At 36.7% G+C, this 72,089-nt stretch overlaps 2 protein-coding genes across 7 annotated transcripts; one reads left to right on the plus strand and one right to left on the minus strand.

Annotated features, from left to right (window-relative positions):
* Window positions 1–1,391: 1,391 nt before the first annotated feature.
* TMEM63A (transmembrane protein 63A) lies at window positions 1,392–48,040 on the minus strand. 6 transcript variants are annotated; one of them, XM_058165526.1, is made up of 23 exons: window positions 47,913–48,040; window positions 45,021–45,221; window positions 44,413–44,486; window positions 43,987–44,041; window positions 41,582–41,619; window positions 39,660–39,802; window positions 34,673–34,724; window positions 33,412–33,520; window positions 32,055–32,125; window positions 27,138–27,218; window positions 25,585–25,708; window positions 25,064–25,197; window positions 23,491–23,628; window positions 22,001–22,154; window positions 21,211–21,317; window positions 19,657–19,743; window positions 17,841–17,900; window positions 15,901–16,063; window positions 12,513–12,618; window positions 11,815–11,982; window positions 7,520–7,635; window positions 7,266–7,328; window positions 1,392–2,365 (listed from the first exon to the last, which is right to left on the minus strand). In XM_058165526.1, the coding sequence occupies exons 2-23, from the start codon at window positions 45,210–45,212 to the stop codon at window positions 2,207–2,209; spliced, it is 2,394 nt and encodes a 797-aa protein (XP_058021509.1). In that variant the 5' UTR covers window positions 45,213–45,221; window positions 47,913–48,040; the 3' UTR covers window positions 1,392–2,206. The 6 variants fall into 6 exon arrangements, with proteins under 6 accessions (XP_058021509.1, XP_058021508.1, XP_058021511.1 ...); XM_058165525.1 differs by having other exon boundaries at window positions 45,021–45,218; window positions 47,913–47,996; XM_058165528.1 differs by lacking the exon at window positions 47,913–48,040 and adding an exon at window positions 47,341–47,903 and having other exon boundaries at window positions 45,021–45,218.
* Window positions 48,041–62,141: 14,101 nt separating this feature from the next.
* LOC131189366 (left-right determination factor 2-like) lies at window positions 62,142–66,600 on the plus strand. Its single transcript, XM_058165531.1, has 4 exons — window positions 62,142–62,409; window positions 63,621–63,864; window positions 64,931–65,170; window positions 66,207–66,600. The coding sequence occupies exons 1-4, from the start codon at window positions 62,142–62,144 to the stop codon at window positions 66,544–66,546; spliced, it is 1,092 nt and encodes a 363-aa protein (XP_058021514.1). The 3' UTR covers window positions 66,547–66,600.
* Window positions 66,601–72,089: the final 5,489 nt, after the last annotated feature.

A 72,089-nucleotide genomic window follows, 5' to 3' on the forward strand; every position in this document is an offset into this window, starting at 1 on the left:
CTATAATCAGTGCCTAGATGCTGTAGAGGCCTGGATGAGTGACAATGAGGTATGATTGAAGCCTGGCAAAATTGAGTGGCTTTGGGTGCATGGAGTTGCAAGATCAGGGTCTAGATTTTCAGTTCTAGATGGGGGTTGTACTATCCCAATCAGACCCAGTTCCAGGGTTTTTTAGACTCCAGGGTTTTCCTAGACTCCTAAATGCTGCTCAAAGATCAGGTAGCAGTTGTGATTAGGAGAGCCATTACAGAGTTTCGGTTTGTGTACCAGCTGTGGCCTTTCCTAGATCAGTCACTCAAGCTCTGAGGCATCTCATATTTAGACTACTGAAAAGTGTTCTACATGGACTACCCTTGAAAAGTATTTTGAAGATACAGCTAGCATACAATGCAGTGGTATGGACAGTTCTTAGGGCCCCTAGAGTGGCCCATGTTACACCATTTCTTTGCAAACTACACTAGCTGCCCATTTGCTTCCAGATGTAGTTCAAGGTATTGGTTATGCTCTTCAAAGCCCTCCAGGGTATAGGTCCAGATTACTTGATAAACCATCTTATTCTGCTAAGACAAGCTCGCACTAATCGTGCTGGCAAAGCAGGTTAGCTGAGAATCCTTTTCTGTCAAGGAACTCCAAATGACAGGATCCAGGAGAAGTGCTTTCTCTGCTGTAGTTCTGACCCTCTAAAACATCCTGCCCCGCAGGTTGAAGTTTGCCCCCATCATCCTATCCTTTTGCAAGGGCCTAAAGACCTCACTCTGCTGGTTGTCTGGGGACCCTATAGGGGAGTACATCACTGGAGATGGCTACTGGACTTATTAGCTGGCCCCACATCCCTCCTGTGCTTCCAGCTTTCCCTCTGCCTATCTTTTTAATTTCTTATGATTGTACTTCCATTCTTTGATTGTTTTATGCCTTGTTGTTGTTATGTTTATGCTTTTCATCATTTTTTCCTGTTTTATTGTTGTAAAATAAACAACAATAAACTACAAAGTACCTACAAGAGTAGGCACTTTGTAGGGTGGGCAGCACACAAAATAACAAATTTATTTATTAACAAATAAATAAATATAAATAAATAGTATATAAATTGCATTATGCTATTAATTCTATGTTCAGTATAATTTTTTTTATTAAACATATTTATGTCACTGCCCAACTCACAAATGATGACTCTCGGTAGCTTACTAAATTAAAAGTCCATATTACAGAAATCCCGAACATCCCCCACTTTCAACATCCTGAAAAAAAGCAACAATATATAATTGCCATATTGTTACTAAGAAAATTAAGGGATAAGTCCATGAACACCTCTGGTGTCATCTCAACAATGTATATTCTGGAAATATTTTACAACAGGTAGTTTCAAAATTCAATAAGAACCGTGGTAAATGTGCATTTGAATCCAGTGTTTTATTGAAAGTGATTGCTTAATTACATTTAAATTTAATGTCTTTCAAAAAAATTTATCTACCTCATAATTCAAAAACATTGTAACATATTTGTGATACTTTAGCAGATTTAAAGATTCTTAAAAAAATAAACCTTAGAAATTAAAGATAATAAAATGTTTACATCCTTTATTGTTTGACACATTAGCTTCTTTTGTTTGAGGCCCTTAAAACTGTGACTAGAAAATTAATTTAAGTAGTCCCATAAATAACAGTTCGTGGCCACATATAGTCTGTCATCTCCAAGTCCTTTAGGTTTTGACACATATTTTCTCCACTTTTTGTAGAAAAATCCTTTCACAAGGAAGACAATACTTCTGATTTGATAAGCTATGGGATTACTAGAAGAAAAGCAGAATACTCCCCATCTTATATTTACCTGTTTTTTTTTCTACATTTAATAAAACAGATGTTCTTTCAGACATAAACCCTCAAGTGTTTAGCAACCAGTGCTCTGGCACTTGCCCATAAATATTTCTATAAAGGCAAATAAGTAAATATGCTCCAATTTCTTTTCTAAGCATTCTTATTCAGTGTGCAAAGCACAACAGAAGTCATTACCTATAAAAAAAATTACCTACTCGCAAGATATCTTTGTAAAATCCCTGAATGTAGCTTCATAAATTCTGGTCCTCTACATGAAGAGGTCATACTTCTTAAAGAGATTGCACTGCAACACAGAATCCATTTGTGAAATCTGCTCTTTTGAAACAGAGCTAAGAGTGCCATCTTGTGTTAGATCATGATACCAAGATTTTTCACATCTCTCCGACAGTTGATTCCTCAGCATAAGAGACACAGATGACATCTTCCCCCACTGTGTCTATTCCTGATATAGCTCCATAGGATATATGAGCTGAGGAAGATAAACCACTCTTTTCGGTAGAAGCAACCTGCAGAACACGAGGAACATAGATCTGGAATGGCAAGAGGTTTTCACATAATTAAATAACAAGGCAATTTTAATTCTAAATTACCTAAGATTTTAATCTTAACTCAGTCCATACTTTACTTCCAAGCATTTTCTATAGAAATAAAACAAACACATAAATTTCATTATTCCAATTCTACAGGCTAAATGTATATTTATGTCTCACAAATATTAAGCCAAACATATTTAAGTCCTGTTCCTATTCTTGCCCATCTCATGAAGTTTACTAACTTGATATGGTGGGAGAACTCATAGCTTCAGTGATCCTGATAATGATATGGGGAGAAGCATGACTGGTTCATGTTCACTGGAAGAGTTGAAAAGGGAGAAGTGAAGCTAAAATCATAACATGTATGAGGGAGTTGAGATTCTGCAAAAAGGAAGAAAGTTATTCCACCTAGAAGAAACTCTAAAATCAAACCCCAAATAAGGTAATATAAAAACTGCTTCTGTAAAATTGTATGTCCCAAAATGACATGGATAAAAAATTTAGAGAAGTATGAGTGCCAAGCACTGAGAGCCCATTTTTACATACGTATGCACTTATGCCCTGAATAACTCATGATCTCCTAATTTATACTTTGATGCTTTAACCACTACATCAAACTGGTTCTAGTGGCTATAGTTAAATCTTTAAGAAAGAATTTACAAATGACAAAGCATTTGCAGAGAGAAAGTATATTCAAGAACCAGTCAAAATAGAAACTGAGATGCAACAAGCAAAAGGCCAGTTGTGAAACAGGAAAGCAACAGGTGCAGATGAAATATTCACTGAGCTGTTTTTGGCTGCAAGAGAAGCCTTTTAAAGTAACAACAGATCTATGTTGAGAAATATGAAGTAGTCTTCATATTTCTTGAAGAAGAAAAATGTAGCCTAGTGATTGATGGAGGGGGGGGAATCAGTTATATTTAATTATGTTCTGAAATAGAGGAGATAGGACTGCAAGAGAATATTCATATGATTGTCTTATTAATGCTTCATGCAGGCAAAGTCTTCTGATCTTGCACTCATACTGTAGATGCAACTGTAGATGAAGAAAAATGCCAAAATGTAGAAAATGTAGATGGACATGAGATCACATAGTTAAAATAAAATGAAGAATGGAAAGAAGAAAAATGTTTTGAGATTTATTTTTTATTTATTAATTACAGCAGGACTATCAGAAAAACCGTATAAAGACAGTAATAAAAACCAAGAGTTAAAAGCAATTCTTTCAAGTGCTAATGTATGGCTACAGAAAAGACATGAAGGACAAGAGAAAGAAGACAGACACTTTTGAATTACAAATCCGTAGTCAGCTAGTAAAAATCCCATGAACTTCAGAAAGCAGCAAAAAAAGACTGACTGCTGTCTCAGGGCAGTGACCAGCAAGCAGAAACTAACGTTCTTGATGAAAACAGATGGTAGATTAAAAAAAGACTCTATACACTGAGGGAAACCGAGAGACAGACAGCAGATAAGGTAGAAGTTACGAAGTGATCAAAGGAATTCCTTGTAAGGACTATGGATTATCACCACATAGAGCAAGTTATCGTTGCATAGTCACTATGCAATGGTTATATCTGATTCAATGGCATCTACCCAGGGGTGGGTTCTAAAAATTTTTACTACCGGTTCTGTCGGCGTGGCTTATTTTGTGGGTGTGGCTTGACGGTCATGTAACACTGGGCGTGACTTAGTGGTCATGTTACTGGGTGAAAGTGGCTTGGCCATCATGTGACTGGGTGGGCGTGGCCAATAACAATAAATAATAAAAATAATAAACGAAGTATGCAAAACAATAAGAGATGCCAAAAACCAACTTTCACACTTTACACATACACAACACAACTGACTCACACACAATGTAAAAGCAGCTGCACTTCACCCAAAATGGCCCGTGCAACAAGCAGGAACCGCACAAAGCCACAAAAAGGGCGGTAAAAAGGGAGAAGGGTGGTATAAAAATTTAATAAATAATAATAATAATAAAAAAAAAAGCTCAAAAACCAGCTTTCGCACTTTACACACACACAACACAACAGACTCACACACAATGTAAAAGCAGCTGCACTTCACCCAAAATGGTCCCTGCAACAAGCAGGAACCTCACACAGCCACAAAAAGCTCAAAAACCAACTTTCACACTTTACACACACACACAAAATGACATACACAGCTTTGTGAGATTCTGTGTGTTTGTGTAGTTAGAGTGAAACACTACAGAAACACACCAAATCTCAGAAAGCTGCACAAATATTTTATTATTTTATTTATATTTTTTAGATCGGGGTCTTCAACCTTAGTAACTTCAAGGTTTGTGGACTTCAACTCCCAGAGTTCCTCAGCCAACAAAGGCACAAAGGACATGGATTGCAGGAAGGCAGAATCAGTTGCAGCTGATAAAACTGATTGGAGAAGCCGAAGAAAAGTGAGCCCGAAAGGAGCTTACTTAATTAAGTAAGTGAGGAGGGGGGATTGGGTGGGCCAGAGGAAAAAAGTTTTTAAAAGGCTCCTCTGATGATCTCAGCTGAAGTTGCCTAATAGCAGCCCAGAAGCTCTTAACTCAGCTGGAATTGCCAGAGGAGCCTTTTAAAACCTTTTGTTTTAACAACTTCTTCAGCCGAAGAGGTTGTTAAAAAAAAAAACTTTTAGGCTTCTGGGTGGCGCCACCTTTCTCGCTGGGTGCTAATTTATGGCACTCCGCATTGAATATGGTAAAAGCCGGATTTAACAACTGATCCTGGCTTCATTTCTCTCTCTGGTTGAAAGAGAGAGACAGAGCAAGGGGGAGGAATTGGATAGATTCCCCTAGGGGCTTTGTTTTTGTAATACAAAGTCCTGAATGGTCGAATCCCCTTATTTACCCCTCCCCCACCTCCAGTATTCTCTGCGCTCCTGAAAAAGCAGGAAAAGAGGAAGGTGTCCACTTCTGCTAGCAATTGATTTCTTTTTGTGGATACGAAAAGCAGGCGGAACGAGTGTGAGGAACAATTATTGGTTTGCAAGTATTTTTGATTTTCTGACTTCGCCCCCTTCAGTTTCGTTTAGAGAAACTGAAAGCAGAGCGATACATCAAAGGAGCTTTGCTGTTGAATCGAAACTGAATGGAGATTTTATCTTATTGTGTTTGACTGTGGACTGTTGGATTATATTACGCTGTTTAAGTACTTTATAAGGGATTCTCAGCAGGAATTTTGTTATGGAGGTTCTTTCAGAAGAATGGATTCGTGACTTTATACAGGACTACACAGAAAGTATGTATTTAATTATTCAAAATACGAATTGATAAAAATGGGGACGTTTTGGATGAGAGTTTGGAGCAAATTAACCAGTGCAATTATTCGGAAAATGGAATGGAGGACATACAAATAAAAGTGGATAAATATGAAGATTTGATCGTGAAGAAACAAGGTGATCTAAAGAAGTTTTCTTTAAATAGTTTGGATGAGCTGCCTGAATTTGTGCTACAGGAGATTGTCCTCAAATGGAAAAGACTCACAAGCTTAATGTTTCCCAAGAGTTCTCTTTTGGACTGATGGAATATACGGCAGTAATTTTGGATTTCTGGACATAAGGAATTACTAGGAAATATTGTGATTGACTTTTAAAAGGAGCAACGAAGGAAAGACAGAGATTAATGCACCAAAAAATGGCAAGAGACAAAAGTATTATTTTGAAACAAGGTTTTTAAAATATTAATAGACAAAATATTAGTGTCCCGAAAGACAATTTGTGATTATAAGAGACTAGATATTTGGATATACTGGATTTTGATGAGGAAGGACTAAAGTTGAATAGATATTGTAATTAATTAAATAATATTGTAATTTTCTCTATTGAAATTTTATAAATTTTATAATCTGTTGTATTGAATTTTAAATAGAATATTCTTGAAAGATCTTATGTAAGAAAGACTTGGGGGGGAAATTATATAATTATATGGTTATATGGTTATAGAAGCTATAAGGGAGATATTCTCTGAACTGGATTGGATTTTTATGCTTTAGCTGGTTTTAAATATTTTAGGATTAATTTGTTCTACTGATTTATATATTTTATTACTGTTTATTGTTAATTTTTTGAAGGATTTGGTTATGTAAGGAGGAAGTCAGAGCTAGAGAGGGAGAATTGGTATAATAGTTTGGGGAAAATTTTTTTTAGCATATGTTTGTTTTATTTTTAACTATACCTTGTGTTTGTTCCGGGAAGCCAGGGGGGGAGGGGGGAGGGGGTTTGTGAAGGGAGAGGGGTTGGGGGGAAAGGGGGGGAAAAATTTTTTTTGTAAAACTTTTCAAATAAAAAAAAAAAAAAACTTTTAAAGGATTCTGATGATCCCTGCTCAGCCACGCGATCATCAGAGGGTTTTTTTTTACTTTTAAAAGCCTTTTTTTTTTTGGTTGAAGAAAAGAGGCTTTTAAAAATAAAAAAAAACACAAACCTCTGATGATCAGGGAACCAGTTCGGGGGCGTGGCCAGCCAGCAATTACTATCGGTTCTCGGTACGCCAGAAGATTTTTACTACCGGCTCTACAGAACCGGAGCGAACCATGGGCAACCCACCACTGCATCTACCAAGGTAATTGTTCTTCTATATAACAGTATTTTCTAATATTACACAAATCAAGAATTGGTATGACAGCTAAGTAAAACATTACCAAAATTGAACATCACATATGTTCTTATATAGCAAACAGTTGTCTTAACCTGTTTCAGTTGCCCACAACATTTTATCTGCAAAGAAATGTTTTGTCAACAGGTCAGAATTCAAAACACAATATTTCAGTATTTCTTAATACTGAAATCATTAATGCAAATGTTTTGTAACTTCAGAACTCTCTAATAGACACAAGCCCTTTCTTAGAATAGTTATTTCCCCATGTAATAAAATTTATCTGATACTTACAGAAGATTTTGGAGCTGCAAAATCAGATTTAGTTTCTCTATCCCTGGACAGATATTTTTCTTCCTATAAGTATCAATGAAAGTTAAACTGAATTTTCAATATATCTGCACACTATAAATATTTAAAATTCTACAAATAACTATTATATTTATCAACATATAGAAACTGTTTTTCTTTAATGATCATTTATGTGTTTTAAGTTAATATCTAAAATACAGCTATTTTAAAATTAAATGAAGCGTTGATTCATTTACCTTGTATTTCATGGGGGTCAGATACCAGAACAAGCTAAAACAGGTATATGTTATGCAAACAACAATTGTTATGCATACAACTAAGAACGTAAGTAATGTTGTAGGTGCATTAAATCCTAAAAGAGAGAGAGAGAAAAATCTGTCAACTTAAACTTAAAAGCATGATAGACTAGGCAGTGACATAGGGGAGTGAAGACAGTAAATGCTAGTAGCCACTATTTGAGTGCATTAACAGATAAATACATCAGACTTGAAATTCAATAATGCAAATAACTGTGTATTTGCCTTTAGTTTCAACTGTTGAAGGCATAAAAGCTCACTATGCAGTAGGTAATATTTTTTTATTACTATCACAGACCAGCATTATAAACAAGAAGCATTAAAAAAAGACAACGTATTACAATTAGTGGTGGATTGTTAGTGAGCACTGGGTAGTCAAAGTCCGCCTAATTTTGCAGACAAAATTTAGATACATTCAAAGAAACTACATCAGATTGATCCGATAACAGCAATTGTACATATAAATGATTGGTCTCGCCCAAGTATTTATCAGATGAGATGTAAGATGGGTCCTTGTGTCCTTACAGAAGGTACAGTATAGTAGGACATGCACTGTAGTTTTGATAACCCTTGTCCAGAGGGGCACAGTCTCAGCTCGTATGGATTTTTTATATTGGCATTCCAATATAAAAAATGTGCTGTGGGAGGTACAAAAGTGCTGTGGGAGGTACACTGCAGCATGCTAAAGTTAGTGCTCTTTGGAGTTTGGGAATAGTTATACAATGTAAATATCTCACTTTGAAAAAAGAGTAATTTTAACCAATGTGCTATAAAGTAAATCCATGCACTTGTTTTGAGTTTAGATAATCCAGCTTCCCTCTTTAGTACTACTTTTGGGACATAGTGAGCTACCTGAAATATAGCTTTTAGGAATTTGGACTGCACACTTTCCAGAGAAGTAAAAGTAGAGTAAAGTCCCAACTGAGCACCAAAGAGTAGTTGTGCATGAGCCATAGCTAAGTATAGCTTCAGTGCTGCTGGAATATACTGTGCTCCTCTGGAGAACTGAAATGGTTTAATTGCTGCCTCTGTTTTTTGAGCATTTTGAATAACATAGTTTTGATGCGCACTGCATGTAGCAAAACTATGGAAAACCATGCCCAAGGATTTAACTTGCTTGATGTTCTGGCCATTTATTTTCCTGGCATGCAATTTAAGTCTTTTTGCAAAGATCATGATCTTAGTTTTACTATAATTGATTTCAAAAGTTTCTTTGGAGCAACAGCTAGACAGAGCATTCAGGGCTCATATAAATCCAATTTGTGTTTGTGATAAAAGAATTATATCATCTGCATACATCAAAGATGCAATATGTCTATTAGCTAATTTGGGTGATGTTCTAATTGATTAATTAGGTGACAAGTAGTTTATATGGAGATGAAACAGCAGAGGAGCTAACTCCCTTACTCCTCTAAGGTTTAGAATCTCATCGGTGGCCTTGCATACTGCATCGAATTTTGATTCTGGAATTCTTGCAAAGATTGTGAAGAAAAAATAATAGGCATCTATAAATGGTAGTATACAGATGCTTACTACCCAGAGAAAGCTTTAAGTCTTTCTCTGGAAATCAAATGTAGACCTAAAATCAATGAATACAATATACAGTGATGAACTTGGTTTGGATATATTTTTTCAGCCGGATGTTGAAGCATAAAGGCATAAATATAAAGGGGGCACAATGGTTCAACAGTTAAAGAAACTGAGCTTGTCAGCTGGAAAACTGACAGCCCGGGTTCAAGACCTGAGCACCATGTGACAGGGTGAGCTCCCATTACTTGCCCCAGCTCCTGCCTACCTAGCAGTTTGGAAGCATGCAAATGCGAATAGATAAATAGGTACCACTTCGATGGGAAGGTAACAATGTTCCATATCCCTTGGTGTATAGTCATGCTGGCCACATGACCACGGAAATGCCTTCAGACAACACTGGCTCCCTCGGCTAAGAAATGGAAATAAGCACCACCCCCTAGAGTCAGACATGACGGAAAGGGGAAATCTTTACCTTTACCGTAAATAAAATATCCACTCTTAAAGTCCAACTGCTCATCTGTCAATACATGCTCTAAGTCAATCCAATTAATTAGTTTGTTGTATAAATGTCTAGCACAGAGCTTACTTATACTTAAGAGGTGATAGGCCTATAAATTAGCAGGCAGGTCTCAGATGCCCTTTTTGTAAATGGGCATAATAATGGTTAAGCCCAATCCTCTAGTATTTGCACAGTGCAATCTGTATAAGTAAACAGAGAAACAAAAGGAGTCTACCATTTCAGATTATTCTGTAGTATTTCAAGCATAATAAAATAATTGCCTTAGCTGACTAATAAGTGTCTTTATTTCAGCATTAGTAACTGGAGTCCAACTTGGGAGCAAGTTGGTATTGAGAGTTGGTAAATCGTAATGAAGAGATATTTCTTGTGAATACAGAGCTCTGAAGTGGTTGTCCTATACAGAGGCAGATAAAAGATAAGGGAGTGAAAGGAGCTTATCAAATGGGTGGGAAACTATTAGGTGCCAAAATAGAATCCCAGGCTTGAGATATAGTTATCAATCACTGCCAGGAAATTCTAGGGAATACTCTTTACTTGTCTTGTAGAAGGTATTTGTATTGTTTCTTCAGGAGCATAAATTCTTGAATGGGATTCACCACTAGGCCCCCTTTAATATAACCTAAATTCCCTGATCAATTTGTTTTTGAACTCAAAAACATTCTGTATGGAACCAGGGTTGAGGGGAATAGACCCTACCCCTTTCTTCTTGATATCTGGAGAAGCTGGAGAAGCTTGATAGCTGGAGAAGCTGCACCAGATGGGTAAATATTTGCAAGGGAGAATTCTCAGGGCTCTCACATAATAGCATGGAATTGCAATGCTTCTTCAGATAGAAGCAGCTAAGAGATTAACTCACTAAATTGCTGGGTCCATTTAACTAGGATCAACCCCAGCTTTCGATCCGATTACAGAATTGGAGTGGATTCTGTTTCCATAAAACAATTACCAAAAGGTTTTATGTCTGTGATATTTTGAAGATTATCGTTATCAGGTCAGTTATCTAGACAGAAGGTTTGTACAAAAGCAAGTAGATTCCATGAGATTAGACGGTAATCAATTAGGGAAGGCCTTGAGTCAGCCCAGTGGGAGAACTGACCAAGGAAGTCATTGATGATAGATCAGTTCAGTAAATTTAAATTTAGTTTGTTAATGGCTTGTAAAAGAGGTAGCCCCTTACAGTCCTCTTTTAAATCCACAAGTGTTCCTTTGTCTCCTAATAGATTCAGGGATGAGGACAGCTCTAAATTCCCTGGTAGTCTCACAGTGTGAGCAACAGCTGTCTTTATGGCTTCTGTAGTTACAGTGATTTTCAGCTTACTTTGCAAAGGACTCCTTTAAATAGTTAACTTTATTTTTAATTGAAGTTAAATATTGAAAGATTGAAGTCACTGTTTGTGCTATAAGCAGACATTGTCTAGATATTAAATCTGTTTCATTCCCCATTTTTTAAGTTCAGATCTACCCCATCCCTGCATAAGCAAGACAGCTGCTGAACTGGAGCTGGAGTCAGGGGAAGGGAGGCATCCTCTATCAGAGAAGACAAAAGTTGTATAGCTGTTGGTGTCCTATTTCCACCTGTAGATCCCACTCCAAGGAGTTATGTGTTATATCTATCTGGTGAGGGAGTAGAGTCAAAATTACTTACTGAAGTTATCTGCTTATATATTGTATATTCATTCATTTCCTGCTGTTTCAGAGGCTTGAAATCTGCATTGAAATGGATATAGTGTCTCTTCTTCCTTTTCCCCTTTCTTAAATCGCAGATTAAAAATTATTAAATTATGGCTGAAGCAGCAGATAGGTGACCTCTCAGGCAATATAGTTTTAAAAATTAGAAATGGAGAGTAAAACTACTAAAATAGAAGAATAAAAATAGAGAGCATACTCAGAGTTGCTCACCCATCTCTATCTTGCACTCCAACTTATGCAGAAGGTATTGGTAAGCCATTTCTGAAAAATGTTGCCAGAAAAACTACATGGACTTGCTGCTGCATTGACTCCAAGGACCACAGCAACAACCAACCACCCCTTTGGTTATTCCTGTGTCTTTATATTTTAGGATATTGTTCTCTTCTGCTCTTATCCAAATGTATATCAGTGGATTAACAGAAACACCCATGATACATAATGTAACATATTTATCTGCAATGTCTGCATTCTTTTTCAGAGAAGCAGAGATATTTACCTAATCTTAAAAATGAGAAGAAAAACAGCCAGAAAAGGCAGAGGATGGGAGCTGCTAATGCCTGACTCACAGCTGCAATATGAATCTGCTTCTCTAGTTTGGTAGGAAGATAGGCATAATAGAGGTTGTGGCGATCAACGGTATGTTTCAGCAATAGATAAATTAACCCTGAAAATAAGAAAAATATGACAGAATTATTAAGAGGGACTATAAAAAAGTTTAGCAAGAATTTATATCAACATCCAAAAAACTCCCTCAACTCATTCTTCACTTCTAGTGATAAAATAAGTCTAAAATTTGAACACAAAGGTATAATGGTTATAACATTTTCTTGTTTTCTTACACGTATTATTATTTAAAACTCAGTATGTTACACATAAATAGTGAACAATGTTAAAATGCAATTTAACAACTAATGCAAAAAACTGAGTATGGGAATAAAATATGAGTGCTAGATGTAATATACTAGACCCGTGATGGTGAACCTATGGCAGATGGCACGCAGAGCCCTCTCTGTAGGCACGCCAGCCATTGCCCCAACCCAGTTCCTCTCCGTGTGCATGCACCAATCTGGAAACCAAAACTGGGTGGGGGCAGGGCGCAGGTGCAGGGGACATTCATTTCAGTATTATTCCCAAGACAAGTATCTGGCACTTCAGTCTGCCCAAAATATAATACCAATTCATTTATCAACTTACCAAATGGGACAATAATAGGACATGTAATACTGTATGCCATGATGACCGTGAATACACATAACATCCCAGCATACATTGCTCCAAATTCAAATTCATAAGCTTGTTCCTACAAGGAAATCAAAATACATTAAGCATGAAAATAATTTACATAAATTTCTAAGGAAACTGATTTTTGCAAATGTACTTCAATATCAGAAACAATCAATTCCCACTTATATAAGTATATGCAAAATCTAGGCTCGTAATAAAAATGTCAGATTTAGATGAGAGCATTTTGTACACACTGCAACATTCGCCAGACTTCAGGGACTAAACATTGCTTGTACAGATTCCATTTCATAGGCAAAGGCTGACTCCTTCATATCCTAAACTTATTAGGCCATCATTGCTCAGGAAAGCCACAATGGTGGTGAAGATCTCTCTCTGATAGTGTCTATACCCAGCTCTTACACTGAAGAGGCTCTTGAAGAACCAATTAAACATTCTGGAGGTAACAGTTGAGAAGCTCATTGTCCAAGCAGAATGGCACATAGAATCTGGAATCCTTCACTGTAAAATTTGACAACAGAACGCTGGATAGGCTCAGACATACTTCATATTTCCAGATAGATTAGGAGTTGCATAACTTTGACATATGAATTTCAGTTGGCTACTATTCCAAATATAGCCATTGCTCATTCTAGTAGGAGGGTGGCTAATCTGACCATTCTGTCAAGACAGCAATACATCCTTGGGAGATAATATTCAGGATGGCTACATTGTCTGTATATTTCTTAATTGTTCTGTATAATGTACTTTTGCTTTAGCTGAAGCTTTTTCTGTGAGAAGATGCCTGAAAGGATGGTTCCTTCCTTAGCTGCATGTCACATTCAGCATGTTCCTCTCTCATAATAAATATGAAGACCACTCTGATTTGCTTGCTGTGAAAGGTACCCTCCACCACTGTAGGAAAGTGAAATGTTAGCATTTATTGTACAATTTTCTTTCTACAGTGGATGATTGGCTTCCAGCTGTCCTTGAGCTAAGTATTGCTTATGGTATGGAAGCAGGGGAGGATATATAGAATAGAATAGAATAGAATAGAATAGAATAGAATAGAATAGAATAGAATAGAATAGAATTTTTTATTGGCCAAGTGTGATTGGACACACAAGGAATTTGTCTTGGTGCATATGCTCTCAGTGCACATAAAAGAAAAAATATGTTCATCAAGGTACAACATTTACAACACAAATGATGTTCAATATATCAATATAAATCATAAGGATTATGATCTTTTTCTGAGTAGGTTACCTTTGGTGTTATTCATTTTTCTATCTTTAGGCGACATAGTTAGGAGCTGATGCATCTTGCCATAATTATATATAAAGTTCTGTCTTCTGGTTTAAGTGGAAAGAACAAATTCAATAAAGGAAATCTTCTACCCAGTAATGGTATGCAGCTTTCTTGGTAAGTAGTGATGTTTCATGCACTTACTAAGAGATCAAAGAGTCTCAGAATGAAGGGCAGCAAACTCAATGGGCAGAGATGTAAAACACTCCAATGGAAGAATTAAATATAAAATGTGTTATATAGAATAGAATAGAATAGAATAGAATAGAATAGAATAGAATAGAATAGAATAGAATTTTATTGGCCAAGTGTGATTGGACACACAAGGAATTTGTCTTGGTGCATATGCTCTCAGTGTACATAAAAGAAAAGATACGTTCATCAAGGTACAACATTTACAACACAATTGATGATCAATATATCAATATAAATCATAAGGATTGCCAGCAACAAGTTATAGTCATACAGTCATAAGTGGAAAGAGATTGGTGATGGGAACTATGAAACGATTAATAGTAGTGCAGATTCAGTAAATAGTCTGACAGTGTTGAGGGAATTATTTGTTTAGCAGAGTGATGGCCTTCGGGAAAAACTGTTCTTGTGTCTAGTTGTTCTGGTGTGCAGTGCTCTATAGCGCTTTTGAGGGTAGGAGTTGAAACAGTTTATGTCCAGGATGCGAGGGATCTGCAAATATTTTCACGGCCCTCTTCTTGATTCGTGCAGTATACAGGTCCTCAATGGAAGGCAAGTTGGTAGCAATTATTTTTTCTGCAGTTCTAATTATCCTCTGAAGTCTGTGTTTTTCTTGTTGGGTTGCAGAACCGAACCAGACAGTTATAGCGGTGCAAATGACAGACTCAATAATTCCTCTGTAGAACTTGGATCAGCAGCTCCTTGGGCAGTTTGAGCTTACTGAGTTGGCGCAGAAAGAACATTCTTTGTTGTCCTTTTTAATGATGTTTTGATGTTAGCTGTCCATTTGAGATCTTGCGATATGATAGAACCCAGAAATTTGAAGGTTTCTACTGTTGATACTGTGTTGTCAAGTATTGTGAGAGGTGGAAGTATGGAAGGGTTTTTCCTAAAGTCTACCACCATTTCTACGGTTTTGAGTGTGTTCAGTTCCAGATTGTTTTGGTTGCACCACAAGGCTAGTCGTTCAACCTCTCGTCTATATGCGGATTCGTCATTGTCTCGAATGAGACCAATCACTGTTGTGTCATCTGCGAACTTCAGTAGCTTAACAAATGGATCATTGGAGATGCAGTCATTGGTATACAGAGAGAAGAGAAGTGGGAGAGCACACAGCCTTGGGGGGCCCCTTTGCTAATTGTACAGGTATTTGATGTGATCTTGCTTAGCTTCACCTGCTGCTTCCTGTTTGTTAGGAAGCTTGTGATCCACTTACAAGTCTGTTCCGGTACCTGTAGCTGGTTTAGCTTAGTTAGAAGAATGTCTGGAATGATGGTATTGAATGCTGAACTAAAGTCTACAAAAGGACCCTTGCATAGGTCTTTGGAGACTCAAGATGTTGTAGGATGTAGTGCAGAGCCATATTAACAGCATCATCTGTTGATCTATTTGCTCGGTATGCAAATTGCAAGGGGTCTAAAAGCGGATTCGTGATGGTTTTCAGGTAGGAAAGCACTAGCCTTTCAAAGGTTTTCATGACTACAGATGTTAGAGCAACTGGTCTGTAGTCATTCAGTTCCTTGATGGTGGGCTTCTTCGGCACTGGGATGATGGTAGAGCGTTTGAAGCAAGAAGGAACATAGCACATCTCTAGTGATTTATTGAAAATATGGGTGAAGATGGGGGCCAATTGGTCAGCACAGACTTTTAAGCAAGAAGGAGTTATCTTGTCTGGGCCTGGCGCTTTTCCTGGCTTTTGTCTGTGAAATAGGTCCTGCACTTCCTTTTCTGTGATCACTAGGGGTTGTGAACCCAATGAAATGGGGTCAGTTGTAGGAGGCTTGGCTGTTGTTGCTGTGTCTGAGATGGGGGTTGTGGAGATAGGTGGCTGTAGTTAGAAACATATGATAGAAACATTTGATACCTGCTTAACATTTCTCCTCTCAGCAGAAGATTTGGCCATCATCATGCGAATGGTATACATCATAAGGCCTGGGAAACGCAACAGTTGTGTTCCATTGCCAATAAAAGCTGAGGCAATTACATAGTTCACAAAGAAAGCTCCCTGATCAGGCAAAAAGACACACCTGCAATGAAAAAAAAGGCATGTAATCTCATCCCCTTTTCACCCATCTGGAGACCACGGTGAACAGTGAGCATTTTCTTTCTCCCCTGCACATCTGCCTTGAGTGGAAGCAGTGAAAACAGGAGCCAGTATTGTCTTTGATGTCCACTCACAATATATGAAATCAATCCAGCAATGATTTGCAACGTGGTTTTGCCACATACTTTTTTATTTTAAGACAACTGGAAGAATTTTGAAATACAAAAAAGTGATGAACTTTTAAAAATACTGCAAATTCCTCTGAGGACAAAAGAAGTTCTGAGTCAAACTTGGGGAAAAAAAGCATTTTTTTTCAATGCTTTTCTGCTGTGAATGAGATTTGCAGAGGCTTAAGGTACCTGTTGTGCTTTTGTAAGGCTTAATATAAGTATTTTTCTCCTTACCACTCATGCCTCCTCAAAAAAGTTGCCCCGACTCATTCTGAGGAGTCATTAGTTCTCATGGCCTATGAAACATATTCCAGAAGATACCAGTCAAGCGTGAACATGATAGTAAATAAAATCTATTGATTAATTTCATTGATGTCTCATACACATAGCAGCCCTTTTGTTGTGACCCAGGTTCCTGGACCCGGACTCCTGGACTCGGATGATTCAGAAAGTGAGGGAGAAGACCTGGCAAGCCCTGCTTCTCTTGAGCCCTTTCCCTCCCTGGCACCCACTCAAAGGGAGGAGGAGGGGTCGGCAAGGCCTGATTCTCTCGAGCCTTCTTCTGATTTGGCAACGCCCCAAGAACAGTTTTGAAGTGATGCAAGACTGCGCAGGCGTCACTGGCGCGTGCAGCAGAAGCAGCGTTGGGATAAAGCCAAGTCATAATTGTCATGCAGTGACATCTGCAGAGACTATAAATAGGAGGCGGGACTTCCTGGTTTTTTGTCTTGGACAAAGCAATGAATTTGCGCAGGCAAACTGTATCAATGGAGGGAAGAATATATTCGTGAGTAATTCTGGCCTTATCTATAATTTCCTTGTTATCTCCAGAAACTTGGCAGGCCCGTAGGTAGATGTGGCCAGGACATTTATATATATGTAAATAAATCAGAAAAGGAGGCCTCTGACTGACTCTTTGCTGGGAGTATTGGGGGAAGGGAAACAGAACACCTTTCTCCAATTTTTCCCCACAGCTTAGATAGACTGGGTTGACACAGAATGATCAGCCCAAAGTTATACCATGATTTTTTTCAGATTTAAATCCTTGTCAAGACATCAGTGGCTTGAGCTTTGAACATCTCTGATAGATCACTGCATGTGATGTACTTGGGGCCAATGGCTGCACTAAGACAGAAAGGCTGCAGTGACTAGACTGGTTCTAAGTAGAAGAGACAACCTATAAGTGTGGATAGCTCCACTTTTTCTGGAGTTTTAGGATAAGCTTAAGAGGCATTTTAATTTTTAGAAAGCGATATTAAACTTTCTCCATCAATACTCCTTCTAAAGTTGCATAAAAGCCATACAGCGCTTGTACAGCTCTTTGGCTTCACAATGCCTTCCTTTTCAATGGAATAACTTTAGATCACACTTTTAGGGAGCAGTGTTCCTGAAGACACAAACAGCAATGTTTACTAGTTATTCAAAATCATTTTCCAAGACAAACAAATTATCACATAAGAATTTTCATATTCAGTTCTTCCCACTGGGTGGTATCAATTTATGATTAATAAATAAAATAGTAACTGAAGACATGTTTGCATATCCTGGGACAGTTAGAAAAAGGATGAAAGGTTTTTTTTAGATACTTACTCTAATCTAACTCTAGATTCAGATGCTTTATCAAATACCCAGCGAAAGAAGAAATCCAGACTGAAAGAAATATTTGGTGTTAATTTCTTCAATTTACTACAACATTAGACAGAAGAGAAAAATTTAAGTACAATAAATTTAATAGTTTCAAATAACTTGCATATAATTTCACTGTCTATCACCACACATATTATGAAAGCATAAAAGTTATTTAAAAAAACCAAGCTACAGATGGTCCATGTTTAACAATCATTTGTTCAGCCACTATTCAAACTTTTGACAGCACTGAATGAATGGTACTTACCAGTCCTCAGAATTTCAGCCATATTCTTTGGTCACCATTTGCAATCTTCTTTGTTGGTTTTCGACAAGTAAAGTTATTGGGGAAACCAGCAGGAAGTTGCAAGTGATGAGCACATAACATCCTCACTTAACCGCTCACGGGGTTTCACTTGACAATGGCAATTGGGATTGCCAGAATTGCTGTCACTAAGCAGCGCAATCATGCAACAACAATTGAGCTTTACAACAGAGAACTCCTGTATCGTGTTTCTTTTGAACTTTTTAGCTAATTAAAATCAATTATAATGTGTTTAATTTTAAAATGAAATAAAAATAGGAAATTTTTGAATAAAATCCAATGAAATTCTGCTCTTGGTGGAATTATTCAAATGGTGTAAAAAGTAAAACTAACAAAATATTGTCCCTGTCCTACTGTCCCCATTTATTCATATCCTGTATTCATAATCATGTTTATTCTTATATCTGTTATCTTATACATGCTTGACAAATAAATAAATAAAATAAAATAAATAAATCTCCTCCACAAGATGGACATGACAAAAAAAACCATTAGAGCTGAAGGCTCACTGTAACAAGACTAACAGTGACCTTTGAAATGCCATGTGTTTAGAAATTATTCCTGTCCCTGTCCCTGTATCCCTGGAAAAGGAAAAAAAAACTATTAGGTAAAATGTAAGATGGTTATGTTGCTATAGTTCCATCAACAGAGCCTAGAAGTTTATGAATGAATTGTCCACTCACTATATTACACCCAGAGAAGATTTCTAAGGTGTGGGAAAGGTGTAGAAGAAAAAGGCAAGCTCCTTGGGCAAATTCTGAATTTCAGCCAGCAAGAAGTCATAGATATATAAACAACAGACACAGACTGAAACGTGATAAGCAAGTGAAAAGAATTCTACCTCTCAAACACTTAAATGTAGAGAGTTCAATCACAACAATCCACGAGCACACAATAGATTTAAGCTTAATGTGAACCGCTCCAATCTTGATTGCAGAAAATATGACTTCAGTAACAGAGTTGTTAATGCCTGGAATGCACTACCAGACTCTGTGGTCTCTTCCCAAAATCCCCAAAGCTTTAACCAAAAACTATCTACTATTGACCTCACCCCATTCCTAAGAGGTCTGTAAGGGGTGTGCATAAGAGCACCAACGTGCCTGCCGTTCGTGTCCTAATGTTCCCTTTGATTGAATCCAATTTCATATAGTTATTACATACTTATGATTATATATATGCTTATATATTGTATAGTTATTTCATGCTTATGCTTATATATACTGTTGTGACAAATAAAAAAATAAAAAAAAAATTTTTTTACATGGTTTCTGTAAATTTTGTATTGCAAAGAAGAAGTAAAATATGAAGAAAAAATAATTAGGAAGAAAAATAAATTATTTCTTTGGCATTGCAAAAATTGTTTCAGATATTTAAAGGCTGCAATTTTTTTAAAAAATTGAAAAGAAAAGAAACACTGTCATACTCAGAAAGCTAGCATTTTACAGTAGCCTTTACCTAGTCAAACCAAGTGAAGGTAATATTAGGACCATGAAGATCAAAAATGAGTAAATCTTGTGCATCATTATTCTGTTTTCATCAGACCTATTAAAAAAGAAGAAAATGATTGATCAATAGTTGCATGTTTTCAAACGTTATTAAAGTTTGTTACAGTAGTTACAAATGGAAATGCTTAAAATTAAAATTTGGAAATAAGTTGATTTTGGATTACTCTGGAGTTGGCGTTATTTGTTACACTGACTGTTTTTACACTGATTTCTGTCAGCTCTACCTAAAAAAAATCCTTTAGAGCAAGCATCCGTTAGTCAAATACTGAACCGAATCCAATAAGCTATACAATAAATATTATTTCCTCAATCATTTAATTGACTGCTTTTAGTGAAAAGCCAACCTGTTAAATATAAAAATAATTTATTTATGATCCAAGACCAAGTCACAAAATTTAAAATACAGCACATCTCCTGGATAGGAAGGCTCCACTCACGGTCACTCACACCCTGGTCATCTCCCGTTGGATTCTATAGTGCACTCTACATGGGCTGCTTTTGAGAAGTACCTGAAAGCTTCAGCCTGTACATAATATAGCGGCACAGATACTTATGCGTGGCCCTAGAACAACATAAGTTACACTTCAGCTCTGTGAGCTGCATTGGTTCCCAGTTTATTTTCAGATCCAATTCTAGATGCTGGTTTTGACTTTATCTCTTTGACCAAACTGTTCAAGGATGGGGCCAGATTAGCTGAGGGACCATTTGTTCCTGATTACATCTGTCAATCTCATCAGGTCTGGCAGAAGAAGTATGTTGCAGGTTCTGTCTTCTGAGGAGTTGCATCTAGTATAACCCAGAACCTGAGTCTTTTCTGTTGTGGCATCCACCCTGCGAAACATCATCCCCCACAAGGTGAGCTTGGCCCTCTCCAATTCACCAACTGTTAGCTTTCCATAAGTCCCTCAAATCGTGGATGTGTCAACTGACCTGGGGAACTCAAGGCAATGGTGAGTTGCTTTGACCAGAATGGAGCCCACAATTACTTGTGAGGCCAGGCTAGACAAGTAGAACCATGACTAGTCTGGACAAGTAAAAACTGGTTTCCAGCAAAAACATTGTAAATCATGGTCACATGACTGCAGGGTGCTGCAAATGGCTGTAAATGTGGACTGGTTACTAAACACCCCAAATTTGGTCTTGGACCATAAATAAACAAATAATTAAAATAATTCCATCAATTGCAAAAGATCACATTGCTTGGATCTGACATATACTATGCTGATACATTACAATAGCCTAAGTTTTTGGGAAGAACTGAATACATATGAAGGCCAACACAAACTAAAGAAATGGCAGCTGTGACTTTACATTATTGTGAACAGAGAATAATACTTAACATAAATATCATTTTGTAGTTTATATAAAGCTAAAATCAGAGCTGTGCAGAAAAAGAATGTGGGAAAAGGAGACATAACTACAAATTCTGAATATTACCCCTTGCCTTTCCTATCTTTTAAATCTTCAATGTAATTTGATGAGCCAAAACAAAGAGTCTTCTTACTTTGTCCAGTGTGATTCAAACACTGTTGAATAATAGACAATGGTTGGTAGCAAAGCTGTAAAGGACCACAAAAGGACTGTTGGGAAGAACTGACTAATAATAGGATTCTGAGGAAAGAATAGAGAGAAATATAACCAGTTCTGCAGATTTACCACAAATGCAACCAAGCCAAACATATTTATTACATCAGCTTAACAACCACTGAAATAAAATTGGTCTTATGAAAAGAATAATGATAGCAGATAGAATTTGGAAAGAGATCAAAATCTCTTACCAGCTTAATCAAAAAACAAAGATTATATTAAAAAAAACTTGGTAATTACCATTTCCAAACAAGACCCTTTAAAACAAGATGAACAACTTTTAGTGGCAAGGCACTGACATGACTAATTATTGAGGTGTCTAGGGGCTAAGATTGGCATGATGCAAAGTGAATGATGCTGGGAATATCTCCTTTTTGGGAAGGCAGAATTTTAATTGATGTTCAATTATCCTTACTAAGGATATAATTTTATGTTTCTATCTCAACACAACAGAAGAATGAATTCTGGCAGTAACACAGAAAGTGTACCAGGGAACACAACTATAGGACTTAAAGGATGAAGATTGCTTTCCTATATTTGAGAAATACGTGTCAGTGTTTATTAAATGTGGTTGTATTTCACTTTATCTATATTTTCTTTGCTTTACATAAATTAGAATGGTAGTTAAGTTTAACTTCAGAGCTAAATCTTTTATGAGAACATAAAGAAGCAGAGATGATTAAAATCAGATATGGTGCATTACTCACATTAAGATATTGAATCGGTTTGGTTACATTGAACTTGTCCATTGTTGAAATAATGATGGAAGGGGTTGTCAAGAAAAAGAGACCAACAAAAAGGAGTAAATTGATAAAAAGCCATCTACCCCACCAATGCCGTCCTTGAATTGAGAGATTATTCCTGTCAAGCAAAAATAGAGAAGAGAAGCTGTAAAAATGCTTGTTTTCCAAACTGGTATTAAGAATATGATCTGTCTTGTTCCAAATAAAAATATGTAAAAATGAGAAAGTTAAGCTAAACCTGAAGTGGAGATTAAATGGACAAGAGATTCCCTATGCCTTTCCCTGGCCTGCTGCCTCCCCGAGTGCAACCTAATCATCTACCCCAGGGGTAGTCAACCTTTTTATACCTACCGCCCACTTTTGTATCTCTGGTAGAAGTAAAATTTTCTAACCGTCCACCGGTTCCACAGTAATGCGCTGTTTGTCGTCGTCTGCGCATGCCTCTTGTGCATTGTGGATTAGGTTTGGGGGGGGTGCCAGCTACCAGCTGTGCTTGTCTGTTACAGTTGGGTGGTGTGGGGGGAGATGTGCGAACTATTCTGGGATGAGGCTCTTTTGTTTGCGGTCGCACTATAGTGCCATTTAGTTTCACTTACGTAACATGAACTAAACTTATGTGCGGGCGAGACAAATAGTATATTTTCAGAAATTTAAATTGTCACGGGGAATTTTATGAAAACCTAATGAAAATGTTTTAAAATAATGCTATGATTTTTTTTAAAAAAGTTAATTAAATTAAAAAAAAGGAAAGTGTTTCAGTATCGGACAAAACCCCTACCGCCCACCATGAAAGCTGGAACGCCCACTAGTGGGTGGTAGGGACCAGGTTGACTACCACTGATCTACCCCAACCTCCCCAGTGTTTCTTCACAATGCAGCATTTGTTTGCCTTTACTGGAGAATTCAGTTATTACCACTGTATTACCACAGTTATTACCACTGTAATAACTTTTACCAAGAAGTGATAGAACTCTGATAAAAATTCCTCTATCTCTGGAACAGAGCTTGTTTCAAACAAGAGACAAATTCTTAAGATCATCTAGATTCATGAATAAAAATTGGCTAGATTTCTTTCACAATAGTTTAAAATAAGGATTTGAATGCTCAGTCTTGACTGTAAGACGTGTATTGTTCAAGCAGAACATAGAAGTCCTGCAAAATACAGTGTTTAAAAGTTTGTGAACCTTCTGATTTTCAAAATTTTAAGCAACACTGTACCTTAAACCATTTATAAAACTTTGCACCGAATTAGTTTATATTTTTAGTCTGGACATCAAGGCAATTGTTTTGAGATTGTATTTTCAAGATGCTCTATCAATTTCTGTCCTCATAATTAATCTGACAATAATACAGACAATAGCTAAGACAAATTTCATTCATCTTCTGAAAAAACAATGGTATCAAAATTCATTTTTTTTACACATAAAATAAGAGGGAAAAATAAGATACATTACCAACAAATATCCTGAGGGTATGTAGCGTATTTCATATTCCATTTGGAAATCTGAAGATCTTTGCTATAGCTTGATGGTTGAGGGTCTCCTTTGCACTTACAGCCTTGACATTTACAGGCGTTGAAATCTTTGAGAATGCTACAGTAATATTAAGCATTTTAGCTTTTATGGTTGACTCAGCATAGAATCTGTTGTGTCTTGCCCGCTCTCACAGCAGCCGGGGCCTTCTTATCTGCTCCCGAACATGGAGGAATGTATGCCTCCCGGCCCCAGTCCTGGCTCCATGCCCAGACAAGCTGAAGAGGAGGGGACACCTCCCGGTCCCAGCCCTGGCTCCATGCCCAAGCAGGCTACAGAGGAGGGAGCATCCCCCGGCCCCAGCCCTGGCTCCATGCCCAGGCAAACGGAGCAGCTAGACCCCTCCCCCTCCTCCACAGCATGTGAGCCTGAGGAAAGTTTATTTCCAACAGCTGCTGATTGGAGTTACCCTCGCATCAGAAGACTGGATAGGCGGAGGCAACAGAAGGAAGGGAGGGGCAGGCCTTAATGAGTGCTGAGTCATGGAGCCACATCCCATGGCCTATATGAAGGATCTGCTTTCTGGCAGTCTCTGAGTCAGGCAAAGTCAAACTTATCTTGCTGAAGTCACTTACTGGTCTCCTGCCTGCTCTGAGGACTTTGCTAGGACTTTGGGCAGAGCTGCAGAGGCAAGCCTGATTCGGATTTCCCTGACCCGGCCGTCAGCGGAGGAGTGGGACACGACAGAATCGTTATTTTTATAGACTGCACATAAAAGGTTATCCTCAATTTTATGACTGTTTTACAGCAGACATTAAGTGAATCATACAGTCAGAAGTCCAAATCCATTCCCCCAAATGGGTGTTTTTTGCTGAAAACCAGCAAAAAATACTGTAAATTTGATAATGTGGTTGCGGGATGCTGCAACCAATTATAAATGAGAACCAGCTGTCAAACACGCAAAATGTAGTCATAAGACCGGGGGTGGAGGGGAAATGGGACAGTGCAACATTTTATGACAGCCAGAAGTGCTTTTTGGGTCATAAAGCACTTTTCTCAAGTTTGTTGTAAGTCAAAGACACACAAATAAAGCATAGTGTAAGAAAATGTTTATACTATTACTATCTGAAAGATGTAGTGATTGATCTATTCAAAGCAATGTAGTCAGTGGTGGGATTCAGCCAGTTCGCACCACTTCGGGAGAACCGGTTGTTAACTTTCTGAGCAGTTTGGTGAACTGCTTGTTGGAAGAAATCATTAGGGCAGAGAACCGGTTGTTAATTTATTTGAATCCCACCACTGAATGTAGTCCAATCAAGAGATCCGTTTTACTAACCAATGGTATATATACATACACTCACAGATGCCTTTTAATAGGATTTCTGTGTTGAGGGATCCAATCTGGGTTGAACCATCACCAGGATTTCTATGCATTGCCTTCAAATAGGATTTAATAGAGCTGCTTTGAGTTGGAAGTAATCGTAGGGATAGGCTAATGCTTCATTTCATTTAAAATAATTAATAGTAATAATAAAATTTAAAAATGCACACTCACACAGAGGCCATGGTTATTCTCTGGAATGTTACAAAAGCCATTCCCAATGGCTTATCACAAATTAGCTTCTCTTCTTGCAAGTATTCTTCCATACATTTTTGGGAGACTCCAGTATAGTAATCTATAGCATCTTCCTGTTGAAAAGCAGCGTGCTGTTACATTTTAATATTCAAGTATTTATATATAATTCTATTTCACTGTTCCATTTGTTTCTTTTTATTTTCCTTTCCTAGATGTCTAGTAGTTTCACATGCAGTTATTTCAGTAATAATAAATCAAACTTCTAAAAAAAAGTTGCCATCTAAGTGTATTTAGAAAAAAAAAAGCATGATAAGTATTAGAGAATATAAATCATTTGACTCTGCATCTGATTCAATTGCTGAGGAGAATGAATTTACGAAAGCAATTCTGTTTTAAATTCTTATTAGTCTTTTCCTAAAAAGCAAGTATGGCAAACCTTACCTAATTTTAAACATTGCAATGATTTAACATTTTAACTAAGAAACACAACAGTTTCTTACCCTTTCACATCCTCTGATGTTACAGAAAAAGAACTGACCACATGGCTTTGTATTTATGCGATACCTTTTACCAGTGTGCTCAAAAGCTTGGGTATAATAAGCCATATTCTTCTCTGCCTTTTTCCTGATATAAACACATACATAAATGTTATATGGCAAGGAATTTGTTATTAAAATGAAGTGTATATCTAAAATATGTACTCATTTTCACAAATAATTTTACATGATAGGCAATATACTTAAGTGGATAACACTTATCATTCCAAATATTTCTACTTCTTTAATTATGCAGTCTTAATCATACAGTACTATTTATATAAGATTCACTTTTAAGCTTTGCAGTTAATTCTGTTAACTAGAGGAATCTAATTAGGAAAGAAAAACCTTCAAAGTCCTTATAGTAATAGTTTTTGAAAGGATGTACACTTTTATTGAATTAGAAATTATTAAGAGATCATCTTTAATATTATAAAATGTGCTTAAACATTTGGAGTCTTAAACAGGATCTTTTACAGGACACCAATGAAAGCAACTCTCTTCAAAATTCAGGATTCAAAATAATCAAACAGTAAATTAAAATACAATTTTAGATTCTTGTTTAAAATAGCACTAGATTTAATGGACCAAAAAATTGAGAAGAAAATTACAGTTACTTAGGTGGGTTGTGAAATGGACATTTTGCTCTAGATCTCACATAATGTTTAAAAAGGCATTCTTTACATTATTGTCTCAGACATACTGTTAATAACAGCATCTAAATGAAACATCTAATTGTTCCTCCAGCCATTTCTGGGCCAAAGTGATTGCCTTTCAAGTGTCTAAAGTCCAGGAACAACAATGGCATTTGGTAAAATTGAAAATTGTAAACACCTTTCTTTCATCTCCATTTCCACTGCATCTGCCACCTAGAGCCATATTTAAATCAGCCCTAGCTGCCTGGATGAGGAAATTCTGCCCTTTGAAATATCTGAGAGGAGCATCCACTTAGTGCTGTGTCATTTCCTCAGAGATCTGCAAACAAAGCTATAGGCAACATCATAAATTTGGGATGAAGTCTGCAAACGTTGACTTTCTCAAATAATTTGCTTATTTTTGTTACTTTTGAAACATATTGTATTGCACCTTAGCCAGCAAGCAGAATATAATCCCTTTAAATAAATATGGTAAGATGAGAAAGACATTAAACAGTTTTATTCACCAAACTCCTTAACTGATCAGGCCATCCTGTATCTAAATAAATTCAGTACACACAATGCAGCTTCCCCAATAGGTGCGCTTCCTTGGAACTTCTCAGAACAAGAGTCAAATTGACTCAACAGAAAATGTATGAATTATTTCACTGAGAGAACAGAAATTTAACAAATAAAATCACTCTACTGTGAGCATTACTATGACATCCTCCCAATGTGCTCTCTATTGAGTATTTGTGCATGTATAGTATTTAATAAGTTTTACAGCACAGGTCTCAATATTTATGACAATGGCACAGAAAGTCTATTGTAGTTAACATATTTTATACTTAAACTAAGATGCTTTCTCCATAATACAGGTACCTTTCATCGGACAGGTATGTGAGTTTGGCTACATCGTAACACAACTGCACCTCCTCTACAATGCAAGTTGGATATGCCTCTCTGCAAAAGGAAAAAAAATAGCTAAGTTACTACAGATTAGTTATAGGAGGATAAACAAAATTTCAAAAGAATATGCTTATAATACAGAATCCCATACAAGCCCATTTTGAACAGGATCAAATCTGACATATTTAACATATAACATAACATCAGAGTTGGAAGGGACCTTGGAGGCCTTCTAGTCCAACCCCCTGCCCAGGCAGGAAACCCTACACCATCTCAGTCAGATGGTTATCCAACATTTTCTTAAAAATTTCCAGTGTTGGAGCATTCACAACTTCTGAAGGCAAGTTGTTCCACTTATTAATTGTTCTAACTGTCAGGAAATTTCTCCTTAGTTCTAAGTTGCTTCTTTCCTTGATCAGTTTCCACCCATTGCTTCTTGTTCTACCCTCAGGTGCTCTGGAGAACAGCCCGACTCCCACTTCTCTGTGGCAGCCCCTGAGATATTGGAACACTGCTATCATGTCTCCCCTGGTCCTTCTTTTTGTTAAACTAGACATACCCAGTTCCTGCAACCGTTCTTCATATGTTTTATCCTCCAGTCCCCTAATCATCTTTGTTGCTCTTCTCTGCACTCTTTCTAGAGTCTCAACATCTTTTTACATCGTGCACCAAAACTGGATGCAATATTCCAAGTGTGGCCTTACCAAGGCATTATAAAGTGGTACTAGCACTTCACGTGATCTTGATTCTATCCTCTGTTTATGCAGCCCAGAACTGTGTTGGCTTTTTAACAGCTGCTGCACACTGCTGGCTCATATCTAGATGGTTATCCACTAGGACTCCAAGATCCCTCTCACAGGTACTACTATTGAGCAAGGTACCACATATACGGTACTGGTGCATTTTGTTTTTGGCCTAAATGTAGAACCTTACTTTTTCACTGTTGAATTTCATTTTGTTAGATAGCGCCCAATGTTCAAGTCTGTCAAGATCTTTCTGTAACTTGAGCCTATCTTCTGGAGTGTTGGCTATTCCTGCCAGCTTGGTGTCATCTGCAAATTTGATGAGTTCCCCATCTATCCCTCGCCCAAGTCATTGATGAAGATGTTGAAGAGTACTGGGCCTAAAACAGAGCCTTGGGGTACTCCACTGCATACTTCCTCCATGTGGATGTAGTTCCGTTGAGGACTACACGTTGAGTGCGGTTGGTCAGCCAGTTACGAATCCATCTGGTGGTGGTGCTGTCTAACCCACATTTTTCTACTTTATCTAGTAGTAGGTTATGGTCTACTTTATCAAATGCTTTACTGAAGTCCAAGTAAATTATATCAACAGCATTCCTCTGGTCTACTAATTTTGTCATTTTGTCAAAGAATGCGATAAGATTAGTCTGGCATGATCTGTTTTGACAAACCCATGTTGGCTTTTGGTTATTACTTTGTTTGCTTCTAGGTGTTCGTGATTCGTTGCTTGATTATCTTTTCCAGAATCTTCCCGGTATTGAGGTCAGACTGATAGGTCTGTAGTTTCCTGGATCTGTTTTTTTCCTTTTTGAAGATGGGAACTACATCAGCTCTTTTCCAGTCCTCTGGCAGCTCCCTGTGCTCCAGGATCTTTGAAAGATATAGTTCAGTGGTTCTGAGATCACGCCTGCCAGTTCCTTCAGAACCTTGGGGTGTAATCCATCCGTCCTGGTGATTTGAACACGTCTAGGGTAGACAGGTGTTCACTTACCATTTTCTTCCCTATTTTAACTTGTGTTTCTAATCTGTTTTTGTAGTGCTGTTTTGATAGGTTGGATTGTTTTTCCTTTTGTGTAAAGACAGATGCAAAATATGAGTTAAGTAGATCTGCTTTCTCCTGTTGCTTGTCATCTTCTTGCCACTTTCTCCCAGCAATGGGCCAATTGTTTCCTTGACTTTTTCTTGTTTTTAACATGTTGGAAGAAGCTTTTTATTATTTTTACTTTTGTCGCTAGCCTTTGTTCATTGTGAGCCTTAGCTTTCCTCACTTCATCTTTACAGGCTCGGGCTATTTGCTGATATTCTGCCTTAGTTATTTGCCCCTCTTTCCATTTTTTATATTTGTCCTTTTTGTCTTTCAATTTGTCAGATAGTTCTTTATGCATCCATGCTGGTTTCTTTTGTGATCTACTATTTTTCTTCTTCATTGGTATTGTGTTAGACTGTGCTTTTATAATCTCACTTTTCAAAATTTCCCAAGCTTCTTGAGCTGTTTTCCCCCTGAGGATTCTCATCCATTGAATCCTTCTCAAGATCTCTCTAAGTTTATTGAAATTAGATCTCTCTAAGTTTATTGAAATTAGATCTCTCTAAGTTTATTGAAATTAATTTCAGAATAGATTTACTGCCATCTGCTACCACTACCAGCTCTGTGAATCTTACCTGTTGGCAGAAATAGTAAATGAGAGGACAATGCACCTCAGAAATTGCAATGGTGGAATTTAGCTCTAATTATGCTATGGATTCTATTACTAAGGATGACATTTAAGGATTGATTTCCTGGGACAGCATTTTCCAACCCTGTGTCTTCCATCTGCACTGTACTACATTTCCCAAGATTTCAAATCAATCCAATCAAAACTAGTACCCATTGTGAATTATGGGAATTGCAATTCACAAATATGGAGGGCCATAGGTTAAGGAAAAATTGTGGAATTATTTCAAATCCTTTTATCAAAATCAGTTCCAAAATTGAAAAGGAAGGGTTGGATCACCACTAACATTATTGCATAGGTGTAACATTGAGAACTATATCCTTCCTTACATCATGACCATAATTTACACTTTCAATAATTATTATACCTGCCACATGAAAATTATAAACAATCTTAAACAATATTGTTGCCAGCCCAGGACAAGAGCAAATTACTATTAGCACAGAACCATTTTCATTGCAGCATAAAACCAACTTCTCAAATGTTATGTATGTTATCCACTGTCATTACTCAAGCACTGGAAACATTTCCTCTGGTTGCATTATTAACGCTTGTTATTTTTCAACTAAACAAACTGCTTGACATAGATTTCTTTCAAGATACAGCATCTACCACCTTTCCTTAGGCTATGAAACTGCTTTTCTCAGACTACACCTGAGGTACCTGAAGAATGATTAATCTTCTCCAGTTCCAAAAATGTAGATATAGTTTTTATTTAAATGAGGAATCCCATGACTTGATTATCCATGGCTGCCTCAGTATAGTAGACACTGAGATGTCAGATAGAACATGTATAATGTTAATTAATTTTACTCTTCAAGCCAATTTCTTTTAAGAAAAATAATTTTGAGGTAAAAAGAGCCTTTTTAATGAATTCTTGTTTTCAGTCCTCTTTGGAAAGCATTATAAAACTCTTAAGTTAGTCTGTCTCCAGCCATCATACATGCTCAGACAAATTGGATCTTTCTTTCCCTGAAAGAGAATGGATTTGTTTAACATATCCCTCAGCATTTAAATCTTAAAGGGAAGACTTGAACATAAACAAGAGGAAAAAACTGGCCTAAGGCATCAAAGAGAAATGCAGAAAACTTGCAGAAAACACTGCAGGTGAGAATCATCTGCAGAAATGAAAATTTTCATCAAAATGATGAAAGCAGCGTCCCATATAAACTTTGCTCCCATATAAATTAAAAAATTTTAAAAATTTTAAATTTTTTTATTTCATATTTTCATGAAACTTCATGACATCCTTACAAAAGAGGGAAAGCTTGCATTGCTACAACCTAACCTGCTTCCATAATTTGCCTTTTTTGCCTCCCTTTATATCATAAGCATAGAATATTTTATTCTTAATTCCAATCATAGATATAGCTAAAGTAACATCAGTGTGTCTAGTCGGGCAACTTGATTTTCATTCCAAATTAGAGAGAGAAAAAATACTTCTAATGAGTTACAGAGTACATTTTAATTCCCTTGGGAGAATTAATTTGAGTCCCTTGGGAGATAGGGCGGTATATAAATATGAAAAATAAATAAATAAATAAATAAATTACTAATTCTATTTGTAACAAGAATACCAAATGCTGATAATAATGGAAGAAATTCTATTCAGTAAAATTTGTTCCAAAATTTTCAAGTCTTCTTTGTGTCTAGGTATCCCATATAACAGAGATTACATTGGGCCTGTTTTCTGGATGTGCTCCAGCAGGACAGTGGAATCAAGACGTGATATAGTCAATGAGATATTATTTTACTGCCAAGAGTTGAATGGGCTTGTTCTTGGCAAGTAATGTAGGATTTTATGTTTTGTTGATATTGAAGATGATGTGGTATGGGAATGAGAACTATAACCTTAGTATTAATTGTGGCATAGTGAACATCTCACCAAATGCCTTTGAGAATTAATATATCAGCAAATCAAATGGTTTCCATTTAGCCAGATTAATCCACTTCACCCTGGACCCTCTGTCTATATGAAATATAGAAAATAAGTTATGAGAATTTTAGGGCACATGGTTCTGATCAGAATACGATGATATAGTCTACTAAAAGTTTTTAGTCAGATAAGCAATTTCAGGAGAGGTTTTTTTTAAAAAAGATAATTACCTCCCTATTTCCATGTGTACAACTCTGTTTCTGACTAAAAACAGGCATTACTTTTAAAATAACCACACAGCTGCACAGAGCTATGCACCAATTTTCTGAGCCAATGTCACAGAGGTCCATTTTGGGATACGGAAGCTGGTCCTTCCCATGGATTGCACCTGCCTGTTGCCCACGGAGAAGGACTACATATCATCAAGGAAAACAGAAGAATTACAATACTTATTTCTCAATATACCTGACTGAACTATTGCAACAAAGAAAATGTATATTTGCAATTTTTTTTATAAAAAAAGAAATTTAGGCTTTTCTTTAAAAAAAAAACTTACTTGAAGTGATTCTCAATGGCTATTTCACTGGCATTTTGGGGAAGGCCAGTTATGAACAATGTGCGCTTTACCTACATATAAAAAAATAACAGTTTCTCAGTGAATTGACCAGAAAGATTGAAAGGAAACTGAAATGCTAGATCATCTCCAAACTCCCTCCTAACCCTTTCTTTGTATAATTCTATGACTGACTTTAATTCAGTTCTCTTTAACCTATACACATTTATAAATCACATTAAATTTAGCGTCAGTTTTTAAATTGTTACCAGGAATATTTATTAAATTTCATTGCATGTTATATCTATGTAGGCTAATGTGGATCCTAGAGATAAGTAAGTAAAACTAGTATTCCTCCTAAGCAGACCAGATCTGAATCTGATCTTACCCCAAGTTCTTTGGAGGGACACATAAGCTACTATGAACGCAAAAAAATATATATGTGTTTTTTTCAGAAGTACTTCAGCCCCCCACAGCTCTGAATCCGCTTTTACAGTTCCTGGAGAACACACACAGAGATAACATTACTGATAATTACTGGTATTCAGTAGCAAAAACAAAACAAAAACTCAATTCATTTCTTTTTGACAATTTAAAGCTTGAAAGCAAGCGACTAAGCCTTTACATAGTTATTTCTGAGCTTTAAAGTTCATGTTAAACAAAAAAAATACAAATATTTCCTGTTTGTCTGTCGTGTATAAATTTGCAATCACAGTGAATAATTTGGAATATTTGAAAATTTAGATTTTGTAATCAGCTTGAACCTCTTGTTTTCACTTTTCTTTACATAATTGAATACAAAAACATTAAAACTCCATGCTAATATATATGCAAATAAAATCCAACAAACTGTCCTCTATCTAAACTCATTTTTATTGTGGTTATTTTTATGCTTTTTTAATTGGCAACAAGTTTATGCCATAACTTTAAAATTAGTCTCCCCCATCAGAAGTACAGATTAAATAAAAAGGGGATGGTGATGGGAATTGTGACCTCTTTGTCCTCCAAACATACAGTTTTGCAAACTTTCAATTACATTTTGTTTTAAAAGCAACATTTTTATGAAACAGTTGTTGTATCAGAGAAAATCTAGGTGACTTGTTAACAGGGAAAAATCAAAGTAAGAGCAAAGAACATTATTCTCCATTTGAATAGACCTTCTATTAACACCGCTGAGAGACTCTACAAAGCTGAATCATGGAATATGCAATTAAGTTTATCCCATCTTGGAGACCCCCTCCTCCGATCACACCCTTAGCGATAAGTACAATCTGGCAAGAAGCCATTTGCACAATCCAGTCTCTTCCTGGAATTTAATTGTTCAAGTGTTAAGTATTTTTTTTAATTCATAAAAACTTACTATGCTTTCTTTTTTGTATCTAATGGAACCCACATGATGTTTCATAAAGACAGCTGTCAAAATCAAGTAAATCACAGCAAAAATTGTATGTAACCAGAGAAGATTATTCCTGTAAAGTAGAATGTTACAGAAAATTAGAAATGAAATAATTGGAGCAAAGTATTTGCATTGATTACATTTATCATAGCCTCACTTATTTGCCCCACTTTCTACTTACAGGATGCCTCTCCCTGACTTTTTCAGATTTGTTTGTTCACCTCTGAGACACATTCAGCAAGTGCCCCTAAAGGTAGTCCTTGACTGAAATTATGTCACTGTTGAAAAAAACAGACTCACAACCTGTGCCTAAATTATGGCTGTTGCACTGTCTTCATGATCGAAATTCAGGCACATGGCAGCCCACCTGCACTTATGACTCTAGGGTTACAGCCTGGATCACTACCATTCAGCAAGCCACCTAGCCCATCAGCATAGTGCAAAGTTGTTACAACTTGGGAAGCCTCAATTGCCCATTCAGTTCACGAGTGCAAGAGCACTGCAACTCCTCTCATCCATCTATGCCCCCACCATTTATGTCATTTTTCCTGCCCTGCACAGCACAGCTGCACTCTTGGTGGAAGAGCTATGGCTGAAGTCAAGGCCTTTGGAGAAGACAGCTTTATGCCATACTGGGGGGTCTGGTTGGTGGGCCAGATGGGGGGTTGAGTTGCAGTGCCCTTATGGTCCTAAGTGTAGGCAGGCTGTCAAGCACCCAAATTTTGACCATGTGATTGTGTGGGTGCTTTAACGGCTATAATTTTTAGGCATGAGTTGTAAGTCCATTTTTTACAGCATGTTTGAACAATAACCAAATAAATGGTTATAAGTCAAGGACTACTTGTATACATATGATTCCTTAGTTTACTCCAAAAGTGCTACAGCTCAGATTCACATAGTATTCCCCCACTGGTAGCCCACTACACTCTTTATATACACGTAGCCTATAGAAATAGCTATTGGGAGGAAATGAAAATATGTCTCCATTTTACACTTAGGCTCTGGGAATTACATTTCCCAAGTTTCATGACAAGTTACATTCTAGGATTCAAAGATAATTCATTGGTAACTGGGTAGTTATTACATTTTTGTTTTCAGTGCATGTCTAGCACATCTTATTCTCTGCTACTACATGATTAAAAAATATTGTCCAAACTGAAAAGTAAAGAATGTTCAAGGAAAGTATTCTGCATATATAGGATGCAAACATCTCATGATTACTTACCCTATTCGTAAGTTTGCTATAGTAGTTCTTCCAAAGCTATATGGATCTTTATCTAAGAGGTAGAAAATAATATTTTAAGTATGTTTTATTCATTTATTTGTAAGCAATTTAGTATTATACAAACACAGCAGCTTGGTTATCCTATTACTGCTGTTTTTTAAGATGAACATAACATAAAATAGCTCCACTGAATCAAATCAAGAGTAATCTTAGTCTAGTACAGTAGCTAACAAGATCCATCTAAAAGGAGAAAATGGATACAGGCCCTTATTTGCCCTTGTCCCCTTGCCTCCAATAGAGACTAATAGCCCATGATAGACCTGTCTTCTATGAACTTGTTTTAAATCTATTTCCAATTAACTTCATCAGATGATTCCTAGTCCTAGTGTTTTTAAAGAAAAAGAGCCTGGGTACTTACGGGACCGCCTACTGTTACCGCATGCCTCCCACCGACCCGTACGCTCTCACAGAGAGGGACTTCTCAGGGTGCCGTCCGCCAAGCAATGTCGGCTGGCGGCCCCCAGGGGAAGGTCCTTCTCTGTGGGGGCTCCCACACTCTGGAACGAGCTTCCCCCGGGTTTACGCCAAATACCTGACCTTCGGACCTTCCGCCGCAAACTGAAGACACATCTTTTCATTCGCGCGGGGCTGGCTTAAATTTTATTGATTTTAAATTTTATTGATTTTAAATTTTCTATTATTAATTTTAAGGGGTTTTAGTTTTATATGTTTTAAAGTTTTTTAGGCCAATTATAAAATAAGTTTTTTAATTTGTATTTTAATTGTATATTGTATTGCCTGTTTTTACTTTTGGCTGTACACCGCCCTGAGTCCTTCGGGAGAAGGGAGGTATAAAAATCGAATAAATAATAATAATAATAATAATAAAAAAAAATGAATCTCAATTTTATGCAGCTCAAAAATGCTCACCTGTCTCCTTTTTTACGAAGTGTATTCAGATATTCTAGCCTTTACTCATAAGAAAGGTATTCAAACTCTCAGGCATACTGGTTGGCCTTTTCTACATTTTGTTCCAGCTCTATTATAGTATTGTTTAAACAAAGTGATGAGAACTATAGATCATGTTCCAGACACAATGGCTCACTACATTTCTGTAACGGGATTATAATGTTAGCAGTTCTATCTTCAATTCTTTCTATAATGATTCCTTAGGATGGAATCTGCCTTTCATAATTAACCCTATCCCTTGTCAATACCGTCACTGAACTACTCACTGTGACTACCAGATTTTCTTACTGATTACAGGTCGTCCTCAACTTACAACCATTCATTTACTGACTATTCAAAGTTACAATAGCACTGAAAAGTGACTTATGAACATTTTTCACACTTATGACCATTGCAGCATTCCAATGATCACATGATCAAAATTTACTTGACAACTGGTTCGTATTTATGACAGTTGCAGTGTCCCAGGGTCATGTGATCGCATTTTGTGACCTTTTGATAAGCAAAGTCAATGGGGAGGTCAAATTTACTTAATAATCATGTTACTAATTTAACAACTGCAGTAATTCACTTAACAACTGTGGCAAGAAAGGTCATAAAATGGGGCAAAATTCATTTCTGTCTTACTTAGCAACAGAAATTTGGGCTCAATTGTGGTCGTAAATCGAGGACTAACTGTCGTTCCATGAAGCTCTGCCCCATCAGTGTATGTACAAAGTTTAGGGATTTTTGTTGCATTATGCCTCAATTTTACACTTAATGAAATGGAACTTGCCAAATTTGCCATTTGGCTGCTCATCCACTCCAATTAAAGTGATATTTCACAAGATCTTCAAAATCAGTTTTGGTCTAAAATACTCTGAGTAGCTTGGTATCATCCACTCACTCGGACAGCTCATTGTTTACTTTGTTTATTTATGATCAGAATTAAGCACAGGTCCTTGCACAAATAATTGAAGTACTTTACTTCTTTCTATCCTACAGTGATAAAACTGTGTATTTTACTAGTCCCTAATCAGTAACTAATTCATAAAGACAGGCCCTATTAGCCTATGATCACCAGGTTAGTCAAACTTCTGATGAAATGTTGTTAATAGCGTTTAGAAAATTCAAATACAGTATACTGTGTTGACAGGGTGACTTCCATTCAGGTGTCTGTTGACATTGTAAAAAAAAAAAAATTGATAAAGCAGGATAACCTTTGCAGAATCCATGCTGATTTTCCTTCAGCAATACTAGCTTTTCTGCATGTTTATTTTTTATTTTTTGGTTATCCATTTCTACCTATTTTTTTCTGATACATGACTGTTACATTAACTTTCATCTCATCTTCAGCCCAAGATCAAGACAGAGTCAAGTCATCCTTAGCAAAATCAGCATTAAAATAGCTTTTTCTCCTTATGTCTATCCTGTGAAAGGGCAGTCATAAGTTATTGAAAACATGCTAGACTTTGACGCCCATTATTTTGGAGAGACGTCAGGTGAATTCAGTAACTTTATACACAGACAATCTAGGCAGAATAGAGGCAACAATGCAGACAGGAAATGTCATGCCAGTATAGTTTTTGCTGACTCGAGACAAAAAAAGTGCTTCCTAATGGGAAAGGAAACTAACTAACTATAAGTATTGATATATACATTAGAAAAGTGCTAGTGACAAATACAGCAACCAAGCCAATGTTCTACAATCAGTAAAAATCTAGAAAACAAAATGGAATTAAATTCTAATACAGTGGATCATCTCCATATAAATTGTCCTTCTAGCAATTAATATGTGCACTTTAAAGGTTCAGGATTCTTCTAACAGCAGCACTATCATGGAAGCTCATGTTGAAGAGAACACAGAATTAAACAGAAGGGCGTTTCTTGCCACCCATTTTTTCCCTTTAGATTTATAGATGTAATTAGCCCTACATTTGTTCTTTCCTTGGAAAGTGTACAAGTAACTGAATTTATACCAGCTGGCTCTTCCCTATATGCACTGGAAAGAATCATATCTATATAATAGAAAAGATAAAACCAGCACATTAAATGGCGACTATCCTCCTTCTCATCCCATCTCCCCTCTTCTTTTGGATATGGCCAAGGTCAAACCCAGTGTGTCTTTTTGCCTAATCCTATCAGACTCAAATTGACCCTCTCTATCCCAGAAAAAGCTCCCATCTAGATCAAAGAGTAGAAGCCTCTCTACCAGCTCACAGCATGGCCCAATAACAAATAAGAAGTTGCAACCTAGAGAAATCCCAGTCTTCCATCTTCTTATTAGCTGATGACCTCAACATTCCATTTCCTTACAATGAACTTCCTCATCTCTGCTGTCCATCTGAAAGGTCCACTTTGTCTACCAAGAGAACTTACTCCAATTATAGAGACAAAGACCTGTCCAGCTTCTCCAAACTGGCCAGAAACCTGAGGATTTCCTGCTTTGTGGCCCCCAACTTCAGTAAAAAAACTTTGCTTTCTCATTGTTCAGGGTTCACCTTTCTTGTAAAGCAGGTATCTAACTGTTATTGCAATAAATATGGATCTCTTTCTCAGTGTTGTGCCTCTTACTCTGGCAAAATTCTATGGCAATTGAAAAATTGTGAAAATTATTCTGAAACCGAATAATTTTGTAACAACTATATAATATTTTTTGAAACTTGGAAACAATGTTGTGAGAGAGAAAAGTTTTTTCTCTCTTTATTCTGCCACTGTTCCCAAAGTATCAGGAATAGACGGAACACAACGTCTCTAAAGTTTTATAGCTTTCCTTGAGAAGCTGTAACTGGATAAAAAGACAATCTTTTTTTCTCTGTCCATTAAGAATTACATCGATAATCCACCTAGACATATTACAATATAACGTTCTGCAAATATGTCAATTCCTATGATGCTATCTAAGCAACTTTATGCAGAAATACTGAGAAAAAAATAATTTCACAAAACCCAATCTAAAACATATTGTTCATAACAAACTATCTGTTATACTTACTGATTTTTTACAACTTTGGCAATCCTTATGCATTGCAGAAAAAGAGAAACATATATTTTAACTTTCAGTTTTAGTTTCCTGAACTATTAAGAAATGGCAAGAATAATATTTTTCAGGAAAATATACCAGTAATCCCTTAATTCCAGACCTGTATATATATTATATACTGTCTATATAGCTAAACATAGACTGTTCGAAATTCAAAGTTTTTCCATTTTAGTATTGTCCTAAAATAAAAAGTCTGCTACAGTTTCTGTATTTGGAATGAACAAATTGACAGAATTCACTTATTTTCAATTATCAATAGTTAGCCTACAGCCTAGGTTTTGTTCTTCCAAATGATGGTGAACTGAGCATTTCAAGCAACTAACTTCTGAAATACAGGAGAACATATCAGTTACTGAATGTCAATGTACATATCCACTTGCCACTAAGCACAACTTGGAAGAAAAGTAACATGCCATCACCAAAACAAATGTATCATTCAATAAAGAATATACTATAAGTACGCTTTGTACTTAAATAACTGTATATCATTTCAGGAAATCAAAGCTAGCAAATTAAATTACAGAATAGGGCATTTTGATTATAAAAGACGTATTTTTCGTTCCATAACACACACCTAGGTTTAGAGGAAGAAAACAAGATGAAAAACTTTCAGGCAGAGCCTGAGAGGACTACAGATAGGTGTCCTCTCATGTATCAGCTCTGCCTATTGACTCCTGAACTGCGGAAAAGAGACATAAGAGGCGGGCAATGACAAAGACATAAGAGGCGGGGTTCAGCACTGTAAAAGGACCCCGTCGCGGCCTGGCTACTGTTCACCAAAGACGCAGACATTTCCAACCACTTTTTTGTGGGGGAAAAGTGCATCTTATGGAGTGAAAAATATGGTAAGTTTCATTAGCTATTTCAGTATTCTCATATGAATCATAGCGCTAATCTTCAAGGCAATTCAGGTAATACAGAACACTTCAAGTGCTACAGTTAAATCAGATTGCTCTGTTTTGCGCATATGCAATTCAAATCATTAAAGTTTCTTACCAAGCAAGTCACCCGATAGGTTTGCAGGCAGTATAATACACAAAGACAACATGGTGACCACGATCAAGAGACAGATGAGATGGCGTTGAAAGGAGAGATAAGTAATGGCATCATGCCCACATTGATCATAAATCTCGTCATCACTGCACCACAAATAAAGAGAAGTCAATCACCAAGTTGCTTAACCATAAGGAAATTACTACATAGGAACAAATCAAAAGTGCTTGTGATATCTAATAAGATACTATAAAAATAATGGAAACATAAAAATGATCAGTAGGTACTGTTCAAATTATTGCTTCTGAAGTTATACACCCTTATTTTAAAAATCTTCTAATTTACATGCCTTCTGTATTACAGCTACTTAGAAGCATGTTTGACAAAGTATTCTCAACAGCTGTATTCGTTTTATGGAATGGTTTGTCCCATGAATCCAATAGATCCTGCATCCAATAGATCCTCAATCTATTATTCTCTAAATACTACTTTATTTTACTAGACTTTTTCCTATGTACCATGAGTTTTAAACATTTTGGTTTTTATTTCTGAGTGATCAAAAATAAACCTTATTTAAAACTGCAGGGTTGTCACTGTAAATATAAATTATTTTAGATACTAAAAGTAATGCTACTACATAACATAAACATTAATAATTAAAATGCAAGTAAAAGTGCATAAAACTGTATAAAAAATTGGAGCCTATTCTGCTCCTGCTTTTTTTTTTTAATTTGCATTTATATCCCACCCTTCTCCTAAGACTCAGGGCGGCTTACACTATGTCAAGCAATAGTCTTCATCCATTTGTATATTATATACAAAGTCAACTTTTTTTTTTAATTAAGCTTGTCAATCATTACTCCATAGTAAATGAAAGTCTTCTGAAAATACTGTTCTAGGTTAAAGTAGCCTTATACCTACAAAAGTAAAATAAAATTCCAATTTAAAACTGAACTACTTAATAGAACAATTAGGCTTAATCCTGTAAATTCAGAGAACTGACTGAATGCTATAAAAACAGAAATGTCACTCAAATTTTAGAATATAGCATTTTAATAGTTGTTTTTCCTTAATGAAAAATGCAGCAATACTGATCATAGAATTTTCAATTTAATTTGCAGCTGATTCAGAACAATTATTGCATTTCTGTAGAACAACATTAACCAAAGTACCGTATATACTCGAGTATAAGCCGAGTTTTTCAGCACGTTTTTTTGTGCTGAAAAACGTCCCCTCGGCTTATACTCGAGTATATACGGCTTATACTCGAGTTTTTTTTTTTCTTTTTTTCACATTATACCGGATGGTGCAAACTTGGCGGGCTTTTGCATTAGCGCGGGGAAGCCCTGCCGGTGCAGTGAGAGGGCGGGGCGGGGGAGCCGCCAGCCTTCTCGGCTGAGGGAGGGAGGCTTTCCCTGACCGGTAGCTGCCTCATTTCCCTCCCTCGGCTTATACTCGAGTCCCCAGTTTACCCCAGTTTTTTGGGGTAAAATTGGGGACCTCGGCTTATACTCAGATCGGCTTATATTCGAGTATATACGGTACTTAACAATAAAACAGCACTTCTTGTTACAAAATCCAAAGTTGCACATAGGTTTTATACTAATCAAGTAATTTAGTGTATGTATATTACTAGATCTTTAATTATTTATTCCTTGAAAAATTATTATAATGCTCTAACCTGAGAGGAATCATAGATTCATATTTTAAGGGAACACCTAAGTCTAAAATACGGTAATTTAAAATTAACATCAAGACTATGAGTTGATAATATGAAGGGCAATAGTTCTTTTTTACTGAATGTACAACACTAATGCATAAAATAGTTAGCAGACAGGACAATGAAATTGAGAAAAATGCAAATAATTTTCTATTTTCTTAATATTAAACAAAATATTCAGATCACAACTTTAGTGCATACTTACTGCATGCGAAAGGCAGAAATCATCCAAGAACAAAATCCCTAGAAATAAATATTTACAGAATTGTTATTCTGAAAATCAATCAGTCTTAGATATAACACAAAGCCTCTGGGTGAGAACATCCATCACTATGGGTGAGGTATCTGCAGCATGCTGACAATATCCAGCTCTATTTATATCACTGGTGACCCAAGTGATGTTGTTGCTACCCTCTCACAGTGCCTGGAGGCTGTGCAGGCCTGGATGGAAGAACAACAGGCTTCTGCTGAACAAGGAGTGAAATGCTCCCAGTTCGGACCGGATTGCCTCATCCAGTAGTGATCATGGTGGGTGGTTCAGAGAACTGGTAGCAATTGCAGTGTGAGGCTCCACCCACCCGCCCGGTTGTCATTACTTCCTGGTTTTAACCAGGAAATAATGTATTTTGTACCCTCTGTGCATGCATGTGATGCGCATGCACTTCCGAACCAGTAAGGAAGGTAAGTAGATTTCACCCCTGCGCTGAACCCTTGTAAGACCAAGTGGCTCTGAGCGTACAGAGCCCCAAGATCTGAGACTTTAGTTCTGGATGGGGTGGCACTATCTCAGATGGATCCGGTTTGAAACTTGTGGTTTCTCCTGGGCTTGTGAGGTGGCAATCACAGCTAGGACAGCTTTGCTGCACCAAGTCCCTGTGCTCAGTCATTCAAGCCCTACTCATCTCACAATTGGACTATCGCAAGCACTCTACATGGAACTATTCTTGAAGAGCATTCAGAAGATACAGCTGCTGCAGTGTGTGAATTGCATTGGCTACAGGTTTGTTTCTGATGTAATTCAAGGTTATGGTAATCACCTTTAAAATCCTTCATGGCATCCGTCCAAGCTACTTGAGGGATAGCCTCATCCCACTTGGATTGCCTGCCTTTCCCCTCCACGCCAGCAGAGGAGGCATACTGCATACTCCATCAGCCAGGGTATTCTGGTGAGGTCCAGAAAAGCCTTCTCTGCTATTGCTACTGCCCTTTGGAACATCTTGGTTCCCAGAATGAGGTCAGCTCCAACCCTTCTGACCTTCCACAAAAAGATCTGGCTCTGCCAGTTGACTTGAGGCTCCAATGGAGGGGTTTCACATTGGGAGTGATTGATATATTAATAATAGATCCTACTTCACTTCCTTCTCATCCTATCCCTTCCCTCCCCATCTTTTAGTTAGGGCTCAGTTTTGGGTGGCCAATAAATTTTACAAATAAAATAAAAATAATTATTAGCAGTAATTTGTTGCAAAATATGACTCTCACTTGCTCTTTCCAGCTACAATCTAGGCCAGGGGTGTCAAACTCATGGCCCATAGGCTGAATGCATCACATGCTGATCACTCCCATCCCTGTTTTAGCAAAGGGGGGGGGGAAATCACCATACATCATGTGACAACGCGAGTTTGACATCCCTACTCAAGGCAACTTAAATTCTGCACTTCTCAAACAAGGGAATTGAATTGACCAAAACTGGTATCAGAAAGTTTAAAAAAATGAACTTCATGAATCGGTGGAAGCAAAGATCCCTGTAAATTGTCTTTTGTGACCATTTAGGAATAAGCAAAGGGATATTTTTGGATCATTCTTATCTGTCCAATAATCTGTCTTGGATCTTGGGGGGGTGGGGGAAATCAATTGCAAATGCAATCATTATAATAAGAGTGAGTCATAATCATTCTTGGATAAATATACTTATATTGTTTATATTATTTTAGAGGAAAATCATAAAATGGTATTAATTTTAAATGGTATTTCAACCATTTTATGATTTAAAGTAAGTGGATCCCTCCACTTCCAGAATGTGCAATTCCTTTCATGGACAACATTAAATCTCCTTTCGATACCAATGATCTGACCATTTCAAGGAGAGAAATACTGGCAATTTTTCAGAAGTGAATCCTGCAGGCTGGGAGCAATTTGTGCTATGGCAGACACAGTAGTCTACTCAAAACAGAGTTGTTTTGGGGACAGATCATTGCAGAACATTTACTGTAATATTGCTTCCAGTTTAGAAGATTTGCTTCCAGAAAAGTAATAGGTTACTCTGAGAATTGTCCAGTTACCCTGGAGATAAACAGACACTCAAAGAGATACAATAAGAACAAAAAAAACAGTCTGAGGGTGCCATTCTTAAAATAATGGGTTCTACATTTATGTAGTTTAAAAGTATTAACATAACTGCACAGTGACATTTCTTTACAACACTGATTCTTTATCTGTAAAATATTAAAGTTTAAAGAAAATTTCCATATTTCCACAAACTAGTCTGTAAAGTATTAAAATAAGATGGGAGCTAAAAAATATTATATTTTAAAATATTTCTAAAAATACTAAATGGCAATATTTTATGAATAGCAAAATGTCATATGCGTAATCCAATAGGCAACTGACCTCTTCAGAATGAGGTTCTTCAATAACAGAAGTGGACTCAATAACTTCAAAATACCTGGATTCAGTAGAAAACAAAACAACATATTTCAATCTTAGAATTTTACACTAATAGTTGTTGAAAACTTCAAACATTTATTTTAAAAGGCATTTAATTATAAATATACCTGAAGTAAAAATATTTTTATAGTAAAAGATGCTAAGGTTCAGAAAAGGACAAAAATAAGCAATAGGCACACACATTACAGTACCTGAAAGGACCAGAGTAAGTTTTCAAAATTATTTATCTCTAATTAATTTCTCAAATTCTTTAACAGAGTAACAAAGTAACTCCCCTTCCTGTTCAGCCATTTACCCTGCCAAATACCGTATGCTCTACAGTAGAGATTAAATACACTAGGATATAGAGCACCAACTTCTTATATTTACCTTTCTGATACTAATGCAATACGACCATAATCCCAAAATCTTCTCCTAATAATGGAAAATATCAACAGCAACATCTAGAAAATAAAAAAGGGATCAATTAAAGGTTTAATATTCATGTTGAATTATATGTTTCCTCCACTTCGTTTTTGCTTTTAGTTTAGGCAATATAAAAGCTTCAAAATCAAGTAGAACATCAACACAAAATAATCTAATATTTGGTAATGAAGATGTATTAGTTAAAAGAATGCTCTTTTTACAAAATATTACAGTCGCATAGATTATATTATTATATTATAAAAATATAAAGAATAGTATTAAATTGCATTAGAAAAACACTCAAACAAACAAATGCTACCTTTAGCATGGCAGACAGTACAAAATTTTTCAGATTCAAGAGAATGGAGTAGAATTGCTATCAGCATGGCAAGCCCTATTTTCCAGCACAGTTCTCTAGCGGAGCAGGAAGAATGGAATACTGAAGCCCTTCTTTTATATATATATTTCAGCAAAATGAAATAAACTATTTATTCAATCTTCAATTGCCATGAGCCAACAATGTGGAAGAAAAAATATCAGCTAGCTACAAAAAAAAAAAAAATCAAGCTTACCAAAAAGCAGATTACATCAAGCAGCAGGACAGTAGGAACCCCACCAAAGGTTACTCCTTGAAGTACAGTAGTTCCTCGTGCAGAACTGTAACAGTAGGTCCCATTTCGAGTAGTATACTCAGTATCATTTCTTCTACTTAACAAGTGAACCATATGTGAATGACCATCATCAAAAGTCAGGAATGGAATCATGTTGTCCTACTTGAAAAAGAAATTGCATAGCAGGAAAAATACACTTTTACAAATTATTTATTTTATTAAATTTATTTGCCGCCCATCTCATTTTGAGGCAAATCTTATACAGTTCAGGGTGGGAAAGCAAGATTACTTTGAGCAAAAACTACTGTATTTAACTTGAAGCAATACTTAAAAGTACCAGTTTTCATTAAGTATTTTGAAAAAAAAAATTAGATTAAAATAAACATCCTTTAGCATGGCAACATTTTAATAATATTCCTACATAGGGGTTAATAAGAATTATGACTGGAAGGCGGTGCAGGTACAGAACCTTTTATTTTACTTTTAATATTTTCAAAGATATATAACCCTCATGAGACAGATCTCTATATTTTAGCTATACAACCTGCCCTACATCTTTAATCCAGTGTACTTTCTGACACCTAGGTGATGTAATTACCTAATCTATTTAAGTGAAGGACTAAAAATTTTGACATAATAGCTTTTGTCTATTTGTAGTCAGTTTTCATAGCCATTCAAGCATGGAAGAAACTTGCTCATTTCCAGCCATCTACAAGTATTAAATTGTCTTTAAAGCCACAAAAGACCACTTCAAGAAAAAGAGTTGTTCACTTAAAATCATGCTTGATAAGCAGGGTCAGCTGTGTTCAGGGGAGCCTTTATGCAGGTCCATTTTGTATGCCAGTTATGACCCATCTGGGAACAGAATTGTTTACTTCTAGTTATTTATGACTTTGACATCATTTGACTGGATTACTACAATATACGTAATCTATGTAGGGCTACCCTTGGAGAGAGTCAGAACGAACATCTGGTCCAGCATGCAGAGATTTGAAAGGTATGCTTTGGTCTTCTTATATAATACACTGCTCCGAATACTGATTTCCTGTTTGCTCTTTGTTACAATGGAAGGTCCTGTTTGTCACATTTAAAGTCCTTTATGGCTCAGGACCATAATATCTGGAGGACTTATTCCCAATAGCTTCTGTCAACCCTTTCAGATTTGCCTGAGTGTGCTCTCTCTGTGACTCTTCACTTAAAGAACATTATCACCAGGGATCTTAGAAGTGAACCTTCTTGTTGCTACCATGTAAAACAGCATCCTGCAGATAGGCAAATGGGATCTCCCCTACTGAGTTTCAGGACCATTAAAGCACGGTCATTTTAGAAGGCTTTGGGACTAGAATTTTATTTCTTCTGATAGTGTAATGTCCTCCCCTCCCATTTTTGATTTTATTATTTGCTGTTGAAGATAGAGATATAGAGATATTTTATTTGTGTATATTGTTTTTAGACCAGCTGGGATGTATACCATTGCAGATGTACACTATAATTAGATTGGTCTATAAGCCCAGTAAAATAAATTAATAAATATTTCTAAGAGGTACAAACTATCATTCCTTTAACCCAATTTTACAGTTGCAATTACAATTTATTTATCTCCTATTCAGTCATCTGTTTTTCCAGACATTTATGCAGTGAATTCTGAAAGAGTATATAAAATCAGGCTAGAACAAGGCTATTCACCCAAAATAAATTATAGGCAAATTGATTGGTGATGTGATTACAAAATGCAGTTCTTCCCTGTCATAGAAACATAAGATTCCAACTGCTCCATCAGGAAATCAGAATCCATAAAGCAAAATAATTTAGTGATCACAATTCCATAAGAGATATAGCTTAATACTTCTCCTTTCTGAAATTTCAAATTATTTCTTAAAAACAATTTCAAAAATTCCTGCTGATGGCAGAATCGAGTCATTTTCACTTGCAAATAATTGAGACTGAAATATTTCCAGTCTTAGAATATATATTCATGTATTTATAGATAACTTACTAAAGTTTTCATAATGCCTATACTCATTTGGACAGACTAAAAAGAAACTCAAGATCACTGCATGAAATATCTGAATACTAAAAAGAACGTTATGCTCCCTTACTATATTAAAGTATTAGAGGCCTAACCTTGCTTTGCACTTCCTCTTTTCTTAATATCATTTTTCACTAAACTGAAGTTCAAGAGATGTGGTCTTTTGCATCAATGTTTCTTTCTAGACTTCAAGCAACTGTCAAAACTGAACCTGGAGAACAGGAAGCAGCAGGAGAAGCTGCAGGGACCTACCAAGATTTAGGGTGCAAAAATCCGGCAGGCTATTAAGGCGATAGAGAAGAGGCAGGATTTTCTTTTTTGCTAGCCATCTAATGGCCATCCGGATTTTGCAGCCCCGAATCGGGGAGCACTCTATAAATTAAGCTCTTAACCCTTAGACCAGGGCAAGATGACAGTCAGGAGGGCGAAGCGAAGTGATAGGCGACAAATTCTCCCGGAACACAATAACGACAACAGGTGGCAAGTTGGGAAGACTACGGGGAGTCGCTTAAGGAGGCGGGGAGGTCTCGAAGACCAGGACCAAGACAGTCGCTCCCTCCGTCCGCTCTCTTCTCCCCAAGCAGCTGGTCGGCGGAGAGATGCGGCAGCCAAGGGGAAGCGATAACAGCTGCTGCCGTTCTCTCTCAGCTTTTTCAAAGACGATCAGCTCCGGCTTTTCCTCCCGCATTCCTAATTGCTGGGTAGTCTTGGCTTTTCCGCTTCCCAAGGTTGGCCAGCGCGGCCAACCAGAGCCTGAACGAGAGTATTTGTGCCCCACCACCTCTCCCGGCTTCGGCCACCAGCAGCCCAGCCCCGCTACCTACCGTTCTACGGAAAACCAATAGGGAACAGCGCAGCTGCTTCGCTCTTAAAGAAAACGAGAGGGGCGACTCGGAAAGCCGCGCATGCGCCGCCGTTCCAAGGGGACGGAGTTGATGGAACTGCCTTCCTCTCTTTTAAGATTAGGCGCGTCGGACGGTGTTTCCACGTGGGGAATATTCTCTTCCCCCTCCTCCCCCCCCGGATGTATTTGGGAGATTAATCCGTAAAGTTAACGCTCTTCAAAAAGTGAATGCAGCCTTCAGAGGAGGCGACGTTAGCTTGTCTTTGAATCCTAAAAAAGAGGGTTGTGAAAATATTTACAGACCCCTCACATCCTGGACATAAACTGTTTCAACTCCTACCCTCAAAACGACGCTACAGAGCACTGCACACCGGAACAACTAGACACAAGAACAGTTTTTAACCGAATGCCATCACTCTGCTAAACAAATAATTCCCTCATCACTGTCGAACTATTTACTAAATCTGCACTACTATTAATCTTCTCATTGTACCCATCTCCTTCCACTTATGACTGTGTGACTGTAACTTCGTTGCTTGTACCCTTACGATTTATACTGATATTGATTGTTTCCTGATTGCTTAATTGTAGCCTATGACTACCACTAAATGTTGTATCATTAAGTGATAAATTTGTACCCTATGACTATCATTACATGTTGTAAATGTACCTTGATGAAGGTATCTTTTCTATTATGTAGAGAGAGCATATGCACCAAAACAAATTCGTTGTGTGTCCAATCACACTTGGCCAATAAAAAATTCTATTCTATTGTAAAATATTTAGAGCTGTCTAAGGGGATGGGAAAACTTTAGTAGACTAGAGTTCAGTGGTGGCGTGAGAAGCCCGGCTTCAGACAGCTTCTTTTAATATGGCACAGATCAGCAGGGTAAGATCTGTAGCAATGAGGGAAAGGCAGTGGACAGATGGCGATTTACTAGGGCAAAAGTGGAGGAAACGGGTGTCTCTGAACTCCCAGCTTCCCTATTTGCCTATCCTTGGTTGGATTTGAAAATTGTTTCGCTAGTGATTCTCACTCAACCTTGGCTACTTTAAAGACCTGTGGACATCAACTTACCAGAAGTCCCCAGTCGACGGCGAGAGGGAATTGAAGTTTATAGAGCTTAAAAGATTAAAGTTGAGAAACTTCTGTCTATGGAGAGTCTCGGTCATCCAGGTCATAGTTGTCCCAAAGGTGCTGTTGCAAGAGGCAACTGGACTTTCTTCTTCAGCTAAAAGTCTTCAAACAAAAACAAGAAAGGCCAGTTGCCTCTTGAAAAAGCACTTTAGGTTGAGAAACATTGTTAAGCAAATTGTGGAGAGGTTCCTTCCCACAATCTCTCCTTGTGGTAAGGCTTAAGCTAAAAGGCTGTGGTGGTACAATAATGTAATAGTGTTTTTCCTAAAAGTTGTAAATGAGCAGATGGCACCAATAATTAGAAAGAGATATTTGCGGGATAAAGACTCTGTGAGATGGGCAATATGCAAATCTAACAAATCAGATATTTAAAGAAATTTGTCCCATGCCTAAAATTAATCATTTTCTCTGATAGAGATTTTTATCAAAACACCATCTGATGCTCAAGAATTACCTTCAAAAAGCATTTTTCCCATAACATGGGCAATTTATCAACAGTTTGCTAAAAGATTAACATAGAGTATTGGATTTTCTCAAGTGAAAAAATAGCTATCCTTTAAAAATAGCTAAAAGGTATTTTTTTTGTGTATTGTATTTGCATATTAGAGCTTTTTAATAGTTCCAGTTTGCCCACTCATTTTGAGCTGTCCACAATGATTTATTGTGTTACCCAGCCATTTCCACAGCAACATAAAGCATATTTTAAACCAGGGATGGCAAAGTGATGCTATAAATCACTAGTGCAGAAACTGATGATATCTAGAGACACCTTCTAATTTGCTGCTCTCTTCCTGTAGATATTAACAATACTGATATTTGCCACAATATCAAGAGTCTAGAGAAACTAGTCTTATCTTTTTACATTACAGTTTTTAAAAGGTATTATTACTGACAGGCAACATATAGTAATAACCTTGTTACCTGACTATTACCTGACTACTGTAATTTATTAGCAGAATGTTACAGTGGGGATGGAAACTAGGATTGTGGGTCAGATGATATGTTCTGATTGTAATGCTAACTAATTTGTTTTCCCACATATTTTATTTAATGAACAAATATTCTTCTTTCATTTCTTTAATTGACCTCTATCACTTGTGTGGAAAATAGACCACATTTTAGGTCATGCTTATGCAGAAATATTGAAAATTCAGAAGGGTTTATAAATTTTTAAGCACCACTGTAGCTTCAAAAACCATAGTGAACACTGAATATGCTAATGTATGAGCTCAAAGCTTAGCAGCACATAGAAATATAAGCTCAGCATGGTAATTCTGAGAGAATTTGTAGAGATCTACTTGGCTATTGTAATGTTGCATTAGTTTACTATCTATTTGTTAAGGTGAAAGTAACACTTTGGTTAGGATTGGTTTCAGATTTTTCTCACTAATGTGCATAAACACTTTTATATGAAACAATTCTACCAATACATCTGTCTTTCTCCATTTCTGACCTTATAAATTGCAGTTTGAACTGAATGGCTTGTTATGTACTATTGGCAAATTCAGTATCTATTTATAGTGAAAAGATAAAATCTCCCTCAAATCTGAATCAGTTCTTCGTGTCTTCATGTCCATTCAGTCCTCTAAGCATGATATGGAAATGGTTTGATATTGCCTTCCCATTGCCTCAATTCCTCAGTATAGACTACAAGCATAGAACAGCTAAAGTATCTATGTCTGCTATCCAAGTATATTAGTATAACTAGATCTGGCCCTGTTTACCTTTCCAGAGTTGGCCAAGGTCAGCTTGGTAGTGCCACATAGATGGTTCAGTAACTACCAAACATTTATTTTTCAGTCCTAGAGATAAATGGAAACCTAAAGGCAAAATCTAATTATATGGATAAACTATTCAAATCTTTCATTATATTTTGGATAATCCGTTTATCACTTGAGTAATCTTAACACTCAAGGCCTGTGCACAATTACTTACATTTACATGTGTGATTGTATCCACATGACTTCAATTAGTGAGCCACAGTACACTCCAACTAAATAGTAAGTTCAGCTTCTTCTTATGCTTCCCAGCAGGATTTTCCTTTATGGATAATCCTCCCCTGAGGAACACATAAATCCTTAGAAGCAGGTGGTATGAGGTGTTGTCCCATAGCATCTATCTGTGGTTGTATTATTTCTATTACAGATTTTTTTTTCCAGTGGTGAAAGTGAAATAAAATAAAATTATCTGTTAAATGCCTCTTTGTTAAAAATTCTAGTTATTACAATTAATTCACTTTCCTAACAGTGCCTGTCTTTTAAATGTTTCTCCTCTGAAAATTATTTCACACGTTATGCTTTTTAGAAAGTTCAAAAGATCCATCGTTATGCTTTTTAGAAAGTTCAAAAGATCCATCTCATCCTGGGCACCCTTGTTTTGAACTTTTACCATCTGGCAGACGGTACAGGATAATAAAAACAAGGGCAAATAGGCTGAAAAACAGCTTTAGGGCTGTAACAGGGCAATAACTATACTGAATTCTACTGTATAGTGCAATATTAATGCAATACCAGGTCTTCAATTCAATTGTGTAGAATGTGAAGGATGTGAGTTTGTGTTTTATTTTTATAGTTATAATGTACACTGAAGATAGCGTTTAATTTCATTGTACGAGGTGCAATGATAAAGTAAACTAAACTAAACTAGAATTAAATAATCTGTACATTTTTTTACAGGGTCTGTTTTTAAGCTTCTGATTTGAAAATGTTTTTCTCCCATTTTTAATTTTTCTTTTCAAAAATGTTAAGTTGTTTTAAATTGTCATTTATCTACAGAATTCCTTCTGTATATTCCAAAGTAAGACAGATATTAATTATATATGCCGCCCAGATCACCTAATAGGAACTCATATAATTCTAGATTTCCTTGTGAAAAAAGAAGGGAGAGGAAGATTTGAAATAAATAAGGAAGCCTTATTCCTCTGTATGTTCAATATGCTTATACTTTTTCAAAAGTATACATGAATTATATTGATAAAAGTATAGAAAAATTCCCTTTTTTTGTTGTTACTTTCTCTACCTCCTTCAAATAACTCCTTTGTTCTTGTCTTCCTTTTTCTGTGGTTTTTCCAAGCCCTTAATTCTTAGAATTTCTTCATAATCATAACATGGTAAATAGATTGGTTGGGTTGAGTAATCTGTGTTCAGCTTTCAGCCAGAAGGAGGGGAAGAAAAATATTTTGCAATCAGCAATTTATGCCTTAATGCATATTCAGATACTTGAACTAGGTTTTCAAATGAATTATGGTAATAACAGTAACTATTTTTATGGTATAAAACCTTTTTATTTAAATCGTTTAAACAAATACTCACTAGTCTGAGAATTTGCTTTGTGGCCAAGTTTTATTGACAAAAATTCTGGCATATTGCACTGAGTTCCATTGCAGAGTGCAGAGTGTTTTTGTATGTATTTTTTTAAAAATGTGGAATCTATAGGCAACGACCTTCAAATTTGCATATTTAAGGTTTTTTAATTGAATAGATATTCCTGCATCCAGAATCTGCCTCCAATCTAAATAAGATGGCCACATGTCCCATATTATAGAGAAAAATGTCCTTTTACCATTTTATGAGTGTGATTAAGAATGATAAGATAAATTGATTATCTTTCCTATTATTGTATTTTTTAAAAATTCTAGCATTATCTTAACATTTGCATTCATTATATCAAATAACAAATACATACATGTTTCATGTAGATTTTCTTCCTTTCTCCTCTCCCCCTTCTCCCCCGCCCCATCAGTATCTAAGTGGCTAGTGCAGCCGTTAAGAAACAGGAAAATCTGATACCAGTATTCTTGATATGGGGAGTAACTACATTGATCCTTATATCCAACCACAATGGTGTCAGGATAATAACTGATGCATCATTACATTGCTGTGCAAAGGATACAGCTTAGTATTTGCACTGTGATATCTAGCGTCTATATAAGTTATGTTGTTTGCGACATGGCTGCCTGATATATGTGTCATAGGGTAGGACTTTATAATTACTGGTACCGTAGTTCATTGCATCCATTGGTTTTGTTTGCTTTCAGCAACTTAGAATAGATCAGTAAGTTTATTTTTTGATATATAAACAGATATTACTGCTAATTGTACATGACATAGTATAAATACTACTATTATTTTTGTTGTAGATATTCTTCTGCTATTGATTTTCACCCAGATCATTACAAATATTACCTCTTCTCTAATTTGCAGACTTAGAAGGAAAACTAAACTGGTTTTGCAATAATACATCACAGATCTTTAGCAGGGATCATTTTCTGTCATGCTTCTTCTGACTGAACTTTTTTTCAAGGTTGACTGAGAAGACACCTTCTAGAGATTGCAAATTACTTGTCTTCTATTAGCATGCAGCTTGTAGCAATTTCCTTTGAAGGTCTTTATTAATGCATTCATTTAACACCTTGTAGAAGCTTCTGTTCTATTTGCAGGAGCTTTAAAGTATAGCTGTCTTTACTGTCCCATGGTTAAATTAAGTAAAATTGGGGGGAAATAAAATGTCAACAGAGCTAGAATTATAGGGAAAAGCTGTTGTTTTCAGCTGCATAATTAATTGTACAAACTGAAGCTATAAAATGCAATGAGAAACCAAGAAAGTCAAATTGGTACAATAGAAGAAAAACTTCTTGGCTTCCATCAACGACTGGAGTAGAGATCATTAAAAGCATAAGAAACCTCCTGATTGTAGTGGAATTTAAGTAAAACTATTTTGCCTTTTCCTGATGGGTGTTTTATTTTGCTGCGTTATTCACTTTTTAAATATTTCAGTGGATCATTAGGTCTATGATTGAGCTAAAAATCCTAAAATATATTAGCATAAATGCATAGTGGCATCTCAGTTTCTATTGTGGGAGATGGAGCCTTCTGTGACAGAGAGATAAGAGGCAGATCTATGAAAGGAGATACAAATATTTCAGTTATCCTGGTTCCTACTACTGTTTCTTCCTACTTGCAAGACTGACTGTTCTCATATACGCCATACCACATAATTAAATCACTGGTAGACATCTTTTGTGAATCTCACTTCAGATTAATTGATATATGCCATTAATTTTGCAGGACCCCATGTTATGGAGAAAAGCACCATTGGAACTGAAGCAAGCCACTTATTTGCTACAGTTTAGGAGGGGATTTACTCAAGCCTCTTCATTGGTTTAATGTTAATTATTTTAACTCTTTTAATATTGTCTCATAGTATTGTTTTAATATTATGTTCAGATTCCACATTGTAGTTTGTATAATTGCCATCCTATATTCTTATGTAGTTGTGCAGTACAATTTCTGAGTCATAAAATTCAAGTTTGGTATGTGTGTATCTTTATTTATTTATATCCCACCTTTATTATTTTTACAAATAACTCAAGGCAGCAAATGTATCCAACAAATCTTCCTCCTACTATTTTCCTGATGACAACAAGCTTGTGAGATAATTGGGCTGAGAGAGAACTACTGGCCGAAGGTTACCCAACTGATTTTCATGGCTAAAGTGGACTAGAACGAGGGGTTGGCTGCTGGGAGTTCGCAGGGGTTCGGGAGAACCTCTAGCTAAGATTCTGTGCAGTTCGGAGAACCCCCAAATCCCACTCCTGACTGGCCCCGCCTATCCCCCCCCCTCCCAGGAGTCCCCACGCTGCCCGTTTTAGATGCAGGTAAGTGCAGGGCACACGCAGAAGCTCGGGGAGGGCAAAAACTGGGCCTACCAAAAGTTTGGAAAGTTCGGAAGTTTCAGAGGGCCTCCGGACCCCGGGGAGGCTGTTTTCGCCCTCCTGGAGGCTCAAGGAAAGCCTCCAAAGCCCGGGGAGGACAAAAAGCTGGTACAAAACACCGCCATGTGGGCAATTTTAGATGCCTAAAGAAGGGCACATATAAGAGGCTGACAGAAAATGTGTCTAGATAGTTTCACAACCGTGAATTCCTTCCCCCACCCCACCCCCCAAAAATACAGAAAGTTGCTGAGATGTAATCCTGGCAAAGTGTTATTTATCAGGCCATATAAAGATGGAAGCAACAGTAACTGAGGGAAGCAGGAAAGCTGAAAACAATTTATCCTGAATGCTTTGATCATCTTCCTATAGGAAGCAGGAAAAATCAATGGTCTCATTGCTTCCTTCAAATTCTATGATTCCAAGTCACTTTTACACTCTTTGCTATTTTTTGTTACACTATTGAGAACTCTTAAAATAGGATTACTGTATCTGTGCTGCATAAATATGAAGTTGCATTTAATGGAAATTATCTCTTTGCTGTTCTCTAATCATTAACTTTCTTTTTTGGTTGATGGAAGAGTATAACATAAAATGTACATTTTTTGTTTATTAAATGAATAGTTGGGAGCCCAACTAACATGGTAACCTTTGAATCTATGTGAAATAAAATGTTCTCCTTTTATTTAAGAAACTTCCTGTTGCTTTTCTTTTCTTTTTTTTTAAAGGTGACCATATATGGTCCAAGGGATTATTAGACATGGGCAGAAAGAATTTATTCTTACTCAGATGGGAGGATTACTGAAAGCTTTGGTATCAAGTAGTATGGTCTGATTCACACATAAAATTCAACCGTGATGAGATTTCATGGGTGTTTTTAGTTTAGTGTGATTCCACCCATTAAGACTTAACATTATATGCAATCCAGACCATTATTCAATAAATCATCACTTTAAACATTTTGGTTTAATACATTTTGTGGAGTTAATAGTTTTAGTCTAATCTATTTTAAAATTGTAAAAACTGAAAGAGGGGGTTAAGTTACTCAATCTTCAGCAAAAGTAAACAAACTGAAATACACAATAAATTAAAAAATTAGCACGATTATTCAATTGTTTATTTATTTTTTTCAGTTTAGACCAAAGCCCATCTCACAATAAGAATTAGGCAGTTCACATTATTTACAAATAATACCATAACATCACAGGAAATACAAACAGGTCAAGGAACCAAACAAAATTTAAATAACCACTTCATGGGTTCCACTGACCCCCATGCCTGGGAACACATTCACATCTTGAGAGTTTTACCAAAAACCAGCAAGGTCAGAGCTGACTTTTAGAACACTGTTCTAAAAGACAAAAAAGCCCCCTTTCCTGGGTCCCACAATGATATTCTTTTACCAATTGGATCTGATTATTTATTGTTTTAAATGTATGTAAAATGTACCCCATGCTTATCTTGCAACAGCTTTACAATTAGACTTAAACCAATCACAATTCCTTATTAACACCTAGGTTTATTGATAAAAGAGCATGTTGTTAATTATGCAGCAAACAGATAATACTTATGAGTTTTATAAGTATCAGTTAAACAAAGAATAATCTTTTATTTACAGGCATGACCAATGCAAACTTTACCTGCGCTTTTGGTTGAAAATGAGATTCTCGTTTTCTCTCTCATATGTCATTCTAAGCAGACACTTTAAATTCCTTGTCTGACATTTTAAATCCATCATGTAGGTTCCAATCCACATTGCTCAGAAAGCTCACCTACATAATGCTTGCCTTTTCTTGTTTGCATGACAAAAAAGGAATAGTAAATCCAGCAATTGGAGCAGATAATCACCATTGTGTGAAATCCTCTTCAATCCACATTTTATTTTTTCTGATTGAGTTCAGCTGCCTGTTTAATAATTTTATTTCACCTGTGGTGGTCATAAATCTGTTTCCAATACACATTTAACATTAAAGAGATTTCAGCCTATTAGACTGGACACCACACAGAGGAGAAAAAAATCTCTAATCTAGAGACTCCAGCTGCAAAAATCATTCCCCAAAGACTTGGTTTCTAAAGATAGTTTAGAATTGTGTACTCCAGGAAAGAGTATATTAGTAACAGTAATTTAAGCAGATACCAGCTTTTCTCAACAATAATTGGTCTATGTTTGCATATTTTCTGAAAATGCTTCTATTGTGCAATAGTCTCTCAGTGAATGCAATATTTTTCAAGAGATTATGAAGATATTGTCTTTCTGCTTGCTTCTTTTTTCTGTAAATTCTGTGTTTTTTAACAAAATCTGTTCAGAAAGGGAAGTTGGAATGGCTGTAATTGCCTTTTAATTACCAGTAATAAAAATAGGTTTGTTTTAATTTGTATTGATATAAAGTACTATTGTTCCTCTTAAATGCTTGTTTATAAATGTTAGAATTCACAAATATCTTTATTCTTCAGAATAAGTTACCAATTTTATATTAAATGCTTCTCTTATGTAGATTTTCAAAGGTTGTTGGATAATTGATTCAAATTACTTTATAATAATTCTCAAATGCAAGTGAGATGATAAGTGAAATTTACCTTTTGAAATATGGATTGTGATACTTGGATTCTATACAAAGCATATGCTAGGTTAATTAATTAGAAGAAAATGTAATTGTACCTTAGTAATACTATATAATAATAATAATAATAATAATAATAATAATAATAATAATAATAATAATAATAATAATAATAATAATAATAGATTAGTAAAGCAAGAAAAAAGAAATAATGGACTGGCCTAGATAAATGAAAGTGAATTATAGAAAAAAACAACATGTTAGTCTATGATGGTTCACAAAAGCTGATCTGTTTCAATAATATTTGTGAGTCTGAAAGGGTGCTACCAGATTACTCCAGATCTGGTGCAGAAGACACAAAGACTAATGACTGAAAGAAAAAGAAACAAAATCTCTATGGTTGGTGTTCTTTGAACTTGGTTGTTTGCTTGTAGATGTTTCATTACTTAACTAGATAACATCATGAGACTCACATTTCAAGGCTCAGCTATGCTTATTGTCTCCTGTTAGATTAATAACTTCATGCAGTTAAACTATACCAGTAGCTACAGAAAACATCAAGTCAAATCAATCTCTCATTTTAAATATCTCTGAACACATTAAGTATTAAATTTTCTATAGTGTTTTTTTTATTGAAAATGCTTTTTTATCATCTCTCTGAAAGAAACTGCCAGTATTACTCTTCTAACATTGCTTGCTTTTTACTTGACAAAATCAAAGCACCAGAAAGATTTTAAAATGCCAGCATTCAACTAAAATGTGCTGTTGGTATTATGCAAATAAAAATTTGCTTTTTTTAACTATGTGAAATCCTCCCATGGAAAGAGTTCACATGAAACAAAAATGTTCCCTACATACATATGAGTTATATGAAACCAATTATACATGAAACAGCATCCAATTATATCACAGCAATTGTACTATATTTGTAATACAATATGTGAGTATAACTAAGGCACACCAGATTTAATAAAACAACCTTTTAAGTTAAATAACTGATATCTGTGTTGTCTGGTTTTTCTTTTCATTTCCCATCTTGATTTTTCTAATCACGGTAATATATTTTTTCAGATTGGAAGACTATCTAGATTTTATTTGTATGGAAACTGGAGGATATTGATGCTTTGTTCTGATTCAAATATGCTTAATCAAATAAAACCAAACACCATGGTAGCATGGTGTTTGAAACTAGTCCATGATAATTCTCTGGGTAAGGCAAATATTTCTGTGTAATAAAAGAGAACTGAAATTCATATAATGACATCCTATTCAGGAAGAGCCTGGAGATTTAGCTAGGCTACTGTGCCTGTAGGTCTGGCAGGAATAGTGAGTCTTGGCAATGGCTATATTAAATGGAGGTATGATTTATATTTGCCTGCTGACTGTGATTATGTTTTATTGAATTTTTAATCATGGTTTTAGAAGAGTTGTATGCTGCTGTGTGGTCTATACTTATTTTCTCCATCCCAGGTTCGGCTGCAACTGTTGCTTGGATGAACCAGGAATCCAGAAGCAAGAAAAGACATGTACAGCAACACTCTTGTTCAGCATATTGGCACTTTCATTTCAAAATGAGTATTCTGAAGCTGGGAAAGGAGCATCTGCCAGGTTAGGCCTACTTTGATGGAAAGGTATGAATACCGGTTTGTGGAATTCTGCACGAAAAAGGTAAAACCAGTCTCAGCAAGTGGCAACCTGTACTTGGCTCCTAAGCAGGGTTGGGTCTGGTTACTAACTTGACCAGAGACCATCAAGGAATAGCAGGAAGTCAAACCAGCATTCTGGAAAAAAACAGGAACAAATCTCTTCTACAGGAACAAATCCCTGTAGAATGTAATTTTCCTTGTTACCAGGAAAATTACATTGATGTCTTTGTGATATCTCCAGGAGTTGAATGCAACTTGGAGCCTGTATTCTTTATAGAAATTCTATAGGAAGATTTTCTTTCTCTCTTGTAACTGCACAGGCTGGGCCACCCACTGAATGGTGGCAGATTCAGCATTCTAATGACTTAATTTTCTGTGCAAAGATGTAGGGATTAAGAAAAGATTAAACAAATTGATAGGGGATTAATAGTAATTAGGCATGATGGCCTTGTGCTGTTTTAGGATTTACAATTATTCCTGTCTCCAAATGCCAGCTGTTGGGATTGTCTATTATACTCATGTCCAGGATGAGAGCTTTTCTTAGATATATGACTGACCATTGTGGAACAATATGCCAATCCAACATATTTCCCAAAATTCTGCTTTGGAATGACAGTAAATGTAACAGTTTTCATTTTTTTTTAAAAACAAACATCTTTTTTATTTTATTCAAAGCAAAGCATTCAAATACGAACTCAAAAAAAAGAGAAAAAATATGAAAATAAAACAAGCTAAATAAGACTACATCAAAAAGTGCATAAACAAAGCAAAACAGACATATACATAAATTGTCCCCCCTAATTGAATACTGATAAATATATTTCAAAGATAATAATTCCTCCCCCTTGTAAAGCAGGCACACAATTGTAAATTTCTACAACACTATTTACCTAGTCCACTTAGCCTGATATCTATCTAGTATATGAAAACATAGTTAATAGGTAAAACCATTACCTAAATTAAACTTCTAAATCCTTTGTTAGCAATCTATTTATTGTATTTCACTCGCAGAAAGTCCACATTGGCTTCTGGTATACCCTAAGTCACAACAATCATTATATCTACAGTAGTCTATCCAGGATCAAATATCAAATGTAGTAGTTTTCTGAAACTTTAAAGTAGCCATGTCTTTTTACACAATTAGATGCAAGATGGGATGGTCACAAAGTTGGATGATTTTAAAAAAGAAGTAGAGAAATTTGTTATACCTAAGGCAATCTCTGGTTAATAATCATTATGGTAATGTATCATGAGCAATAGATTTCATAGCTCTTGGAAAAATTATGGAGAGGTAACAGTTACCCTAGGCGAGGCCTAGTCCATGCTTGATGACTTTTGATTTATAGCAGTGGTAGTCAACCTGGTCCCTACCACCCACTAGTGGGCGTTCCAGCTTTCATGGTGGGCGGTAGGGGTTTTGTTCGACACTGAAGCACTTTCCTTTTTTTTAATTTAATTGACCTTTTAAAAAAAATTTATAGCATTATTTAGAAACATTTTCATTAAGTTTTCATAAAATTCCCTGTGACAATTTAAGTTTCTGAAAATATACTATTTGTATCGCCCCCGCATAAGTTCACGTTACGTAAGTGAAATTAAATGGCGCTATAGTGCAACTGGAAACAAAAGAGCCTCATCCCAGAATAGCTCGCGCATCTCCCCCCACTCCACCCAGTTGTAACAGACAAGCAGAGTTGGTAGCTGGTGCCCCCCCAAACGCAATCCATGATGCGTGAGAGGCATGCGCAGACGATGATACACGGCACATTACTGTGGAACCAGTGGGTGGTTAGAAAATTTTACTACTAACAGAGACACAAAAGTGGGCGGTAGGTATAAAAAGGTTGACTACCCCTGATATATAGTATATCTGCAGGAACAAAATGTTAGAGTAGCTTTTCATGTGAAATTGTTCTTATTGTTTTTCAATGCATTGAAGTTGGAGAGAGCAAATAACTTTAGATATTGCAGTACAAAGACAAAAAGATAAGTTTTCCTAAATTGAAAAAGTAGAGGAGGGGGGCTCTACTTTTTGTTTTTGTAATTTTGTAGTGATTGGTTTTACCGCAATAATACATTTTTACAAGCTTGAGTTTTGTGAAAAAACAAATTACATCTGCAAAATAGGACAAACATGCTTTTAAGTATATATAATATACTTAAAGTTAGAGGAAACTATAATAAACACAATGCAAATACACATTCAAAAGGTTTGATCTATATATTTTTAGGTTTTAGTAATTAAAAAGTTTTATGTAAGGGCCCGGGAGATATGGTGTCACAATTAAGTACTATTTGGCAACAATGTCATTTTCAACGTTCACACACTTAACAAGAAAATAATAGCCCATAGTCACTGCACCCTAGTATCAGAGAGATTCCTTTGGAAAATTTTATTTTAATACATATCTCTTCTGACAAACGATACGTTTGATTTTCCTAGTCAGATACAGAAATCTTCTCCAATTTGGAACTTTCCAGAGGTACTGTGAATTAAAGTACAGAATCTTCAGCCTGCATAGCAGTTTGGTGGTGCCTAAGAATACCCTTTGGGGAATATATATATGCCATAGTTTGTGCCCAAAGTTTCATAGATATGGAATTTGAATTTCCATTTGATTTCACGACAATCTGCAGTTGATGGAATAGTATCTAATAATAGATATAATAATTATATAACATACATAATATAATTAGTGTGCTGTTCCTCTGAATGGTGGCTAAATTATACTTTCCCTGCCACCTTGCAAATCCATGTGTTTACTCCAAGAACAAAAGAATCTTCAAGTAACATAACTCCCATTGTATGGATATATTTTCTGGAATGGGGCTACATAAGGAGAAAAATATAAATGAAGTAAGAACACTAAGCTTCTCAATATTCCTATGTTATTACTTCAACTTGGGAAGGTGTGACCATGGCTTGGATGTATCCAAGGAGATGTAACACTTCCACTTCCTCTGCCTCACTTCAGCTTGTGGAATTTGTTATGCCAGTGATATCCCACTCACTATATAAAGACATCCTATGAGTTCTCCTTTCCACTCTGGCAGCTTGCAGTTTCACCACACAATCTTTTCTCTGCCACGAAAAACGTGTGCTGAGAAAGGACAGATTTAGGGAGTCTCTTCCTATTTGATTGATTGGCAAAGGATGGCTGTGAGTCTTAGCTGGGCCTTAACCTCTGCCCTGTTCCTAGCTGCCACCACTGCTGGATTTAGTGAGAAAGAGCTCAAGCAAATATTGCTGCAGAAACTGAAACTTCCAGATGTCCCTGCTCTCCAGATGACTGACCTGGAAAATCTAGTGATTCCAGAGAATATAAGGAATAAATACATGTCCATGCTGGAACGGCACCGAGTGAAACGAAGAGCATTGCCAAGTTTAGCTGGGATCTTGAGAGGAGTTCCAGGCAACGCAGGTAAACTTGGTCTCATGTTTGGATGAAGCTAAAAGCAAATTCTCCATCCCCATTTGAAATCTGAAACTTTATCAATGCCAACTGCTTAACAGATTTAATCCAAACCACAGGAAGATGGGATTTCTAAGATATTTTAAGCTAAATGTATCCACAAAGATGAAATTTGACGTTCAGAATTTGTCTGGAAATCTAATTTATTTCTCATAAAGGAGAGATGAGGTAGTGTTGATAGCTAGTTTTAAAGATTAAAGCGTAATCTAGATATTATATTGTAGTATTGTTCATAAAGTTATGTTACTTTCCTTGCAAAGACTGAATACATTGCATTTGTTTACTTTAACACAATCTTAAATGTGATTACCGAGAAAAATATTTGCTATTTAAGCACATTTTCTCCTAAATGAGGCTCATCCCTGCTTTGTTGAATATCAGACGAAAATATTGTCACAAACTATGTAATTGTTATTTAAAAACAAATGAAGGGAAGACCCATGTTATGGCTCTCACTACATAAAGAAAGAATTTTTGGTGACTCAAACAATGAGAAATGTTGATGAAAAGAGATTTAATTTGTTATGAAAATTGTACATGTATTGAAAATACATGATGCATTTTGGGAGAAAAAGACATTGATGATTAAAGCAATTTTGTAAAACAATTATGCTGTCTGGAAACTCTTTCCCCAACATAACTGGAGGGTACCAGGTTGTGGAAAGAAAATCGTGAGTAGATTTATCTTCTCTAAATATATGTTATAGCAGATGACAGTATACAGTATGACCTCCATTTGAGAAGTTAGTAGTAGAAAGCATTGTCATGAACAAATACCATAAAGATTTTCATTGATTAAAATATGGGTGGTTGACACAGGTCTTAATAATCACTATTTACCATTTTTATACTGTGTTTATATAAAGGAAGGATTGACAAGTGCAAGATGGTAGCAAAAATAGGAATTGGATGTCCATCTGTCTTCCTCTAGACTTTCAATAAGTGATCTATTTCATGTTATTATTACTTAAAACAGCCTTCATAATCAGATGTCTTCCAGATATGCTGTATTATACAGTACAATCTCTACCAGATAATTGAAACATCATTCTTCCAGAGAAATAAAGAATGTCTTGTATTTCCTGTATACTTCTTGTATATAGGACATGGCAGTTGGAAATAATGATTTAAAAGTGTTCCTTCTGTTTCCATCCACAAAGATATCTCAGGAGACATTATCTATTCAGACACCACCCGTCAGAACCTGATCTTCGACATGGAGGACAGGATTCCAGAAAACAGTGAGGTCACCATGGCTGAACTGAAGCTTTTCAAAAAGCCCCTGGACAAGAAACATCTACCCAGCAGGCAGTCACAAAGACCAGTCATGAATGCAAGGGTGACCGTGTACTGGGTGCAATTTCAAGATAATGGCACTAACCGGACCTCTTTAATTGATTCCAGGTATGAAGGAGAGTCCACAGCTTCAGAGTATTTTACAGCATGGGAAGATTATTTTGTCTCTAATACAGCCAGTTTAAAATTGTATAGTCAGCATAATATAATTTAAAGGTTTCTGCAATTCCTTTTGTTAGTACTTTCTAAGAACTTAATAATTTATAAGCTGGTTCACATACTATGTTTGGCTTAATGTAAGTGTGTGTGAATTCAGTTACTATTGTTAATAAATAATGGTTTACAATTTGTAGCAATGTACAGCCATCTATGTGGCTGTAAACCGTGTAATCTATAATACCATGATTCAATCTGATATGTGAATGCAGCCACTAGTTCTCCTGAGAAATTATGATATTAGCCTTGAAACATAGATTAAGCTAGGGTCTCAATCTCAAGAGCGTCAGGACAGTATCCATAATATTGGCTAGCCATACGAAATAGATTCTAAATAAGGCATAGCTACTATTTCTGGACTTCAGAGATCAAAATAACCACTCAGTAGTAGCAAAGAAGTAACATTTTCTGTGTCTCCTTAGTGCCAACTAAGGGTCATCCAAGTTTTGCAGTTTGGATATAACAGCCATAAAATAAGGTATTTGTCTATGTAGAGATTTCAATAGGTTTTCAGATAGCCTCACACGGTTTCTAAAAACATAATAAAAATTTAGGATCACAAAAATGTTTTATTCCCAGTCTAGATCAATATATGTTACATTTTGGATTTATCAGTTGTATTTAATTGGTAGCAGGAATTACAATAGGGACCAGATTCTTTTTTGTTTTATACTATTTTGTATATTGTAGCATTAATTTAATAACTGTTCTACTTTTCATTCATTTATTTATGTCTGTACCATTTGTGCATTTTGCCTGTAATTTGTTTGAATATAGTATATTTTTACTCTGTCCAAATGTTAATTTTTTATATTTTCTAGAAAAAGGAAGTTAAAGTAAAAGCCTATGTTAGAAGCTATTGTTGTTAGTATTCTCATTCTTCTTCTATTCATAGTATGCTTGCATTAACCAAAATACTCAAATCTCAGCTAAGCATTTCATGCTTTTTAAACTTTAGATTAGTTCCCATTATGGAGTCTGGCTGGAGGAATTTTGATGTTACTCAGGCTGTACATTTCTGGCTGAAAACAAAAGCCTCTGGACCAATGTTCCTGGAGATTTGGATTGAAGGAGAAAGATTAGGAAGCTATGCGTCTGAAATGGCCAAAGTTGTGCGTTTTACATCACAGGACCCTTCAGATAAGGCACTAGGCAAACCAGAGTTGGTCCTTTACACTCTTAACTTGGAAGAATATGGGTAAGTGTCATGTTATTTCTGCATAGTGACATTGTTTCATTTCTGTCTTTCATTATGGGGAAAAAAATCCCAGGCAAAAATTTGGCAGCTTCCAACCTATACTGACTAATGTTTACTTGAAGCTAAAGTCAATTGGATTTTGAGTTAGGTTATTCAAGATAGTGGCTGTTTAGTATGTTCTTTACCTTGTTCAATTGCAAATAAGTCCATGTTCAACAAGGCTCTCAAGAAAGTTGGCATGACCTTGAATTTTTGTTTACTTACTTTGGAATAAATGTTCATAGAGTGGCATACAGATCATTTCTGGTCTCACAACTAGTACAAACACTTTACACGAACAGTAATACTTTAGCAAACCACATCTGGGAGTGCTTCTAGTGGGGAAAATCTGGAATTAGTCTGTCTTTGATTAATTAAAATAACATCTTATCAGAGAGGAATATAATCTATAATTGCTACAGGTATATAGTAAATTTATGTACACACACACACACTAAATGAATGTGATGCAGAATGTAGAGTGGCTTACAGTACAAATTCTTGATCATCAAGCAATAAGTCAGGTAATGTTAGACGAGTCATTAAAATCTGCCTGACATAACTGTTAGAGGAAAGTCTATAGAGATTCTCAGTCATCCAGGTCATGGTTGTCCCAAAGGTGCTTTTTCAGGAGGCAATCAGACTTTCTTGGCTTCCATTCCCCACTGTCCTGTCAGAACTAAAAAAGCTTCTTGGATGGGAAGCAAAACATCGTCAAAGTAAAAACAAGAAAGTCCAGTTGCCTCCTGAAAAGCACCTTTGGGGCAACTGTTAGAGGAAAAAAATGGAACATGTTGAAGTAGTGTGTGAGACAAAAGCCAAGAGAGTTGAGCATGTAATCAATAAACAGACAACATCATTAAAACAACCAAAGATATATTTTTGTTCTTGCCTAAAGTTTTGTATGTGTCAGTCTGCTTCTTGCTGAAAACTTTCAGCAAGTGGGTCCAGTCCTCATCCTACATTTTAGATGAATATTGATTCTCTTTTTTAACAGAGGACCTGGGGACTGTGGAGAAGGAAGCATGATGGAGAAGTCTACCTGCTGCCGGCAAGAACATTATATCAATTTCCGTGAGTTGACCTGGACTCAGTACTGGATTATTGAGCCAGCTGGCTATCAAGCTTACCATTGTGAGGGCAGCTGCCGGCAGCCGAAGAATTTGTTGCATCATTTTGGCTATGGAGAGAGATCCTGTGCTGTGGTGGAGAGTTCTCCTCTTCCCATGATGTATCTTGTCAAAAAGGGAAACTACACAGAAATTGAAGTGGCAGAGTTTCCTAATATGATTGTAGAAAAATGTGGCTGTATAATGGACAATATAGCTCTGATCTAATAAATGTTCACAACTGGTCAGTTACAAGTAAATATTTTTCTGCTTCAGCACAGTAACTGCAACTGTAATACTTCTTGCTCAGAATCCAAATCACATGTGGCATATTGAATCTAGCTGCTAATCTTGTGGACACATTCATTGCCCAATTCCAAAATCTCTTTTGAGGCAACGCTTGGTTTAGGCAACTTCAAAGATACAAACCCTTTTAAGATCTTCAGATTTCTTCATGAGGCAAGATGTTAGAAAAAGTGAATGGAACTGGGGAGAAGAAAAATTAAATGAAAGCTTTGCCTGATCAGAGTTTAATGGAACGTAGAAGATGGAAATATTCAAGCTGAGCTCTTCCTGGGTTATTGATCTTTAGGTTTCTTCAGAATTACTCCTTAGATGCAAAGAAGCAAACAAGGGATTGTTCCCAGATGTACATTAAATACTGTTGCAGCTGTTATCAGAATTGGTTCAACTTCAGATTGGTTTAAATCCATCAAATAACAGTATTCAGAAGAAGATACATTTTGTATCTGAATTTTGACAGAGGCTATAGTTTCCTAAGGAGAACTGCTGTCCTGTTGCAGAGGAGATTATTAATGCTAACGTAAAACTTGGTATTGGGACAAGATTGGAGACAGATGGGTCTTTTACTTTATAGCTTTTGCATTTGTATTAACAAGGGCAAGTGTATTCTCTCCCACCAGACTCTCCTGAAGGATCTTTGTCAGAAAAGACCAGATCCTAAGTGCCAGAGGACAAGTTTACCTCTGTTACAAGAATGTCCTACATAGAGTATGATTTTCTCCCATAGATATGAATGGCAGCTATTCATTTCCTGTAAGAAGAGTAAAGGAGTATTTCAAAAATACCAAAAGTGTAGACGTTGGAATCTATATGTTCTTAGCAATGGAGAATCACAGTGGATATCACCCATGTAGCTTCCTTCCTTTCATCTCTTACCTTTAACATGATTTTCTATCATGTTTAAAAATTGACCCAGAATTGTATTGCCTTCTATAAGACAAGATCTTTTTATACAGTACCAGATATACCAAAACTGACACCCTTATATTTGTTCTGAGGGGTTTAAGTTGGCTGTCAGTTCGTTTCCAACTGAGATCTGCAGTGCTATTTATTAGCTTTAAAGCTGGAGATTATTTGTGTTTATATTACAGGAAAGAACACTGCTTGTGGGAAGATCTCTTCCTCACTCACTAAGGTAATCTGAAGAGACTACCTACATCAAGCTACTCAGTTTCATTGGGCAGCATCCCATAAGATCCTCTTCATTAAGAAATGTCTCTCTTTAAATGGATGTTTAACTATTTATTATTATAATAATTCATTTTAATAGTCTTTGTTTTATATTTTTATTGTATATCCATATAAATTTCTTAAATAAATGTATGTCACAGACAGACCTCAATTGTTATGGCATCTAGTATTTAAAGTCCAACTGATTTTATAGGAAGATTTAAATCTTTATTTACCTCTTTCTGGCTGTAGTCAATGAGATAACACTACCCAACATTGGCTAAGTGAGGACAAACAATTAACTACAAGTCACAGTTGAACAGAGAGCTGAATTTTCTATCTGATTCAGAATCAGTAACTATAATAACAAGCACTTATCTGTAAATAATGCAGAATTTATGTATGTGTCTTCTTAGAAACCAATAGGTGTTATCTCGGCAAAGCATATTTTTTTTAAAAAAGAAAAATGTCTCCAATTTTGCATAAGCACATTGCCTCTCTGCTGCTCATTAAAGCAGCCCAACATTTCCTCCCCACTGAAAATAAAGGTGCAGATGATTTTGAGACAACTTATTACAGTAGCTGTGCCTTTTTAAAGGCTTGCACAAAAGGTTGAAACAACTATGCTACTTTAATGAATAGCAGAGCTATGCTCTCTTGAGATCTTGAGCATTTCTGAATTATTGTTGGACTGTGCACAGCCTGGGTGCTTAATAACTAAACATAAAATCATAAATCCTATAAGTGAGACATGTGAAAAAATATTTGCTTAAGCATGTTTTTGATGGTAGTAGTATTTTAATATACAAATTATGTTTGATGAATTTTCTTAGTTTGTGCATTTGTGAAATATAAAATTTTTATATAAAATATATAAAATATTTTATTATATAAAATAAAATATAAAATCAACACAGTGGGGCTTTTTATTTCTATCTTTCATAAGCATCTAAAGAATGTATCATTTAATAATAAAGTAATTTTACAATGGTAGAACATTATGGCAAGTTCTAGCAGAAAAGCTAGCAACTGAGGGAGTAAGCAGAGTCACATGAAAGTGTCTCAAGAACAACAGCTTTGTATACTTATTTAAAGCATTTATATGGCCATTCAAGTCAAGTATAACTCTGGGCAGCATACTCAGAGTATCAGTAAGCAAAAATATGAAAACATATGACTATGTTGATCATCAGACAAAAAATCCACACTGAAACAATCCCTTTATTACGACAATAGAAGATTTACAATTTCAAAATCGTTTCATCAGTCAAGACAGCCTAGACTTTGGAGGAAATGGGAAGAGGTGGGAGAAAGATGTGGCTGATATTTGAATAGTCTATGAGTGCTCTTGTCCGTTAAAGCCAACATGAATTATCACAATCAGAAATGAAGAGACATGATGAATTTGAGAACTCTCTTGCTTTATTTATATATCTAAAATTCAACTGCATTTTCAGTTTACCTCAAAAATTAATTTATGTAACTCTGAAGTTCCAACTTTAATCTATTTTTAATAAGATGGACTAGAGATATATCCCCTCACCTATTTGAAATATTAGGTTAGAACATTTGGTTACAGAGGCAATGGTACTGAGCATTTGCTGGATTGCTGTTCACTTTATGACTGAACTTCAGATAATTATGAGGGATGGTTTTCCTTTAGTGAAAAGTATATAATGTTTATAAAACTTTAAAAATTGGGACTGAGAAGGACACTATTAAACTTCTGTTTGGGACTGATTCATAACCTACCATACTTTTAGTATGACTGCCTGAATACAGCTGAGTATGACAAATAGTGAACAAAATAATAAAGCTTCCACATTCACAGTATTTTTGACCTCAATTTGATATTCTCCAGCCTCAGTTTCCTTGAATGTTAATCCATATGGTCAGAGTAGTTCCTTCTAAACATAGGAAGGAATAATGGAAATGTGTCCCAAAATTCACAACATAGTACCAACTGGAGAGCAGACAGTTGGAGATATCTGATCCATATTGGCCAGGTTGACAAATTTGTTATGTTTGGGTATTGACGAGGCAGGAGACCAGGTTAGTGACAACAGCTCTTTAATATAGTGTGACCCAGCAAAACTCTGGAGAAAAACCTCTCCTTATATACACTTCAGCCTGAGGCTGCATCCAATCAGAGACGAGATATTTCCCGCCTAAAACTCCCTCCAAAACTTACAGTAATACATTACACTCCTTCCCTCCCAGAAGGCACTTTGCCCATATTTGCATACTACTTCTCTACGTAGTCCTGCAGGTACGTGGGGCGTCTCCTGACTCTCCCGGACCTGCGCAGTTCACTTTCTGGAGTTGAGTCGAGCGTGCCGGAGGGACTTTTCGTTCCTCTGAGCTCCTCCTCCCGGCCATCCGGCCCTGGATTATTCGCCGGCTCGGGCCTGCTGTCCTCTAGAGGGACCGGAGGGTGTCGCTGGACCTCGCCTGACTCAGATAAGTCTCTGTTTGGTTCTTTGCTTACGATTTCTGTTTGTTCTCGGCTCCAGTCAGCTGTGGGGTTAATTAAATCAAAGTCAGGGCTAGTCTCGCCTAATTCCGTCTTATCGCTCACTCTATTTCTTAATTGATCTATGTGGCGTCGCCAGATTCGGCCATCGTCTAGCTCCACTAGATAGGATTTAGGGCCCGTTTGGTCTATGATTCTCCCCCTCCTCCAGCTAGGGCCGGCGCTGTAATTCCGAGCCCATACTGTGTCTCCTATGGCTATTTCTCTGAGTTTCTCCGGTTTAGTTCTGAACCCGTCTTGTATGTAGCTTGGGTGCAGCCGGTCTAGTGGGCATCTTAGCTTTCGCCCCATTAGCAGCTCGGCTGGGCTGCGGCCAGTGGCTACACAGGGGGTCCTATGTTGGACAGTTAGGAATGCGTCGATTTGTGACTGCCAATCCCCGGGGCTACTTCGTGACAGCGCCTCTTTCGCACTCCGAACAAATCGTTCAGCAAGGCCGTTCGACGCAGGGTGGAACGGCGCTGAGAGGGCATGTCGGATGCCCTCTTCGGCCAGGTACCCTTCAAATAGCGCTGCGGTGAACTGTGGACCGTTATCGGACACGATGGTGTCCGGTAGCCCATGTGTGGCGAAAAGGTGTTTTAGGGCTGCAGTGACAGCTCCCGCGGTTGTGGATTTCATTAGAATGATCTCCAGCCATTTGGAGAATGCATCTACCACAATTAGAAATGTTTGGCCGTGGAATGGGCGGCAAAGTCAATATGTATGCGGGACCAAGGGCCCTGGGGTTTCTCCCACTCGAACACTGGGGCCGTGGGAGGTAAGGGTCTGGATTCCTGACAGACTTGGCATCGGCCTACCTTGTCACTGATTTCCCTGTCCATTTGGGGCCACCAGACATAGCTCCTCGCTAACCCCTTCATCCTCACAATTCCTGGGTGACCCTCATGCAGGAGTTCCAGGACTTTTTTCCTTAGTTTTTCGGGACCACTACCCTATCCCCCAGAGCAGGCACCCCTTGTACAGACAATTCCCTTTTTCTTTACAAACTCTTTAAAACGCCGCTCGCAGCGGCCATCCCTTTGAACCCATCCAATCACAGTTCTTAATACAACGTCCGGTATGAGGCCCGAGCCACTTCCTGAGATGTGGCTGGGCCAGAGTCCAAAGAGTCAATTAGTAGAACGGTGCGCCCGGGGTGGGGTCCTCGATTTTCCCTGGCAATGGGCATCTGCTCAGTGCGTCTGCATGCCCCAACTCCTTTCCAGGCCGATGTTGTAGTTTGTAGGAGTAGGCGGCCAGAAAAATAGTCCATCTGGTCAGTCTAGGTGAGAGTGCTACTGGCGTTGGGCGGTCGCCAGCCAGTAACCCCAATAGCGGTCTGTGATCCGTCACAATTTCAAAGTCTCGCCCAAAACGTATTCGTGAAATTTCTTCACGCCTGACACTATTGCGAGAGCCTCCCTATCTAGTTGGCTGTAATTTCTTTCAGCCGGGGACATCGTTCGTGAATAGAACGCTATAGGGGCTTCAGTGCCGTTTGGGAGTCTGTGGCTAAGTACAGCTCCTACTCCATAGGGGGATGCATCGCAGACCAGTACTAACGGCAGCCTGCTACTGTACTGGACTAACAGGCTTTCGCTTGATAGCAAGTTTTTGACTGCCTCAAATGCTCTGTTTTCTGTCTTTCCCCAAGACCAAACAGCGTTTTTTCCTAACAACTTGTGCAACGGTTCCGCAACGGTTGCTTTGTTTCTTAAAAATACAGCATAAAAGTTTACCAGACCCAGGAAAGCCTGAAGCTCTGTCTTGTTTTTGGGTGCTG

Source organism: Ahaetulla prasina, chromosome 1 (assembly GCF_028640845.1).
Source record: "Ahaetulla prasina isolate Xishuangbanna chromosome 1, ASM2864084v1, whole genome shotgun sequence".
In the NCBI taxonomy this organism is placed as follows: Eukaryota; Metazoa; Chordata; class Lepidosauria; order Squamata; family Colubridae; genus Ahaetulla; species Ahaetulla prasina.

Excerpts from the sequence above, each read along its gene's own strand:
- TMEM63A (XM_058165524.1), bottom strand. The coding sequence starts at position 47,216 with ATGATATTAAGAAAAGAGGAAGTGCAAAGCAAG. Across the intron at positions 39,803-41,581 it reads ATTTCTGCCTTTCGCATGCA|TGATGACGAGATTTATGATC; the intron begins GTAAGTATGCAC and ends TTTGTGGTGCAG. Across the intron at positions 12,619-15,900 it reads AGAGGAGAAATGTTAAGCAG|GAACAAGCTTATGAATTTGA; the intron begins GTATCAAATGTT and ends ATTTCCTTGTAG.
- LOC131189366 (XM_058165531.1), top strand. The coding sequence starts at position 62,142 with ATGGCTGTGAGTCTTAGCTGGGCCTTAACCTCTGCCCTGTTCCTAGCT. Across the intron at positions 62,410-63,620 it reads AGGAGTTCCAGGCAACGCAG|ATATCTCAGGAGACATTATC; the intron begins GTAAACTTGGTC and ends CCATCCACAAAG. Across the intron at positions 65,171-66,206 it reads CTTAACTTGGAAGAATATGG|AGGACCTGGGGACTGTGGAG; the intron begins GTAAGTGTCATG and ends CTTTTTTAACAG.